The sequence below is a fragment of the Papaver somniferum genome, unplaced genomic scaffold (assembly GCF_003573695.1).
Source record: "Papaver somniferum cultivar HN1 unplaced genomic scaffold, ASM357369v1 unplaced-scaffold_15, whole genome shotgun sequence".
NCBI lineage: Eukaryota > Viridiplantae > Streptophyta > Magnoliopsida > Ranunculales > Papaveraceae > Papaver > Papaver somniferum.
Genome location: NW_020624376.1, coordinates 2,748,097 through 2,820,185, shown reverse-complemented (window position 1 = coordinate 2,820,185; position 72,089 = coordinate 2,748,097). Strand labels below are relative to the sequence as shown.

The 72,089-nt window shown below is 38.2% G+C and overlaps 3 protein-coding genes and 2 pseudogenes across 7 annotated transcripts; 1 reads left to right on the top strand and 4 right to left on the bottom strand.

Annotated features, from left to right (window-relative positions):
* Nucleotides 1-14,466: 14,466 nt before the first annotated feature.
* On the bottom strand, nt 14,467-15,384 carry LOC113335606 (annotated as a pseudogene).
* A 4,904-nt stretch (nt 15,385-20,288) lies between these two features.
* Nucleotides 20,289-21,779, bottom strand: LOC113335605 (protein ENHANCED PSEUDOMONAS SUSCEPTIBILTY 1-like). The gene is made up of 2 exons (XM_026581628.1): nt 21,000-21,779; nt 20,289-20,915 (listed from the first exon to the last, which is right to left on the bottom strand). Exons 1-2 carry the CDS (start codon nt 21,777-21,779, stop codon nt 20,289-20,291), a joined length of 1,407 nt encoding a protein of 468 aa, XP_026437413.1.
* Nucleotides 21,780-27,484: 5,705 nt separating this feature from the next.
* Nucleotides 27,485-29,675, bottom strand: LOC113335561 (annotated as a pseudogene).
* A 12,025-nt stretch (nt 29,676-41,700) lies between these two features.
* LOC113335814 (transmembrane and coiled-coil domain-containing protein 4-like) lies at nt 41,701-45,900 on the top strand. Of its 5 annotated transcripts, none has more exons than XM_026581851.1 (9): nt 41,701-41,833; nt 42,906-43,035; nt 43,238-43,357; nt 44,132-44,229; nt 44,343-44,431; nt 44,521-44,591; nt 44,675-44,810; nt 45,015-45,074; nt 45,626-45,900. In XM_026581851.1, the coding sequence occupies exons 3-9, from the start codon at nt 43,342-43,344 to the stop codon at nt 45,636-45,638; spliced, it is 483 nt and encodes a 160-aa protein (XP_026437636.1). In that variant the 5' UTR covers nt 41,701-41,833; nt 42,906-43,035; nt 43,238-43,341; the 3' UTR covers nt 45,639-45,900. The 5 variants fall into 5 exon arrangements, with proteins under 5 accessions (XP_026437636.1, XP_026437639.1, XP_026437637.1 ...); XM_026581854.1 differs by adding an exon at nt 43,659-43,714 and having other exon boundaries at nt 42,906-43,357; XM_026581852.1 differs by adding an exon at nt 43,659-43,762 and having other exon boundaries at nt 42,906-43,357.
* A 4,885-nt stretch (nt 45,901-50,785) lies between these two features.
* Nucleotides 50,786-53,196, bottom strand: LOC113335510 (probable amidase At4g34880). Its single transcript, XM_026581545.1, has 5 exons — nt 52,639-53,196; nt 52,314-52,528; nt 51,989-52,231; nt 51,656-51,854; nt 50,786-51,425 (listed from the first exon to the last, which is right to left on the bottom strand). The coding sequence occupies exons 1-5, from the start codon at nt 53,158-53,160 to the stop codon at nt 50,991-50,993; spliced, it is 1,614 nt and encodes a 537-aa protein (XP_026437330.1). The 5' UTR covers nt 53,161-53,196; the 3' UTR covers nt 50,786-50,990.
* Between the last annotated feature and the right edge of the window lie 18,893 nt (nt 53,197-72,089).

Here is a 72,089-nt window from a genome sequence, read left to right as displayed (position 1 = left end):
AACAGGTCGACGTAATGGGTGTATGTAAATATTTTAACCCCATATCCTAGAACGTTGCCTCGGCCCCCACCATCTGGGAATCCTCTGGCCCAGGGTTCGCCAGCGGGGTGACAGGTCTCAAGACGATCACGAAGGTACCTCCCTTCGGTATCGCACCCAAACACTTAAAACATTCTTCTTTTGTTTTTAATGTCCTTCCTCACAATGATTAAAATAAAAAACAAACTGATACTGCAGGTATACCAAAAGAATGATCCATTTCACAAGGGTTGGTTTCGAAGAGCGGCAAGGAAAAATCACATCAAAAACATTCTCTTTAGAAAATACTAGCAAAATCTAACTGAAGGCTAATGCCGTGGTTTCTACTTGGAAGATGTTGCCCCATCAGCAGGGTTGTTCCGAAGAGTTGAAGGGACGCTCCCACCATAAGAGGGTCCCGAGGAGCCAGGCAAGGAGGAAGGTACAGGACGACGCGGATAGCTCTTGACGAGGCCATGATCGGTCTTAAGGCCAAGCTCAATCTTCTCCAGCATCTTGTTTGTCTCCTCCGCCAATTGACACCGAGCCTTATGCATAATAACTGTCGTTCGCTGGTGGTCTTGAGATAACAGCGAGGACAGACGATTCACTTCTTTAGAAGCAACACCAACGGCCTCCTCGCGGGATGCCACCAGACTCTTAAAATAATTAGTCTGTCCTTCCTGCTGCACTAAGGAAGATTGAGCCTTTTCAAATTTTTCATTTGCAGCGCGGAGTTGTCCCTCGAGCTCTGAAAAAGACAACACAAGGGAGTTAGCACAGAAAAGACATAATCACACTCGATGAAATGAGGTTATACCTTCGACACAAGACGAAGCCTCTTCATACTCATTAACAACCGCGTCTCGCGCTTCGTCTTGCATTTAATTATACCTGCTTCATCGAATCCATGTGACGAAGATGGTTGACTTCGTTGTTTATCTTTGTTACCCCTTTGTTAAGTCTGTACATGCATACTTCGAGATTTCTCTCAGACTCAGCCTGGCGGGCTATTTCAGCGCGAGACGCAGCAAGGGCTTTGCTGAGTGCCCCAACCTCGGCTCTGGCATCGTCCCTTTCTCTGGTAAGACACAACATACTCTCCTTAATTCCCGAAAACGGAAGGGAGCGAGCCTTTCGTAATTCCTCTTCCAGAAGATGTATTCTAGCCTCTAACAACGAAGTACGCTCACGGGATTCCCGCAGATTCTCACGTGTCCACAACAACGTACCATTGAACAAAATATGGTCATGTTTATACAGATTCTGCATAGCAACCATCTGAACATGCCTTGCGCGCCATCCCTCAGCCCGAGCGTCCCACTTTTTGGCTTCGCTCTTAATTTTTTCGACCAACTCTTTGATACGAGATTTTTGTCGTGCCCTTTCATTCCGAAGCCATATCAGCTCGGGGACTCCACCCACTGAAGATAGGGTGGGGAGACTCAGACAAAACAACAAAGTAGTAGAAAGGAATTACGAGGGATAAAAGATGGAGAAGAACTAAACCTGTGAAAGCTGAAACTTTGCCGCGAGTTTGCTCTAACTCAGCACGAACGGTGGCAAGCTCGGAACGAAGACCAGCCTCCGCTTCACCCAGCCTATCTTTCTCTTTAAGGATATTCTTCAGTTCTTCTATCTCCACCTCAGCCGCAGATAACGCCTTTTCCCTGTGACGAAGCTTAGCCTCCAGCTTCAAAGATTTCGCTTTAAAGAATTGATACAACACATGGTTACAATGCGCACTTCTCATCATCTACACATCAAACGGCAAACATTATTACACCGAAGGATTCGAGTGTCACGAAGAGATATGTACGAGGACTTACCTCCAAGACACGCTGCTGGGGAAAACCATATTGGTAGCCATCGTCTATGGCCATCATTTCAGCAACAGAAGATGGAGGGTCCGCTACGAGGGTAGCCTCTGGAACACTCAAGCTTTTTCCCCACATCTCGGCAACACGCACCTCGGAAGATAGTTCCATCATCCGACGAGTATAAGCATCAGAATCTTTCTCTCCAGCAACCACCGGGGCAGGATGGGGAACAAACAGAAGACTCTTTTTCTTGAGACAATCCATTATGTCATCCTCACCCTCAAACATCAGCGAGTGAGGGAAATCCTCGGAAGGTGAGTCAACCACAGACTTCCCCTTTGCTGTCATTTCCCCATCAGCACAAGTCTCGGCATCACCACGCGCAATGTGATCATCCATGCCCTCATTCTGAACAACGACATTTTCCTTACCAAAATCCCCGAGCACATCCCAATCATCATTGGGGGAAAGCAAAGAAAAGTCTTCGGGAAAACCGAGGGCATCATCAAAGAGTTCCCTTGCGGAATATATCCTGTCAAAGGAGAACTCTTGAGAAATGGTGGGGAGAGTTTCCGCAGCCTCACCCCCTCCGATAAATTTCGGACCACCAGGGTTATCACCAGCAGGAGCAGACATTTCCGCGGTAACACTTCCCTCGGCCACCGCGGTATTATTTCCCCCATCAACACCATCACAACCCTCACCAACCTCTTCCTCGACATCAGGAGGGGAAGTATCAGTGCATTCTTCCCTATCAGAAATTTCCTCATCCTCGGAAAACTCTTCGTTCACTGGACTGGTAACTTCTTCATGAACCTCAGCCTCACCCGTCACAATGGTAGAAGACAGCTTGGGCCCAATCTTTTTCAGTTTCGCATCGCTCACCTCACTTAAGAGATGAATTTAGCCCCGAGGAGCAGCGAGGTTACGAAGACTAACACAACACGGTTTACGGTTCCTACTATTGACATAATCCCCAAAGGAGCTGTTGAAGTTTTCAGGAGTATACCACTCCCTCTCAGCGGGATTTGGAACGTAACATGTCATCGTCGTCTCCCCCTTACTCCGCAGATAACATTCCCTCAGTGCACAGAGATAGTTCCCCGATAATTGCGACACGGAACGACTATGAGTATTGGTGGAAGAGCCTTCGCGACCAGCCAGCACATCATAATAAAAGGAATCACCAGACTTATACAACGGCAACATAAGACCCGCCTCGAAGGCTCCAACCGTAGTCAACAGATAAAACTCATCAAACTGATACTTCGAGATGAGATCGTAAGTAATATCATCCTCAGGGGCATAGAAACGAACCTCGAAGGCTTGGAGCTCATGCTTTTCCTTGAAAACTTCAAGGTCAATGTGCTTAAACGTGACTTTCTTGTTGCTAACGAAATGCTGCGCATCACCGGGACAGCCTCCTCTTCTTCCGCGGGATCGGACGAACCAACAAAAGCTTCGGACGTTTTTTTTTGAAAGGAGGATTTTTAGATGATTCAGCTCTCGGCAAAGCACCTTTGGAGTTCTTACCTTTGAAAGAAAGTACTAGAGGCGGCGGCAGAGGGTTCTGCACGGGCACTATAGAACGAAGAGGGGGAATATCGAAGGTGTCACCGCGAGGAGGTGTCTGCGTACACCTGGAGCCATCACGAGGACGAGAAGGAGCACGGTTGGCAGCGTATCGAGACCCGGAAGGGACCTTCGATGGATCCCCCTTCCTAGTAGGTGAAGCCTTCGTACCAGAAGAAGACGAAACTCTATTATCGCAGGGATCCATCTGCGACAATTTAGAGAGATCTCCCCCATGTGGAGATGTATCAGACTCTCTACGCGGAGGGGATCTCAGCAGACTGGAAGTCGAAGTTTGATAAGGAAAACGCGGACGGTCAGACATGGCTGCGAGGAGGTACAAAAAACAAGTTAGAAGCAAACACGAGGGCATCACCAAAGATCAAAAAACCACAAAATTAACAGTTCATCTCAGCATAGCCCAGAAACCCTAAAAAAAATAAAAAAAAACAAAATCAATCAATACAATTGAAACACTGGCCTCCTCGACTTGAGAAGAAGAACAGGGGCAAACTAGCATACATGCATCGAAAGATGTTCTTCATCACAAACAAGGTACAACAGCAGCAGGAAATTTACAATCAACACAATCAACACAAAATTTAAAACAACATAAACGAAGAAAAGAAACCTTACCACCACAAAATCCCAAAAGAAGACAAATGAGAGAACAACCGAGAAACAAAGAAGAAAAGAGCGTGATTAATGCTAGGGCAGAGAGAATTTAATGGTTGAAGAACAAAGGATGAAGTCTGACAGGGAGAATGAAATTAATTTTCAAGGAGAATGAAATTAATTTTTCTCCTCTCCTTTATATACTCGAAAGAAAGAGAAGGAAGTTAATGGAGGAATGGGAAACGTTCCCATTAAATGAGCAGTTAATGCACGAGTGAGAAACGTACCCAAGTATCTAGGAGAAGTTATTAGGAGAGAGGAGGAATATGTAACGTCTGTTTTCTTCAATGCTCCCACTAAACACTAAAGCCCGAAGAAAAGGGGCAAATTGTGTGTACATATTTCATCATCAAACATGTGTATGTGAGAAGACACGTGGAGAGCATGCGGACCAAGTCATCAAAACATGATGACACACGCCCACAGCCAAGAAGCCCATCCCGTCGACGTCCGATCTTCGCCCTAACAAATCCAAGGGAAGAAGTTAAAGGATGTACCAAAAGCACGGTGTACTGCGTAGCACCAAATAACTCCCGAAGAGTTGCTTTATCTCATCCCCAAAAGAAGCCAAGATCAACGGTGAAGAGAAGGTTGACTGACATGGACGTGACAGGGGCAGAAGACACTTGTCTGACACGAGCATGCGTCTCAACTACCCGCATTAAACACTCTGAGCAGTGTATGTGTCGATCAACCCGTGGAACGAACGAGGATGACTCTGCGTGATCAAGCAATGAACGAAGAACTCTGCGTAATGGACACAAAGCACAAGAAGATAAGGTTCCAACGGCTCTCAGAAACGGGTCCCACACTCTAACCCTATAAATACCCCCTCTCCACCAAGAGAGAGGGGATCAAAAAAGAGAGAGAAGTTTAGAGAGAAGTCGAGAGAGAAGAATTGTTAGTGTAAGTTTACCTTTTAAAATTCGCAGACCTATGTAAAATCCAAAGTCATTCGACTACCTCTGTAATCATCAAATGCATAGTGAAAATGACAACACCGTGGATGTAGGCCTTAGTGCTGAACCACGTAAACTCCAAAGTCATTCGACTACATTTCAGCACTTTACATCCATTTCATACTCCACGAGTATTACTTTTACACTTCGTTTTCTTTATCTTCCTCTATGTGAACGCCTCTGATGATGATATTAGACGAGGCAATGATAAACCCAAAGGTTTTGAGCCAAGGAATCAATACAATCATCTCATCAGTGCGAGCATGTGTATAGAATGCGAACATTGTTTGTGAACATATAGATGCCTTCGTGATTTACATGTTCACAATCAACACAAATAATTTGGCCAGTGATTTATGAACCAGCAGGGAGGCATAAAAATGCCACAAGAGATGAAACCTCATTGGGATTCCCCATGCGCCTCATCGGAGTTCTAGCTTTCATATAGTCTCCAGCCCCGCCTACTTGCAGTTCCTGTTCTGCTGCTTTTGCGAGCTCAGTTCTAGTAAACCACGGTGCAACACTATTGACGCGTATCTTATCTTTGACTTGTAGGATCAGAATCTCGCAATGACAATGTTTCAGCAAAATTATCAATGACACAGCACAACAGCGTCGCAGAACAATTTCAGAAATGATACGATAAACGACGGCAGTTTGGATCACGAGAAACATGTGATAGTCCTGTGAAAATTAGAGAGCTTGCGAAATTAACGTTTGTAAGGTTGCGAGAATGTCGCAGACCATACCCGAAAATAAAGGACAGATTAGTTGTCACCCACTATGTATTTCCTTATAAATAGTCATTCAAGTTGTAAAGAGAAGGAGAGAGCTTTTTTGAGTAAGAAACAAGTAAATAGGAGAGAGAAAGTCTAGAGCAGAGATCATTCTTGATTTCTTTATCTTTTCTTGTAAGAATATTCAAAGGTTGTCAATAAAATTAAGAGTGTAAACCTAAAAATGGGTTGATTAATTATGAAATCATATGAGGGGTGTAGTGTAGGATTTCCTGCAACTACATAATGGCGCTAGAAACAGGGACGTATTGAAGATTATTCTAGAAAAAGCTGAAAATTGATATTGAGATTTGTGAAAATTTAGAGTGATTGATTAAGAATTTTCCATAATTTCTTGCAATATTGTTAACATTGAAGAAATGGCTAGAAGAAGAAATACATCCGACCAACCGACTACTGTTAGAAGAAGCAAGAATTGCTGGAAGAGAAAGAAGTGAAATGGGAGAATCTACTAGAATGAGAAGTAATAGAGAAAATCAAATTCAACCACCAATTCAACAAACACTAGTTCAAGGGAGGAATACAGATTATGATAGGGTGAGCATACACACTTGGCAATCAAATTCGGCAGAAGAAGTAGAAGAAGAGCAACAAAACAGAAATTATAGACAGGAAGAGAGAAATCAAGAAGCAGATGAAGGAATAATTCATGGAGATGAGGAAATTGGAGCGTTAGAAACGTTGAGACGAAGAATACATGAAGAAAGAAGAGCTGAGGCAGAAGAACGTGCAAATTTAACAAGGCAAAATCACGAATTAAGGATGGAGAATATAAGACTACAGAATAGAAGATCGAGAAGTATTACAAAATCATATTCAAGATCGACTAGAAGAGAAATGAGGCGAAACTCACCCACAATCAATGCTGGAAACAATATTCAAGAAGAAATATCAAATCCTAATGAAGAATATCGCGAAAATAGAGAAAGAGCTGATGATCGTTACGTTCCACAAAATGAAACTTTTGATGATGGGCAAAATGGTGGAAATCAAGAGAACGGACAACATCAGGGACGAAATGACCAAGATGGCGAAGGAAATCGAGAGGAAGGAAGAAGAATTTTACATGAGAGAAACTCAAAGAAATCAACAGACAATTGAAGAAGAAATTGAAAGACATTATGCTGAACAAGCACGTTTAATCTGCGAACGTGAAAGATTGAGAGCGGAAATGGAAGAACAAGAGCTTCAGGAGACAATTCGCCAGAACAATCATGACAATCGAGAAAGAAGGCGTACACAAAACCGGAATAACGGTAATCTCAATGAGGAGTATGATAGAGTAAAGAGGATGGCTGAAAGACAGCGAATTGAATTGATAAGAAATGAACAAAATCATGGAGGGGAAAATGAAAGGCATCATCATATGCGAATTCAAGATAGAGATGAGGAAGAGAATCGCAGAAGAAGACGAGATGAGGATAATGAAGAAGAAATGCAAAATTTCGCGAGAGAAGATAGACATGAACGCAGAAGAAGAGAGGCGAAATTAAAGAGACCAATGGATCAAGATTCAGGTGTAAATAAAAAATCTTGAAAGAATTAGAAGAAATGAGAGGAATGCTAAATAATAGAGGAGATGTAGGCAGAAGACAATTGGATGAAGCAATAGAAGAAGCTGCGAAAACTCCATTTACAAGGGAAGTACAATTAGGAGGAATACCACCGAAATGCAATTTCCCGCATTAACCAGCATTTTTGATGGAACAACTTGTGCAATTCAACACATTAAAGCCTATGTGAGGTGCATGTTACAATGGGAAAATCATGATGCCGTATTGTGCAAATATTTCGCATCCAGCTTAACAGGAGAGGCGTTAAAATGGTTTGAAGGTCTACCAAAGAACACAATAACCTCCTTCAATCATTTGCAGACTACATTCTTGGGGGCATATATAAGTAATAATTCCTCGCGACCTGGTATAGAAGATGTGTTTGGATTAAAACAAAGGATTGGCGAAAGTTTGAAACACCTGACTAAAAGATGGAGAACTATGTGTAGCGAAATGGCTGGCCGTGTAGATGAGAGATATCTTATATTATCATTTATCAATGCTATGTTTGCAACAAACCTATTGTATGTCCAAATTTTCAGAGTCAAGAATACGATCACAATGACTGAATTGCGAGAACTTCAAGAAGAATACATTGCTCTAGAGGAAAGGCAAAATGAAATGGAATCATATCCAGTTGCGAACACCAGCTCACAAACAGCAATGCAAGCTTATTACCCAAGCTAATAAACACAGTGGCGAATACTTCGCAAGTACAACAAGAGAAGGTGACAAGTAACAATCAACAAAACTGGTGGCTATGGGAAGCCGAGATCAAGAAGAGTATGAAAGAGAAAGAAATTTCTACAATCGTGGTGGAAATAACAAGATTCAAAGACTCGATCAACCACAAGAAACTTATGGAGGTCAAAGACAAAACTATAATAGAGGACAAGGAGGTCACAAGGTAGTATGGGAAGAAATCAAGATGCCACCTCTAAATGCAAGTGTGGAGAAGATATGGGAAGCTATAATCTTGATGGAGAATATACCAACACCATGGAACATGGGAACGGAACCACCTCCAAACCACAGAAGTCATGAGTTTTGTTCTTATCATCATTTTCATGGACATACACAAATGATTGCAGAAATGTAAAAAGAATTATTTTGAGAATGATAGATCAAGGAAAACTAAACGACTTTCTGGTAGGGCATCCACAATCTCAACCACTGCCACCACCACCAGAGCATCACAAAGTGAATACGATGAAAAAGAAGAAACATTCTTCATAGAAGTTGGTGCAAAAGCAAAAAATCTATTCTGTCACTCTATCGTACATTCATATAAGACAATTGAAGATTTTCATGATAATGTTTTGAGTAGAGTGTTCGCAAGAGATAATGATGGAAGAGAAATTATGAATATTGCGAAAATCTCGCCACTAGAGGAATGGCAGAAACAGATCATTTCTTTTACCGCAGAAGAAATTCCCGAAGGAGAAGAGGTGCATGACAATCCATTGGTAGTAAAATTAGAAATTAATCCAAAACCGAAAGAAGATGAGGATGATGAAGCTGAAGATTCATGGGCAATCAATAGAATTCTAATCGATACTGGAAGCTCTGTGAACATCTTATTTTATCATACTTATAAAACCATGGGTGGAAGAGATGATGATCTTATACCATCAACATATAAGATATATGGTTTTAATGGTACTGCTAACAAGCCTAAAGGGGAGGTTACTATGCGAATTCCATTGAAGGGAATATCTTCTGAAATCTTATTCTGTGTCGTTGATGTAGAATCACCCTACAATGCGTTAATTGGTCGACCTTGGCTACATGGGATTCTAGGTGTGCTTCAACTTTCCACCAGTGCATCAAATTCCCTCACCCCAGTGGTGTAGGAATCATAAAGGGAGATTGGGTTGAAGGAAAGAGGTGTTACGAAACTGAGATAGAATCTTGCGAAGGAAGAGCAAACAAGAAGGAAAACTGGCGACACAAAATCAAAGATACACAAAGAAGTGAGAGGTTGATGGTGGATGCAATCGAAAGGAAAGGAGAAGAGATGTTGCGAAACTAATGCTAGCTCAGAATAAAAATGATGAACATACCACTACTAAGGAAGCAGTAAGAAAATAATAAAGAAGCAGAGGATGACAAAGGTAATAAAAACAAGAAATGTATGAATGATTAAGTTGTTGCGATACTCTCGCAATAAGCAAAATTCTCAAAAATACATTTGATTGAATGGAAAAATTGAGATTGCGAAATTCAGATACAATATGATGATTTGCGAGACTCTCGCAGAGATAATGAATTTTACAGAATAATCAGAGAAAAATGACAAAAGAGAAAGAGGCGAACCTTTATGGCGTACACCCTAGTTCGCGAATACAATTTCGCAAGAGGCAAATGTAAGACCTAAAGTACGTCATATAAGGGGGTACCTGTTGCATGGCTCAGGGAAAGGCTACACCGCCACCGGAACCTGAGTCATGGAGATTTGGGGTCAATGAAGCCCATCCGGGAGAGGCACCTTGGATTCTCAGCTTAAGCATATGACTTAGGTTGGGCGACTAAGGTAATAAGGACTCTCCCAAGGAGTGCAGATCTGATCAAGGCGCCGAGGTACACGGTTGAGTCAAGAGTGCCAGAGACGTTTGAAGCGTACTTTGCCATTCTTGACAAGTCTTGGCTTATACTGCACTCGGCCTGAAGAAAACCCCACTTAGGGTGCAGTCTCGTAACCATAAGCCCTATAGGTAAAAGGGATAAGAGGCTGCGAAAACAACTGGTTGTTGTTAAGACTGGATGGGAGGAGCTAACCTTGTATGGTAGAAGTACGCCTCCTTGAAGGGGCAACCAGGGGGAGATAAGGGCGGCACCCTCCATTAGGGAGCTGATAAGTGTCTTAAGACGCAAATGTCATGAGGCTTTTTATTCGCAAGGATATTAAGGCTTGTCATATTTGTGCAACAATCCTGAAGAGGCAATAATACAAAAGAAAAGGATAAGACGAGATCAATGGGTTTTCGCATGAAAGTGCGAAGACGTCCTGCGATTTCGTCGCAAGACGGCAATGTCATGGGGCTTCATTTTCGCAAGAATATTTAGTCATATTGTCGCAACATTCCTGAAGAGGCCATAATACAAAAGAAAAAGTTAAGGCAAGATCAATGGGTTTTTGCATGAAAGTGCAAGGACGTCCTGCGATTTTGTCGCAATGACAAGAGGTGGCATAATAAGACCTTTAATTAGGAAGGCAAAATAAGACCACACAGGAATGAGATTTTGAAAAGAAACAAAATTCACTTCGCATAAGATTGCGAAGTATACATAATTAACGCGAAATTGAGATAAAATAAGAATTTTTTATGAAATCTCTCATTTGGATTCAAATAACAGAGGCAAGTATGGGAATGAATGAAATTAGAAAATGTTATTTGTCTCCATATGATAGATTTACTCAAAGATTCAAGAATTAATGATTATATTGATTAACTGTATTGCAAAAGAATTGTTTTAATGAATGCAGGTCAAAATGAAAGAAACACAAATATACAGAAAGAAGAAATAAATGTACAAGTATTACAAAGAATCAAAGAAAGAAAAAAGACTACTTCTTAGTTAATCCTTCATTATCTTCATCAGACTTGTTCCTTCTTCGTCTGCGTCAGAATCTTCATCACCATCAGAACTTCCATCACTATCAGATTCTTCATCGTCAGCTTCGCTATCAGAGAATAATCAAACTGGGAGTATTCTGTGGGATTTCTTCCAAGAGACAAGGATAATCAGAATGTGGGATATATGATCGTCACAAACCATTTGGATAGTTTGATTGCGAAAATGCATAGCATCATTCTTAAAATTCGCAACAGTGATCTTGATTTGATTCTTTAATCTAGAATACTTGTCGTTGCGAGAAGAAAGATTCTTTGCGAGTTCCTCCTTTTCAGCTTCGAGTTCTTCAATCTTTTCACGATATCTATTTTCAGAATCTGCGAGCAAAAGACAATCAATTATTAACTTGATGAAATTCATAAGAAGCAAAAGATTAGTAAAGAAGAGCAGTTAGTAACCTTCTCTGTCAGAAATCATATCTCTAATCAAGGCTGTATGCTCAACTTGGAGACTAACATTTACACCTAAATCTTTTCTAGCATCATCTAAGATTTTCGCAGCCCAAACAAATTCATCCTCACTACTTATAAGAAGACGAGAACGAATTTGATTTTCCCTTTCGCAGAGTTCGATGTTCTTGCGGTTAGCTTCATCTCGTTCAAGTTGAACTTCAAGAAGAGCCTCTTGGAATTTCGCCAAAGCCTTGGCACCTTGATCAGAGATGCGATCCTTATCATCTATGAGACCGCTAATTTTGGTTCTTAACTCATTGGTTTTCTCTTTAGAATCAAGAAGGAGACGCTTAAATCGGTTGGCTAAGCCTAAACTAGATCTATGGTCAATTTCTAAGAGGCGAAATTTAGATCTAAGCTCATTTAGAGAAAGAGATGAAATTCTATCATTTGAGAAGCTATTTAAGGAATTGTTAAGACGCTCAAGAAGGGTATCATTATCCAAGGCATTAGGAAATGAACGAAGAAGGGTAGCTTCATCAGAAAGACCATAAATGTCTGCAAAAAGGATCATTTAAATAAGATAAAACAACAGGATGAATGAATAAAGGGAAAAGAGAAAAGTAACATACCGTAAAGCTGATTATTAGCTTGCTGAAGACTAGAGATTTTGTTCTTATACGAAGAAGAATCAATTTCTAATTGTCTATTTTTCTCGCGAAGACCTTTAACTTCAGCTTCCAATTCTTCATTCTTTTTTGCGAAATTGAAGATTCTTCTTTTCAAGATTTTCGCGTCTTCTCTCTAGATCTGAGGCAACAACAAAAGAAGCTTTTCCAGCCTGCGAGAAAATATAAAAAATATTAATATAGAAAGAAATTTTGAGTTATAAAAATGAAGAAGTAAAAGGATAAAAGTATACCAGACTATTGAGAGAATGCAAGAAGTCGGGAGTCACTGATCTAGAAACTCCACGAAGAGAGCTATCACCATCCAGTAAAGGGACATCGCAAAGGGTAGCGAGAGCTTTGCAGGTATTTGCGAATTGGCTATCTCCCATTCCTTGTAGAGAATCAGAAAAGAGGCCAGAGAGCTTAGCCATAGAAGATTCAGGTGGAGAATCTTCACTTGCAGCAAGATCATCATTGTCCTCATCACCCTTGTCACTTTCGGAATTTTCGTGAGGAGGAATATTTGAAGGAGAAGAAGAACGAACTTTCCTTTTCTTTGGAGGAGGACCAGTTGATTTTTCCCTGCGAAGAGCACCTTTACCTTTATCACCAGTCTTCGCAACATCGGCAGATTCTTCTACTTCAGCAATAATCTTCACACACAGATAGAAATAAGAAATGGAAGCATGGAACAACAGTATACTGTTTAAAATCATAAGAGAAAATTGAAAAATTTAAAATCATAAGAAAATTTCTTACCTCATCTGTGTATGAGCGAAGAGCTAACAGAGTACTAGCTTTCCCAGTCCTGTTATAACTATCTTTCAGTTTTTGGATCTGCGGAATGTCGCAAGAGTTAGCGAACAGAATAATAAAAATCAATAAAGAAATATAAAGTGAGTTAAATGGGAAGAAACATACCTCTTTCTCCTTCTCGGGCCAAGAGAAAACCCAGGTGATAAGCAGCGAGATTCGCAGGAAGAACATTTGACCAGCAATGTAGGGTCCTTTTAGCATAAAGGAAAAACCACCATTTATCATCTTTGGATTGGCGAGGAGTTGTGTTTTTACCAGAATGCCAGTCAATATCTTGCATGAGAATTTTGGCTTCATCAATGTTATCTTTCCTTTTTAAGCGAATACCCCAGCGAGTATTCTCTTTCTTCATGGAGATAAGTTCATAGTTATCAAAGAAATTCGCTACTGTGTATTTCTCAGCAATTATCTCTAGATTTGCGAATTTAGGATCCCTAAGTTATTTGGAGTACAGAGATCCTCTACCAGCACCACGGTTAGCGAACTCTAGCATCAGACGGGTGCAGTCCCCACTCAGTTGGAAGATAGCTCGCGAAAATCCCGAGTGAGCGAGAATTTCATAAAATAAAGGAAGATCTGGGTTATAAAGAGGAATAGGGAGACCTGCGAGAATCTGACCTAGTGAAATTATGATTGATTGATCATCACAATACTGATCAGAGAAAAGTTTGACAGAAAGAATTGATTTGGCATTTTCACCACGAATGGTGGAGAGTGTGAAACCTTTATCAACAAGATCTTTTTGGACATCTTGTAAATTCTTCTCATATCTATGACCACTTGGAGACATATTTGAATATAGAGTATGGGAATGAATAAAAAGTAAGAGGATTGAAGGAGAAAAAAATTACAGCAGCAGAACTTGCAGAAGAATAACAGAGTTGCAGAGATGAGAGAATAAAAATAGAAGAGAAAGTAAAAAGAAAAATGGGAAGAAGAGTAAGAAGAGTATATAAAGGAGATTTATTTTTACTCGAAGAAATAAATACCATTAAGACGAAAAGACGTGAGCAGTTGAAAAGCAGCAGTTACAGAAGACGTGTCAAGAAACAAATGGAAGAAAGAATACGTGTGATAAATGCAGAATATGAAAAGATGAACAGCTGCGGCATTTCTCACATCATTCTCTACTTTGCAGAGAAGATATGAGAAGAGGCAATATGTAGGATCAGAATCTCGCAATGACAATGTTTCAGCGAAATTATCAATGACACAGCACAACAACGTCGCAGAACAATTTCAGAAATGATGTGATAGTCCTGCGAAAATTAGAGAGCTTGCGAAATTAACGTTTGTAAGGTTGCGAGAATGTCGCAGACCATACCCGAAAATAAAGGACAGATTAGCTGTCACCCACTATGTATTTCCTTATAAATAGTCATTCAAGTTGTAAAGAAAAAGAGAGAGTTTTTTTGAGTAAGAAACAAGTAAATAGGAGAGACAAAGTCTAGAGCATAGATCATTCTTGATTTCTTTATCTTTTCTTGTAAGAATATTCAAAGGTTGATCAATAAAATTAAAAGTGTAAACCTAAAAATGGGTTGATTAATAATGAAATCATATGAGGGGTGTAGTGTAGGATTTCCTGCAACAACATGGCCCATTCACATGCAAAGTTCTTTGTAATTTGATTAATGGCTCCTGATTCAAATAGAATACAAATATACAATATATATTTTAGCAGCAATGAGGCTTGTATACAACTGATTAATGATCTAGTTTCCGTCTAAGGTGTCAATTAATCAAAAATAATCGATACCTTTAGCGGCTGAATAATTGGAGAGCTGAGGTACAGCAACAACGCTAGCAACAGATGAAATGAAGACAATGCTTCCTGTACCAGAGGCTTTTAAGAGAGGGTGGGCTAGTACTGATAGACGGTATCCGGAATCGAAGTTAGTGGCCATAACTTTTGCGTGATCCTCATTTGTGTAATCCATGGTTTCTTTCATCACAGCTGTTCCAACGTTGTTAACCTGTGATAGTACTCCGATCAGTAAACAATGTCAGTTTCGCTGTAATTTATAATTTCTAAGGAGATAAGGAAGGAGAGCATGGAAACAATGTCAGTTACCAAGATGATCAATTCATTGAATAAGCAGTGACCACAGCCTGAAGTGGATTCATGGAAAAGCAAACACAAACCCAAGAAAATAAGCTATAATTAAACACTTACAAGGATGTTGAGTTTGCCGTCAAAAACAGATGAGACGGTTTTGATTAGCATCTCTCTATCAGCTTGTATTGAAGCATCACTGACCGAACCAGTTACTTTATATCCTTTTCCTTTCCAATTTCGCAAGCACTACTCAATACCCTTTTCATTTCGAGCAGTAATATGAACCACCGCCCCAAATGCAGCTAACTCCTCCACTATAGCATGTCCAATCCCTTTGGTTGCACCAGTGACAAGGCCGTCTTTCCCTTAAGAGACCATCTAAGATTTAGATCAGTTTTAGCTATCAAGTCGGCCATGGTATTACAAATATTTTTTTCTCTGGAATTCTAATGGATTTTGCTTTAACAACCGTGAATTCCGTTGATTCTCATTGACTTGGTACCTAGTATCAGTGTATCACTGCAATTCCCGGTTTTACAAGTATATAAGAGGATAAGGGATGTCGGTAGCAGCTGTCCTCAGAGTACTCTCAATAAGTAGTGGTGCAACGGCGTCATACAATGTCGTCAATTTTCTTATCTAAAAACCATCAAATTTACCCCATTCGACCGAGTGTTATCCGCTTTGGATCTTGACCTTCTTAAAAATCTAAGAAGGTGTTTGATAATGGCAACTGCAAGATGAAACTTAGCTTATATAAAGACAATTCTCTTTATTGATGTTTAGAAGATCTCTCAAAACTAAACACAAGCTCTAATCTTGCTCATATGATCAACCACAACTTTGGTGATCATATATATATAGGACTATGAATTCCTTTTCCTAGTCCTATTACCTTATTACATGTATTTCCTTTTCTTAGAACTAGATGACTTCTAATTCCCTTAGGATTACATCAATTTCCTAATCTTGTCCTAACCAGCTTGTTAGTGACTTCTATGTTGAAGTTTAACCAACATTCTCCCCGTTAAGCTTCAACCTTACCCGTGACATATCTTGTACTCCAATCAGTTGTCTCATTTCTTCAAACTTGATCCGAGCTAATGCCTTTGTCAATATAACTGCTTTCTGCTCAGTTCCAGGTATGTGTTCTACGTTAATGACCTCCTTCTCGATGCATTCTCGTATGAAATGATACCTTTTGTGAATGTGTTTCGTCTTCCCATGAAACACTGGATTTTTAGTGAGTGCAATTGCAGACTTATTATCAATCTTGATGAGAACTTTTTCAGGTTCTCTTCCTTTGATTTCACCCAACAGTTCTTGAAGCCATATTGATTGTTTAGCTGCTTCTGTTGCAGCCATAAACTCAGCTTCACAGGATGAGAGGGCTACAGTGTCTTACTTCTGTGAACACCATGTAATAGGTGCTTCTCCTAGATAAAATATATGACCAGTTGTACCTTTTCCATCATCTTGGTCAATATTATGACTACTGTCACTATACCCAACAATTCCTTTTGATCCTCCTCGACCATACTTCAATTCACAACTGATTGTTCCTCTTAGATATCTCAGTATCTGCTTTATTACATCACCATGAGACTTGCGTGGACTCTGCATATAACGGCTTGCTACTACCACAGAGAAAGCCAAATCTGGTCTTGTGTGTAACAAGTACCTAAGACACCCAACATTTCTTCTATAACACGTTGAATCAATCTATGCTTCTTCTTGTGCCTTTGAAACTTAAAGTCCAAACTCCATTCGTATCTTAGTTGGATTACAAGTTTCAAGTCCTGCTTCTTTCAGAATTCTCCTTGCATAAGCTTCTTGTTTAATCTGAATCCCATCTACTCCTTGATGGACTTCTATGACAAGGTAATAAGTGAGTTTTCCGAGGTATGACATCTCAAACTTTGATGACATTTCTCTCTTGAACTCATTGATCACCTTAAGGGAGTTGCCAGTCAAAAATAGATCATCTACATAGACTGCAATCACAAGAAGCGTTCCCTTTTCTTCTCTTCTGTATACTGATGTTTCTTTAGAGCACTTAACAAATCTGATTTCTCTTAATATTTGATCTAACTTTGTATTCCAGGCTCGAGGAGCTTGTCTTAGACCATATAGAGATTTTGATAACTTATAAACCTTATGCTCTTGTCATTTTACTTCAAAAACTTCTGGTTGTTCAACATACACATCTTCTCGCAATTCACCATGTAAGAATGCTGTCTTAACGTCTAAGTGGTGAATTTCCCATGAGTTTGATGCTGCTTCTGCTATTAAGATACGAATTGTCTCTAGTCTAGAAACTGGTGCGAAAACTTCATCAAAGTCTATGCCTGATTCTTGAACGTATCCCTTAGATACAATTCTTTCCTTATATTTGTTGACAGTACCATCAGCATTCCGTTTTATTTTGAAGATCCACTTACGACCAATCACTTTTACCCCACCTGGCTTATCAACTAGAAACCAAGTATTGTTTATGTTGATTGAAATAATTTCTTCTCTACTTGCTTGTGTCCATTTAGTCGAGACCTTTGCTTCCTGAAAATTCCTTGGTTCATCATTAACAGAAAGTAGCATAATCTCACATTCTTCTGCAGCTTGAAGAACATAATCCTCCAGATACTGTGGCTTTTGTATCTGTCTTTTTGATTTTCGCAGTGGAATGGGTTGAGTTATATCATCGATCTCTTCTTCTTCTTCTTATTCTTCTACTTCTTCGTTATTCTCAGTGTTTTCATTATTCTCTTATTCTTCTTGATTAACATCATTGTTTCCATTGGTATTGATGATTATGGGTCCTTCTCCTTCATCAATTACTTGACCCCATCTCATGTGAAACATTCCTGGACCCCTACTTGGTCCATCATTAGTTTCTTTCCAGTTCCAGTTTGCTTTTTCATCGAATACCACATCTCGACTCACTATTACTCTTTTCGTTGTTGGATTGAATAATCTGTAAGCTTTGGATCCAGGCTCAATTCCTAGATGCACAAGAGTCTGAGATCGATCATCCAGTTTCTTAAGATTTGCAGAATCAACTTTTGCGTATGCTTTGCAACCAAACACTCTTAAATGATCTATGTTTGATTTTCTCTTTCGCAAACTTTCATATGGAGTCATGTCTTTCAGAGCCTTCGTAGGTATCCTGTTTATCAGGTATGTGGAGTGTCGTAAAGATTCTCCCCATAGATAATTAGGTACCTGCATAGCCTTTAAATAAATTCTTGTCATCTCCATTAAAGTCTTGTTTCTCCTCTCCACCACTCCGTTTTGTTGTGGTATCCCTCGAACCATCTTGTTCTGAGACATAGTTTTAAAGGTTCTGAAACTTATGTGTCCTAACCTTGCGTGCCAGTTCCATGTCTGATCTTCCAGTCTCATATTCAGACACAATGGCCTTCCAATCATGAGACTTATATTGTAGAGTATATTCTATGATCCTGAGACTCTAACTAAAATTCTTCCACTTGGGTCATGAACTGTTAGATAATCTTGTCGCATTCTAACATCACATCCAACTTTTGTAGCTTGTCCCAGACTCAGGATGTTGCTCTGTAAGTTTGGAATGTAATAGATATTTGTGACAAGTTTCTGTTCTCCTGTTTTAATTTGAAATGGGATTGATCCTTTCCCTTTGATCTCTATAGAAGATCCATCCCCAAACTTCACTTGTCCTTTGATTTTCTCATTGAGTTCAGAAAAGTAGTGTCTCTTACCAGTCATGTGATTGCTGGCTCCATTATCTAAATACCAGATTCCTTCTTCTCCATCCTTTGATTCGTAGTTCTTTGGTATTAGTTTCCCTTCGTTTAAGAATACAACTTCGTGCATGAAAAGAGTTGTATCTGCTTCCCTTGTTTCATTCTTGTTTGCTTCTTCCATCTTTTGTATTATTTCAGGGCATACAGAGGAGAAGTGTCCTGGTTTATCACATCTGTAACAAATAATGTTTGATCTATCCTTCTTTTCTTTCCCTTGGTTTTGATCATTCTGACTTGTTGTTTTATCTTGTGAGTTAAACCTTCCTCCCCTTCCTCGACCTCTGTTTACTCTACCACCTCTTCCACGACCTCTTCCTCTTGTCGCAGAGTTTTGTTGGTAAAAGTTTGTGTACAAGAGTTTTCCTTAAGTTTCTCCATTGTTTTCTTCATCAAGGATTCTCTCTTCATATGCTTTCAATCTTCCAATTATATCTTCATAGCTAGTATTCTTTAAATCTAAGACTTGTTCGAGAGAGTCTATGATATGAATATACTTGGATCTTGGTAAACTATTGAGAAACTTCTTTACCAGTTTATCTTCATTAATGGATTGTCCAAGTGACGCAGCTTTTGAGGCTATCTCTGATAGCTTTCCTGCAAATCTATCAATAGTATCAGTGTCTTTCATCTTCACTCTTTCAAATTCAGACATTAAGGTTTGCAGACGGGCTTCTTTAACTCGATCAGCTCCGAGATTACGTGCCTTTATTGCATCCCAAATTTTCTTTGAAGTTTCCTGTTCACCAACTTGTAGAACAAGACATTCTGGTATTGCTTGAAAGAGTAATCCAATGGCAACATTGTTTTTGTCTGGGTCCAATGTACCAGGATCAATTGTTTCCCAAACTTTGTAGATTTTCATCAGTACCTTCATTCTCATGGCCCATACTGTGTAGTTTGTGGCGTTGAGGATTGGAACTTGTATTGATCGTGGCGTGAACTGTTTTGCACCCACAATGGTGGTTTCGTTTTCCATGGCTCAGAAACAAGCTCTGATACCAATTAATGGCAACTGCAAGATGAAACTTAGCTTATATAAAGACAACTCTCTTTATTGATGTTTAGAAAATCTCTCAAAACTAAACACAAGCTCTAATCTTGCTCATATGATCAACCACAACTTTGGTGATCATATATATATAGAACTATGAATTCTTTTTCCTAGTCCTATTACCTTATTACATGTCTTTCCTTTTCTTAGAACTAGATGACTTCTAATTCCCTTAGGATTACATCAATTTCCTAATTTTGTCCTAACCAGCTTGTTAGTGACTTCTATGTTGAAGTTTAACCAACATTTGAATACCATTTCAAAAATTATTTTTTGAATTAATTCAGTTTTGATTTTGTTACAATTGACCATCGTAACCCACATTGCCTAGTAGGACCACATGCATAGTAGCGGTTCACCCAAATGGCTCATTGCCTGTCTGAATCCTTACATTTTGATGGCAAAGAAGAAAAAATAATGTTATTGAAGAGGAAGAACGACACTGGCAAATTAAGGTAGTAGAGACAACAATTACGATAAGAAAAAAAGGTTAACAAGAGAAAGCATCCATGAATTCAGCATCATTTTCCATGGCCTTAAAAACCTCAATTGGAAGGCAGATTTCAATGTCAATACTTCCTTCAACTGGCCCTTGATTCACAAATGTTGCTCCGTTTGATTTCCCACGGACACCAGTTTTCACAGCAATAGGTCGGCCCCAACCAAAATCGTTTCCATACATGTTGAATCTATGAGAACCCGCAGCCACTAAGATTTTCTTCATAATTCCTGCCTCATCACCAGAATTAACTATCACAGGTTTTTCTGTTCTCGTTTCGAAAGTACTTCTAATCTTTTCATCACTGTTAGAGTTAACCACCTCGTTCAACAACGAAGCTAAGAACCCATATCCCTTTTTAAGCACCTCACCGTCAGTTGCAGTTACATGCGCGAAGGATACTGAGTTGCCAAAATATGACTCTGCCAAAGGTGGAATCAATTTGGTTCTATTATTCATCATAAATCCAAACAAAGTTTCTCCATTTTCGCTGTAATTGTTATTTAAAGTCCTTCTAGCACGTAATACAGCTATCCAAATGTGAGCTAATACAGCTTGTAACGAAGAGATTACTGCTTTTCGTTTTTTATCAGATTTTATTTCCGAATTAGCCTTCGCCTTCAATTTCCCAACGTTTGCTTTAGACAAATGGAATCATCTTTCTACGTGACCCTTAAACAGCAGAACTTTTGTATTACTGACATTACTTGCTGTCAAAAATTCATCAGCCAAACAAGACGGAAGATGGATAGGGCAGTCTGTGTCTTTGATAAACCAACGCTTGAAAACCGGAAGAGGACATGGAGTATGATTGTTGGAAGATCTAGAGATCTCAGACCATAAATTAATAAAATGCCAAAATGATGTACCATCACATACCGAATGATTAGCACTGCACCCTATGAACACACCGTCAAGTAGTTCAGTTATTTGAATAGAGAGCAAAGAAAGAGACAGACCTTCGAAGTTCATTACCCCGTTGAGAGAAAACAGTGGATCTATTATGCTTGCAGGAGTATAGGTCTGTGAGACAATGTCGTCTATTGATATGTCTGCAGTTGCATGAATGAACTCTGCACCCTCAGAGTTGCAGTTGATATAAATGGAGATCGTGTTATCATCTTCATGTTTCTCGATGCCAAGACGACCAGCTAAAGGAAAGAAATGATCAAGTGCATACGACAAAGAAGTTCTCAAATGACTTATAATGTTCTTGTTCGCCTCTTTGTCTGCTTGCTTAGGTGAAGATTGTGACTTATCGAAGAGAAAACCCCTTTGCATATATGGAAATCTCAAATTAACTATATCCCATGGATTTAGATCAATCCGCTTATGATCATTCGTAGATTGATGGATGTAACTTGCTGGTCGTACTTCTGTTGTGCAGACATGACGGACCTGAACAACAATCATTTTGCCGACCAGTCTCTTTTTGCTCTCTACAATCAGTAATGCTTCACTCAACAGCTTTGACAAATGCATGTATATATATCTAAAACAAAACCTTAATTAATTGAAAGATTTTCCTGATGCCCGTTAGTGTTATTGTTTTGATTCTCCTGATAGTTTTGTTGCGCATTTATATCTATTTAATTAAAAGATCTTTTAATTCAATTAATTTTTTGTTTTGATTTTCCTCAAGTTTTCGATGGACATTTGGTTTTAATTAATTAAAACATTCTTATGATACTAATGTGGGTGCAAAATACCGCATCCTATAATAGGAGCGCCTAAATATCATTTCTACAACAATGACTCAGAGGTGAAAATAACAAGTTCATCACTTCACTACTCACGTGCGAGGCAATATCAACATCAAGAGTGTGAGGCAATATCAACACAACAAGAGTGTGAGATAATATCAATAGAGGCGCGCTTCAATATCAATAAAGTTGCGCTCCAACATCCGAAATAAAGGGTTTTATTAGCTGTACTCCACTACTCATGTTAGCTGTCATCCACTATGTAAACACATATATAAAGAGAAAGGCAGGAGAAAAAAAAAGAGAGCGGAGACACATTTGTAGAGAGAGGTCAATCTTATCTTTGCATATTCATCTTCATCCTCCATCACCTAAAACTAGATCTAGAGTTCTACCAAAAATCCATTAATGGAGATTCTAAATGTAATACTCATGTAATTCAACCACTCATGATGAAGAACCATGGATGTAGATCACATTGATCGAACCATGTAAAAAATCCTTGTGTCCATTTTACATTTCAAGTACTTTTACCTTCATTCTCATGTTCAATATGTTTAGATCTATAGAAATTCTTAAGGGGTGTTAGTTGTGTGATTTCCTGCAACTACATTTTGGCGCTAGAAGGAGGGGGGACGAATAAAGGATTTATCCTACCTCTTACCTTGTTGGTTCAAGAAGAAATTTCAAGTGGGAATTATCAACTGTGTACATATTTCTGGATCTATAAAGTTCAAGGAAAAAACCAAAATTTTGGAGGAAGATTCTCATGTTTAGGAGAAAGAGGCAAATTTTGTGAAGGGAATGATGGAAGGGCAAAGATAACGATAAGAGGCGCTGCGTCTTTTATCACTAACGAGGACTATCACAGATGGTTCAATGTGGAGTGAACAAGCAATAGGTCATGTGTTCGAATCCGTCAACATACATATTTTTTCTTCTTATTGACAAGAGCGAATAAAAGGGTGGCATTATGTTCTATTTCACAAAAAGAACCCAGCGCAATTGGTTAAGGGAGAAGATAAAGATGAAGGTCTACTGTCTTTGACTATTTCACACAGAAGAGAACTGCTACAGTTGGTCTAGTGCGGTAAAATGCAAAAGTTTGGTCAAGTGTTCAAGCCTCACCCCTTGACTATTTCACACAGAAGAGAGCTGCTACAGTTGGTCTAATGCGGTAAAATGCAAAAGGTAGGTCAAGTGTTAAAGCCTCACCCCTTGCACATCCTTTTGCAGTGCGGCATTTATACATTTTCTTTTTGCCGCACGGCATTTATACATTTGAGGAGGAAGGAGGCATTATCATCTATACAGTGATTAGTAAAGCAGCTCATATACTTCATACAATATATATATCTCGCGCGAGATTGACAACAACTGCAAATCACATGAAAGCTAAGTATCACTTTCCTTAAACATTTTACTTACAACAAATAAAGAATTTTGATTTTATTTACACAATTACAAAAAATCGAGAAAAATCTCGCATATTTCAATTATTAATATTTCTCTTGAATATTTGGCTTTGCTTCAAATGATATGGTATTTCACATGGAGAGTAGTAAGGAGCGAAACAAGACCTCTTCAACAGGATAGTGAGACCTACACAATAGGATGCATAAGATCTCATTAGGATCATTTCCATGGGAGGTATCTATCAAATGAGACGAAACAAGTCGTACAAAGAAAATCAAACAAACAAAACGATTTGAACTTGTACATAAATGGAAATTTTTGATAAAAGAAATTTTGAATACTAATTTAATTTCTTATTTTCATTACAGCATAACATGGGGCAGAGAACATGGAGTAGTAGCTTCATTTGATTCATTCGTAACACTTCTTATTCGCATTCAAGGACGGATACTTCTTACACTTCTTCAAGGAATGATACTTTATACTTCTCAATACTTCGAAACTTCGCAAAAGAATAGAGGCAAGTACGTACTTTTAAGATTAGTATTCTTTCGCGTAGTTCCTTCATCAACAAAGATCAAAGACTACACCAACATCACGCGGCTCACTCCAAGAACTACACCAACACGGATTTTTCCTTAAAGATCGCTCTTCAAGCAATATTCAAGGAAAGAGGGGAAAAATGTGGGTGTAAAATACCACACACTACAATAGGAGCACGTAAATATCATTTTTACAACTATGACTCAGAGGTGAAAATAACAAGTTCATCACTTCACAACTTACCTGCGAGGCAATATCAACATCAAGAGTGTGAGGCGATATCAACATCAAGAGTGTGAGGCAATATCAATAGAGCCGCGCTCCAATATCAATAAAGCCGCGCTCCAACATCCGAAATAAAGGGTTTCATTAGGTGTACTCCACTACCCATGTTAGATGTCATCCACTATGTAAACACATATATAAAGAGAAAGGCATGAGAGAGAAAAAAGAGAGCGGAGACACATTTGTAGAGAGAGGTCAGAGGTCAATCTTATCTTTGTATATTCATCTTCATCCTCCATCACCTAAAACTAGATCTAGAGTTCGACCAAAAACCCATTAATGGAGATTCTAAATGTAATACTCATGTAATTCAACCACTCATAGTGAAGAACCATGGATGTAGATCACATTGATCGAACCATGTAAAAAAATCCTTGTGTCCATTTTACATTTCAAGCACTTTTACCTTCATTCTCATGTTCAATATGTTGATGTCTATAGAAATTGTTAAAAGGTGCGTTAGTTGTGGGATATCCTGCAACTACAACTAATTACTCCATCGGTTTCATTATTTCTGTCAACTGTTCCATTTTCGTTAGTTTTAAAATTGGGTCAAGTTTCTGTTTATAGTTGTAACTTTTCAATAAACTTTCTAACATACTCATAAATTTTATATATAATGGTTTAAAATATCAAAAAATACATATATAATTAGAAAACAAATTTTTATAATATCTTTGTTCTCGATCATCCATTCCTTTTAAAAAAAATATATTTTGCTCAAAAAACTAGATTCCTTCATATATTTATATGATCTTTTCATCTTTATTTTTAAAATATTTTTTTTTCATTTATTAAGTTTTCAAAATTTTGATATCTTTTAGCCTTTTATTTTTATTTCATACTTGCAATCCTCGTGGTGATTAATTTCACTCACGAGATTAGGATATATCCAGATTAATTGGGGTATACCAAATAAAACAAGATAAGGTCATTATGAAGTAAAATCCAAAGCCCGTTAGTCAACTATTTTAAAAAATAAATAAAACGCCCTTACTTAATTAATACTAATCTAACTTAATTAAGATTAATCCTATTTAATTATCCGTAATCATATTTTACTTTTTTTTTATTACTTTTTTTGGACTTATTTTTTCTTTTCAAAAAGAATAAAATTTATATTTTTCCCGAAATCAGTCATGGTTAATAATGTGCAACCATGATGATTCTGGAAAATTCCTAAAAGTCGTCATGGTTTAAATAACAAACCATGACGACTATTTTTTTTTTGGTCAATCAACAATTTCGATTTATTCATATCAAAACATCCAAATACAAGATAATCAAAACTCGATTACAAATATAGATATCCATTACAAGTAAATCGAAGAGAAAGAGCCATAAACCGCAACAATATCCAATTTCTGTATATGTAGTAGGGAAGAATGATGGTATTACCCGGAATCGATTTCGACCATTTAATATGATTTTTTTATTTTTTAATAAAAAATGCTCATAAAAGAAAGGAGTAATTTTCCCATAATCTTTTAAATCCAAACGTACCGGATGTCCTAAATCCCTTTGATTGAATATGGATCCAAAGCAATACCGTGTTGAATTAACGATGTTCTTGAATCGAGAATAGCAAGCCACGAACCAGCGATCAAGGTTTGAATAAGTTCTCTCAAAGCGAAGAGAAAATCGCCCTAAATGGCGAAGAAAATTCGCTATTCAAGCCACGAACCAGTGATCAAGGTTTGAATAAATGTCTCTCAATGCGAAGAGAAAATCGCCCCAAATAACGAAGAAAATTCGCTTGAAATAGCGAATGATATAAAAAATAAAAGAAAAATAAGTTTTATTGAAAAGCTACCTACTAAAACTTAAAAAGAGAAAAATTCTTGCTCAGATCTGGTCCAAAAAACACGAAACCTGAGCAAGATGGTACGGAAAGCTTTTTTTTTCCTAGAGAGAAGAAAGGAAAGAAGGGAGAGAGTCGGTGAAGATCAGTAGATTCATTAATAGTATCTGAAGGAAAATAACCATGACGACTTTTCAAGCATCATGAAAAGTCGTCATTGTTAAAATAACAGACCATGACGATTTCTGAAACATCAAATATTTTTGGGAAAAATTTGTTAAAATCGTCATGGTTAAAACTGAACAGCTTGGAGACCGTAAAATTAGTAGAAAAGCCTCTTCCTAAATCAAAATTATGCAAGAGTCGCCATGGTATCAATTATGGACCATGCCGACTGATTAAGTGTCGTTAAATTATAAAAGTTAAACCTCGACGACTTTTGCAAAACTCATTATGGTTAATAAATATAATGTAACAATTTTTCATATATTAAAACTCGTCATGGTATTGTTACTAAAACCATGACAATTTTTGCAAAAGTTTTTTGAAAAACTAATAAATAAATGATATGAGAGCATGACAAAGGGACAATAAAATAACTCTATACTTTTCAGACACTCCTTATTTACTTGTCTCGGTTAGGATTTTTTTTTTTTGTATACCCCTGTTAATCTGGATATATCCCAATCTGACCAGTTTAATTTTAGATAGTTTTTAATATTAACTCTTTTATCAAAACAAAATAAGTAAAGGATGGTCTAATAAAATACTACAACCCCTACTATTTTGACAAAGTCAAAATGGACTAAAATAATGAAACCGACCCAGTAATAGTTATTATTTTGATTCTCTTGAACCTAGTTAGCAATTCGACGTATTATTCGTAAATTTTTACGAACCATTTGTTTCTGAAAGTGTATTATTCGCAAATTTTTAAGAACCATTTGTTTCCGAATAATGCGACCGAATCACTGCAACCCCGAACCCACTATGTGTATAATATGGGCTAGCCGAATAATTGGCGACTTATTCGTGGATCCGAATAATTCGACAGGTCGATACGCCAGTTAGTAGCCGTTGACTCAGCTGAGTCATCAGATTTTAATGCTGATTCATCGGATTTTAATGCTTTTGTTTACAAACCATTTGTTCCCGAATAATACGACCGAATCACTACAAGCCCGAATATATTACGTATATAATATGTGCTGGCTGAATAATTGGCGACTTATTCGCGGATCCGAATAATTCGGAAGGTGGATACGTTAGTTGGTTAGCTGTTGGACAGTTGGAGAATAGCAGATGGTTGTGGAAGAAAGAAATAAAACATAGCTTGTGACAAAAGAAAAAGAAGAAAGAGAAAAGTCAGGAAGTCGAGAAAGAATACATCTCCCGACCTCCGAGCTCACTAAACGTTTAATTTGAAAACTTGCTGCATGAACTGTAGAAAAACACTTATTCGGCCTAGCATTTTGATTCTAACAACCATATAAAACAGGTACAGTAAGATGATTACATCATGTCGATTAAGGAATCGCTGCTAGCAATACCCTCCGGATCGGTAACAGTGTTTAGAGTCTTTGTTAATCTTTTGTAGGAAGGAGGTTTCCTAGCAAGTGTCAACTGTTCAAAAGCATAAGAAATTTCAATGAGCTTTGGTTCTGAACCCCTTAATCCACCAAATGTGATCCCAATAGGCATTCCATTTGGTTGATATCCTGCGGGAACACTGATTCCTGGGTGTCCTCCAATAGAAAGCACTGTTGAAAACCGACTCCCTGGAGTAACGACTGCATCCAAATTGTTTTTAATCATCAGACTCACAAACCCGTATTCATCAAGTCTTTGCACCTTCTCCAACACCTTTATCTCTGCTGCCCCAATTTTTCCACTTGTCTTTTGAGAAGCTATGAAAAATTCTTGTCCATACATTCTTGTTTTCTCCTGATCAATTAATGAACATACACATTCAGTACTACTGATTTGTACAATATGTATTAGATAAAAATTCTTACGACTAATTAGTTTTGTTTAATTATGGGGCCAAAAAGGAAAAAAATGCTTGCAGGCAGCTCTAGGATGAGATGGAAATTTCAACCGTCATCTTATCTACGCATATGCCCTAATTAATATACGCACCAGAGAAGTGTATTTGTAATTGAAGGCGATCACATCAGCTAACGACCTCACTGGAGAAGAAACTAGTTCTTCTAGGTAATCATTGAGGGCCACCTTTAGCTCGAACTTTTCCACTAGGGTTTGACCACTGAGATTTGGATTGAGAACAGTGTTGATGTTGGCGATTGCTAAATGGTCCACTATAACTGCACCTGCTTGCCTATCAATCAGGCAGCGTACGCGTTCGTTATTGATATTATAAATATGAAATAGCTAGTAAAAGAAATGACTCAGCAGATGCAGTGATGAGTTTAGTATTATATACTTGAGTGTCGCGATGTGGGCTGCGAAGAGTTTTATAAGCGTTGAACCTGCAGGAAAATTGTAGAAGGGATTCCGGACTACACCAATTCTTTTTCCGACGAGGCCATCTTTTTTGAGGAATTGCTTGTAACCACCTTCCGGTATGAAGTCTTTTGCGATATTTGTTTGTTCACTATCAAATTCATCATAACCAACCATCTCATCCAGTATGTATACAGCATCAGTTACGGTTTTACCAATAGGTCTGCATCCCGCATCCCGCATTCATTATTAATATGCGTATATAAAATTTTGTTAGAGAATTGAATCATCTACAGCTGCATATATATGCACTTACCCTATTGTGTCAAATGTTGGCGCTATTGGGATCATACCGGACCGACCGCATAGTCCAACAGTAGGCTTGATTCCGCAAACTGAGTTATAACTGCTAGGGCAGAGGACTGAGCCATCTGTTTCAGTTCCCAAAGAAGCTATTATCAAATTTCCGGCCACAGCAATGGCAGAGCCACTACTTGAACCACATGTATCCCCACTTAGAACGTACGGGTTCTGCAGGCACATGTCACATGTGAGTTGATATTAGTTTGATAGCAATATAGCTACCTCATGATTGTATTTAGATGTTGGAGTTTATATACATACCCTGCCCTGTCCGGTTACTGCACACCATCCGTTGGGAGCTCTTGAACGCGGTAAATGTCCCCACTCGCTCAGACTGGCTTTCCCTAGGATCAATGCTCCCGACTTTCTCAATTTAGCAATTACCCCTGCATCACGTGGTACAACAGACCCTACGAGCGCATAAGAACCAGCTGAAGTGTTTAGTTTATCTTTTGTTGCAATATTATCCTTGACAAGGATTGGAATCCCATGGATCCCACTCAAGACCCCATTTTTATTGCTCCTTTCTTTGTCAGCTTGGTCAGCCAGATCCAATATGTCAGGGTTAATCTCGATTACGGCTTTAAGAAGTGGATTGAGGGTTTGAATTTGCTAGATGTAAAACTCAACTAGCTTCCTAGATGTTAATGTTTTGTTCTCGAAAGCTTGTTGGATGTCTTTGATAGTGGCTTCATGTATAGAGAAACCATGAGTGGTTTGGATGAGGCTATTGACATTGATTGCCAGCACTATCAGTATTACTAGATATGAATAAGAACTCATGTTTCCAATAAGAGAATGATGCTGAAGTGATGAGTATGCTATATCCCTTCACTGCGGGGGACTTTATATAGCAGCTAAAGTGATTGATCCACAGAAACCTTTCTTAATTAGTTTTTTTTCTCTAATTGAAGCAGTTGTAGCTAATTTTCTTGTTTTATTATAAAAATTGTTTGAATAAATCACGGGTAGTAGGAATGCCGGGCACTTAAAAATTTACCCGTCTAGCCAGCAAGGAATATTTATGAGATCCAGCAGATGGGCTTTATGATGAACTTATTGTTAATTGTTACAGTCCAACCATTTTGTAGTTGTACCAAGGGCAATGCAAAGCAAAAACCACTACTTTTGGCCTTGGGGAAACTGGGGTGCAGTTGGGAGTCATGGTGGGACTTTCAGGTGTTGTGGCCATTTCACAAATAAAGGAGTTTTCCAAAAGGACATTTTTTATTCATTCATGGAGTCCCAGAACAAGGTCTAGTAATCTTCCAGGAGGGAGGAAAATTGGAACCGGTACTGACTGAGCATTTCATGATTTTTCTCTATCAATTTTTTTTTTTACTTCCCCAATACTAGGTGATATCAAAGAAAACTCAAGGAATTAGCAATGCCATAGTTTGTTGAGTATCATGTGATGTGATGTTTTTAATTTTCTAAACCAATCTGATCATACGTGGCGTATCTAGACGTGTCATCAAGTGCCCTAGTGTCGGACACAGTTACGATACGGACCTATTCAATAGTCGCATCTTTGTATCAAGCACCCCAAACAATGTCGCAAGAATCACGTGTGAGTTGTTGATGATTTTTTATTTTTTTTTTAATTTTATATAAGCACTCGTGTTTGAAAATGCAGTAAGTCGGTCGAACAGATGCCATCACCAAAAGAATAATTTTAATTATCTGGCAATTAGATCCTCAGTTCTAAATATTATCCTTTTTGTCATGCTCTCACCTACGCTTTTAGATTACGTGATTGTATTCTACTTGCTGTAGATTTGAAAGTGAAATTCTTTCTCACCTAATATATTTCCCTTTCCTGATCAAGAAAAAAAAAAGTTCGTCCATGTGATTAAAGTTATGCTCAAATAGAAAACATGATCAGAGAGATGGAAAGAAAATAAAAGAAAGATAGTTTGTTATCCAATATATCAAACATGGGAAGACGAGAGTAGTACTGGTGAATAGTTTTCTATTTTTGAAGCCGCGAGTACAACCCATGAACTATCTTTAATGTAAGGGCATCGAGTATTTTCACAAAAAAAAAAAAAAAAAACTATCTTTAATGCATAAATTAGAATATATTATTATTTGTACCATAAGTAAAAATGCCACATAATGGGCCAAATTGGTACTTGAATCATCTTCTGGCCCTCATCCAAGCTCGCTAACCAGTCAACCGAAGCAGCCCACCAACCTGCCCAACATTACATAAATTCAATAACTGGTCAATGGTCAAAGTCAACGCCCGATCAACGGTCATGGTCAATGGTAAAAGTCAACATCAGGCCAATAGTCAAGGTCAACTATCAGTCAAATGTGAAGCCATGCAGTTTCCATCCATATGGCCGAAAGTGATGCCATGCAGTTTCCAGCCAAATTGCTGCCAACCAATTTTCAGTTAACTATTATGCCACACTGCCAGCCAGTCTCTACCCATGCTGTCAGTTGTGCTACCATCCATCATCCATCTATACTGCCAGCCATTATGCTTGTCATCCAGTCAATCCATCATGCAAAGCAGTTTCATGCAGGATTGATTCCAGAAGCCATGAATGAGCAATTCCATGCAGAATTGATTCCAGCATGCATGCAAGCAGTTTCATGCAGAATTGATTCCAGCAGTCATGAATGAGCAGTTTCATGCAGAATTTAACATGGAGACATGAATGAGCAGTTTCATGCAGAATTAAATAGGGAGGCATGAATGAGCAGTTATGGCCATCTAAGTTTATATTGAAATTATGTATTCAAGTGTATAAATAGGGAGGTAGCCAATACACCAAAAGGGCTGGCTCATACAGGAAAAAAAAAGATACAATGTAATTCTATTATCAACAAAATCACTCCCCAAGGGGATTCACCCGTGGACATAGGCAAACCATGCCGAACCACGTTAAACCCATGTGTCTATCATTTCTGATTCTTTCTTGCTATTAGCCTTGTTTTCATCAACTACACCAAAATCATCGTGTTTAGTGCCTGGAAATATTTTTGGGTGCAAACATTGGCGCCGACTAAGGGGAATACGAGAAAGGGAATCGTGTTTTCCCATTGAGAAAAGTTGTACAGAATGCTTCAAAATCATCTCCTTCAAAAAGCAGTTTGAACGTCTTGAAAAATCACTGCTGCTGTCCAGTTGATCGCAACTGCTGCAGCCCAGTATGATCGTTGTTGCATTCCAGCTGGTCGCAGCTGCTGCTGACCATATAATTGCAGATACTACAGTCCAGTTGATCGCAACTGCTGCAGTCCAGATTCGCAGTTCGAGGTTTTCTGAAACTATAACCCTTGGAAAGCACCTAAACTATACCACTACAAGGGTTGTTGAAACTATCGTCAGGACGTTCGGTCCACGGTAAAAGATGGCATAAAAACATCATCAAAATTGTTGGTGGATATTCGATCCGCAATATGGTTGGGTCCAGTTTTGTTTTCAATCACTGCAGTCCAGCTTATCGCAGCTGTTGCAGTCCAGTTAATCACAGTTACTGCAGTCCAGTTAATCGCAACTGCTGCAGTCCAGCTTCGCAGTCAAAAGCCACAAAATATTCGAGTTCGTAGTTTGTCGAAATCGCCACCACCGTGCCCGAGTTCCAAGTCCGTAGCTACCTACACCAACTGCATAAACAACATATATGGGAGTGGAAAGACCCTAAGGAAGATCCCCAGAAAAACATCTCTAAAGATCCGGAAAGGGCCACGAAAGTAAAGCAAAACATTGGCTTAAAATTCCATGAGAAACAACAACAGTCCCCGGAACCGTTGCTAAAATTCCAAGGAAAAAGAATAAAACAGGAAACTGTTGCAGAAAGTTCAAGGAGAAAAGATAATAGTTCCCTAAACTGTTACACCAGCCGTTGCAAGACAAAAAAGATAACAGTTCAGAAAACTATTGCAAAGTGTTCGAAGAAAAGACCACAGACAAACTGTTGCAAAATGTTCGACGAAAAGATCACAGCATAAAACTGTTACAAGAAGTTCGGAAGGAAAGGCAACAGTCCCAGAAAAGCGTGGCGAAAAGTTTCAAAAAAAAAACGGCGGGCAAGGCCGACGGCCAGATCCGTCACCCACTTTAGGTCTTCGTTCACCCGCCTTAAGTTTCCATCACCCACGTCAAGGTTACCGTCACCCGCGTTACAGTTGCGTCATCACTGCATCAGTAACCTTGCGTCATCATTGCATCACCATCCATTGCGCCATCATGACGTCATCAAAAGAATATTCCGTTCTGGTTAGAGATGCTGTCAGTATCTTCTTAACGCCGTCAGCATCTTCTTAACACCATTAGCATCTTCCGTCATGACGTCATCACGGCATCAGCAGCAGCAGTTAACGACAACTTCATCTTCTCCGGCGACGACAGCAGCAGCAGGCGCCGGCAACTTCATCTTCTCAAGAGACGATAGCAGCAGCAGGTGCCGGAAACTTCAACTTCTTCGGCACAGTAGCATGGGCCGGCAGCCAAGCCCGGCAACTACCTCCACTGATCCTGTGCAGCAACATCTGTCCAGCCGCTTCCGTCCGGCAGCAAACCTGCTATGGTGCAGCACGAAGCAATTTAAAACGATAATCCTGTTTCGGTGTGGCACAGAGTAACTTAATATGGTAGCCCTGTTTCGGTGTAGCATGGCGCAGTTTAAATCTATAGCCTTGGATTTTTCATCCCATGTTCTTTGCCTAGCGGATTTATACGCCTCACTTGGGTTTGGTCTTAAATTTTGTTTCCTTGATATCTTCTTCATCCCACGCCCAAATTGGATGATTTTTGGCTCGTTGTGATCGTATTTCGATATCCTACAACATGAAGGTATAATTTCTATAATTTGATGAGAATATTTTTGGAGAAATTACATCATCAACATTTTCGGAGCAAGGTGCTCACCGAACAAAGTCATTAAAAGATGGATCACATCATCAACATGTTAATACCACGTCATCAGCCGGGTTCCGCGTCAGCTAACTTATTTCCATAAAAGTTTCCACATAAGCAACTTGCCTCCATGTCAGCAGTAGTTGCACCACTCCTGCCCCTACAACAATCTATTCACCCCGACTTATTCCACATGCAAATTTGTTTGTTCATTAACTTATTCATCGTACGTCCCAATTGAGCTATTTTTGGATCGAGGCGATCGCATGCCAATTTCCAACAACATGAGGGCGCAATTTCAACGTTTAAAGAAAAATTATTTTTGATATTGCAGTGGCGACATCGAAGAGGGGCGCATTTAAATCACCATATGAAGCCATAACAAAATCCTCAGAAATTGATGTTGTGTCGATTTAATTCCACAAAATGAAAAGTTTGGGCTTGTTGTGTAGATTTTCAAATCTCAAGACACTTATGTTCGATGATGATCATAACTGCTACAGTCCAGTTCTGCAGCAAATACTGCAGTCCAGTTGATCGAACTGCTGCATTCCTTTTTCGCATAACTGCTATAGTCCAGTTGATCGAGCTGTTGTAGTCCAGTACCACAACAAATACTGCAGTCCAGTTGATCGAACTGATGCAGTCCTTTTTCTCATAATTACTACAGTCCGGTTGATCGAACTGCTATAGTCCGGTTTTCTTCAAAACTGTTTCAGTACAATTTTTCCCATCAACTACTTCAGTCCAATTTTACTTATAGTTGTTACAGTTCATCTAATCACAGCTGCTGAAATACAGTTCCATGGAAACTGTCTTCAATCTAGTTTTTGATTCAACTGGTGCATTCTAGTCTCGCAGACAAATCTAATCGCTGAGTCAAGCCGAAACGCTAAAGCAACTAGTTATCGTCGCTGGAAAACAGGAACATAGCCAGTGGACATTCTAACCGCCACATATACACAGAGTCGCAATACCACATCTCATAAGGTACATATACAATTTACATATTTTTGCATGATTTCATGTAATCATGCATACTTTTGTTCATTGGGATGCCTGCAATATGACGAGCGTTTTCATGTGCCAAGGCATGTGAAGATGCACACATCTCGATTATGTGCGAATCTGGAATAGTGGGATTGGCCCCCTGCGCGAATTCCAGATAGCAGAAAATCTTCAAAATCTCATGCGCGAGCAAAATGCATCAAGGCAGTGCAACCTTGTGCGAGCATTGGGCAGCATGAAAATCACTATCTTCTGGGGGTGAGTTGCATATCACTTCAACATGACTAATCATCACTTGGGGGCGAGATATGTCACACCTCATGGTCTAAAGTAACTCTTTTTTGACGAGCTGCGTAACACTTCATACACTTGGGGGCGAGTTACATAGTACCTAATTTCAATGCGGAATTCAGCTTCTGAAAATCGAAACTTCAGGTAACCCAAACTTCTTAATCCTCCAACGAGTTATAGGATTAAGAGGGGGAGAGCATACACCCTAATATTTTGACGCAATTATTGCAATCAGTAATGTTAAACTGCTAAAACTAAGTTGATCGAACTGTTGTTATCCAATTCCTAAGAAACTGCTGCACTCAGTTGGACGCAACTGATGCACTCCAGTTTTGCTCATCCATCCTGTGCTCAGTTGGACGCAACTGATGCAGTCTGGTTTTATTTATAACTGTTACACTCAGGTTTATCGAACTATTTAAATCAAATCCCTCAGCAGCTGCTGCAGTCCGGCTGACCGCAGCTGTTGCAGTGTAGTCTTGCTCGCCGCTGCTGCATTCCAGGTGATCGAAGCTACTGCAGTCCATCTATGTTCGCGATTCCTGCAGTCCAGCTGATCGCAGCTGTTGCAGTCATGTTCGCTGCTTCTGCAGTCCAGCGGATCGCAGCTGCTGCATTGAAACTTTGCTCGTCGCTGATGCATTCCAGCTGATCGAAACTGCTGCAGTCCAGCTATGATCGCGATTCCTGCAGTCCAGCTGATCACAGCTGCTGCAGTCATGTTCGCAGCTCCTGCAGTCCAGCTGATCTCAGCTGCCGCAGTGAAACTTTGCTCGTCGCTGCTGCATTCCAGCTGATCGAAGTTGCTGCAGTCCAGCTATGTTCGCGATTCCTGCAGTCCAGCTGATCGCAGTTGATGCATTGAAACCTTACTCGTTGCTGCTGCATTGAAACCTTACTCGTTGCTGATGCATTCCAGCTAATCGAAGCTGATGCAGTCAGCTATATTCGCGATTCCTGCAGTCCAGCTGATCGCAGCTGCTGCATTCATGTTCTCAGCTCCTGCAGTCCAGCTGATCGCAACTGCTGCAATGAAACTTTGTTCGTCGCTGCTACATTCCAGCTGATCGCAGCTGCTGCAGTGCAGCTTTGCTCGTTGATGTTGCAGTCCAGCTGATTACAGCTGCTGCAGACCAACTTTACTCAAAGTTGTTACTACCCAGTTTTTCTCATTATTACAGAGGACAGTTTTTTGTGGCTGTCGCAGTCCAGTTTACCTCAATTACACTAATCCAGTTCTGCAGCAATTATTCTGATCAAGTCGACATCGCTGCTGCTATCCTGATTCATATAACTATTAAAGACATATAAGGACCGATGCCACATCCAGTAGCACAACCAAGACCATTGGAGGTCCCACAACACGCAAAGTATGTTACCATCTCAAATACTAAAGGGTCACACCCTCTCGCTCGCAACTACCGCGCTCAGTACGTAATTGACAGCAGCTTAATACCAATAGCTACTACTACCTAGTTTAGTCAGAAATTACTGACAGGCTTCAAATTCAAATTGCGCTTACAACAACAACTCACGCAGATTCCAGCCGAGTGTCGTCAATTATGGCTCATCTTTTCCTAAAAACAGTTACTAGTCAAAGTTCTACGCAATTACCACAGTTCAGTTTTACATCAACAGTTGCAGCTCACTTTCAACGTCACTCCGTTCCATTATCACTCTTCCGTTGCTGTCTAGTTCAGCCATCAGACCAGTTTTTACATACAACAACGGTTCATGCCCAACTGTTGCCCGTCGATCTCCCAGTCACAATGGCCTCACCTGGGGGCGTCTTGATTGAGATCTCCATAAACAACAAGGGAAGTTTGTCGATCACCCCAGCATCAGTAATCCATACTTGGGGGCGAGTTTTGTCAATAACTAAGGAAAACGAAATTTTCTTAACCCCCAACAAGTTGGAGGTTAAGAGGGGGCGATGTTTGTACCATAAGTAAAAATGCCACATAATAGGCCAAATTTGTACTTGAATCATCTTCTGGCCCTCATCCAAGCCCGCTAACCAGTCAACCGAAGCAGCCCACCAGCCTTCCCAGCATTACATAAATTCAATAATTGGTCAATGGTCAAAGTCAAAGTCTGGTCAATGGTCAAAGTCAACGCCCGATCAACAGTCATGGTCAATGGTAAAAGTCAACGCCAGCTTAATAGTCAAGGTCAACTATCAGTCAAATGTGAAGTCATGCAGTTTCCATCCATATGGCCGAAAGTGATGCCATGCAGTTTCCAGCCAAATTGTCAACGGTGCTGCCAACCAATTTTCAGTTAAGTACTATGCCACACTACCAGCTAGTCTCTACCCATGCTGTCAGCTGTGCTACCAGCCAGCATCCATCCATACTGCCAGCCATTATGCTTGTCAGCCAGTCGATCCATCATGCAAAGCAGTTTCATGCAGGATTGATTCCAGAAGCCATGAATAAGCAATTCCATGCAGAATTGATTCCAGCATGCATGCAAGCAGTTTCATGCAGAATTGATTCCAGCAGCCATGAATGAGCAGTTTCATGCAGAATTTAACATGGAGACATGAATGAGCAGTTTCATGCAGAATTAAATAAGGGAGGCATGAATGAGCAGTTATGGCCATCTAAGTTTGTATTGAAATTATGTATTCAAGTGTATAAATAGGGAGGTAGCCAATACACCAAAAGGGCCGGCTCATACAGGAAAAAAAAATATACAATGTAATTCTGTTATCAATAAAATCACTCCCCAAGGGGATTCACCCGTGGACGTAGGCAAACCATGCCGAACCACGTTAAACCCGTGTGTCTATCATTTCTGATTCTTTCTTGCTATTAGCCCTGTTTTCATCAACTATACCAAAATCATCGTGTTTAGTGCCTGGAAATATTTCTGTGTGCAAACAACTATTCTTATAGCTAAAGTCTCGAGTCGTAACCAATATAGCTATAAGTAGGGGTCAATATAGCGAATTTCCCTAGACATGTCTAGGTCGGGATCAAGACACCAAGATAATTTTAGGGATAATTGGGGATATGCCCAAAATCGACTGTCATCTTGGGAATATGCCCCAGGATTCCAGTTTTCGGTAATATGCCCCAGCCATCCAAAACCGTTAAGTAAATAATCGCACAAGCTTGGGATTACATATGCGAATTAAAAAACGGATATGCTATATACTAACACCTTTACAAGGTTTAGGAACATATTCAAACGGAAAAAACCTCGAAAAAATTAAAGAGAAGGTTCATAACATTTACCATAAATTGACTATTTAACGGAAACCGTTACTTTGGGACATATTACCGAAAACTGGAATCTTGGGGCATATCCCCAAGACGACAGTCGATATTGGGGAATATCCCCTATTTTCCCATAATTTTATTTGAAAAGATGTTTTTGTAAAATCGTGGAATTTTTATTTTTAAATTTTGTATCCATATACCAAGCATTTTGCACACATTTTTTTGTTTGTTTTTATTTATAAACAAGGAACCTTTTCATTAACGAAAATTCGAGGTTACAATGAGTTTTGATCGAAATTAGGAGACTACAAAGTAACAAGAACATACCGTAAAAATGCAATTCCGAGAAATCAGGCAAGTGAAAGACACGGATTACCGGAGTAAGACCAAATACAAGTATGAATAAGATCCAATTAAATCGGAGGAAGAATAGTATTTCTCGGAAGTAAATCCTAACCATTTAGTTTGTTTTTCTTCTTTAGAAAGATATGCTCCCAAAATAGGAGTGATTTGTTCAAATCTCTTGTAACTAGTGACGAAGCTTCCGTCGTCAAAGAAATCACCGATGAAGATGAAGCTTTCTTCATTGGAGAGCATCACTATCAATCTTAGAACCCAACCCAATAACCAAGAACAACCATTAAAGCGAAGATAAACCTCAAAAGAGAAGATAACCACAATAATGGTGTAGATAAGTAGGATACATGATATAAATTAAGTTAAAACTACTAACTAATCTAAATAACAAGAAATAATAAAAAAAATCTTCCCAGATCTGGTCCGTTTTGTTCTTGACTGTTTTGTTGAAAAAAAAGGAGTGGGAGAGAGAGGAGAGAGATATGATCTGCAATGCATTTGGGTTTAGTTAAATTTGCATTGGTTTTGACCCGTAATAGTCGAAAAAGAATAAGAAAAATCAAAGTATCATATGCACAGTGGTTTCTTCTCCATGCAATTGAAGTTGGGGGTCAAATGGAGAAGTTATGGTTCGGAAAAAAAAGTTTGTACATGAAACTCATTTCGAATTATTATTGTTTTGCAACATATGTATCACGGTTTCTATAATTTCAAGGTTCATATAATCCGGGGGTTCTTACCAAAATTTGATTGTCAACGTTTATACACTTTGAGATTTTACTGTTAAATTAAAGCTTTTGAATAGTTTAGAAGTAGCATTTATTAGTGATTTTGAAGATTTGATTACATGAATTTTGGTTAAATTCACGTAATTTGGTTATAAGGGTTTTAGAAAGATTAATTGTTATATTGTTGTGGGATGTAATTTGGATTTTTAATGGGTTATGGTGAATATAATTAAAGTAATCTGGGTTATTTGGATTTGGAGAGTTATTGGTTTAATTGGAGTTCAAATTTACATGGGTATTGTTTGCCGGTGATAGAAAATATACGGAAAAACCAGAAATCTTTTTTCTTTTAAGTTATTGTTTTTATCTTGTTTTAAATACTGATTCCGGCAAACTTATACCTAGTGGATAGGTTTTTGTCAGGTTTTTAGTCAAATTTGTCACGACAGGTTCAAACATTCATACTTCAATTTTGTTAGAGAATTGCTCGGTCGAACCCACCGAGCGCTGATATTTCAAGTTTGCTTGTCATTTTTTATCTCCAAAACTCGAAGTTTCATGATTAGATTACTAGAGTCAACTTCATTATGTTAGACTAGTAAAAATTGAAATGTTCAGACTCGTTCGTGTTACTCTAAAGACGTAGCGTCATTAACGAACACATCATCCTTCCATTCGAGGGTAGTAACACAGACTTGACTTCTATCTACATTTCTTTCTAGTTGTTTAGATTGAAAATATAATATACAAAGTGAAAAGAAGAGGGTACCAAGTACACCACCAACTTTTTTGTTCATCAACGTGTATCTAAAAAACCTAATACTGTCACAAGTAGGTCAAATCAAAAAACCTTTAATAAGATTGTATATAGAGTTTTCTCTTTTCTTTTCCACAATCAATAAGTTAGACTAAAAGTCTGTGAACCTGACTGTGTACAAGAGTTCTATTGGACAATCCCACAAATCAATATTCAAGTTCAATTTAGTTTATCCAAATCATGAGGAACTGAATTCTAACAAGTATGAAAACTGTATGAAAATTGCAGTCTATCTTTCAGGATACGAATTCAACAAGAAAGAGGCTTGTTTTGATCTCAATTAATAAGAACTGAAACTTTCTAAATTGATTACGTACTACTTGTGTTATTCCTATATTATAAAGAGAAAATAATATAATGTGGAAGAGGAAAAACACAAGACACCAGAGGTTTTGTTAATGAGGAAAATTGCACCTGCATAAAAACCCCGGGACCTCGTTCATCTTTGAACACCACACTGTATTAAGCCGCTACAGACCCTAGCCTGCTATCAGACTTCATACTGGAATGTAGTTGAGGCCGAATCTACCGTCAAACCAATTCAGTTGTAGTTGAATTCATTACGCCTCTTGAACCTCGCAAGATTTTGCACACTTGATTCCCTTAGTTGACGTCTGTTGCAACCTAAGTGTTGCTTCATCCTCAATGAAGATTTGACAGTTCGTGTATGTATTAGATTACACAAGGTGTGTCTTGCATAGGTTGATATCGAAAAGATTGTGGTTTACTTGGTAAGCTCGTAATTTCAAGTTGTCCCTAAAAGTGAATCTAAAGGATTGAAGTTGCAACCATGTTGTTACTGAAATTGAACACTAAGGATGAAGTCAATATCAAGTAGAACATGACGTAGGAGGTCATGTGCGGTTACACATGTGTTCATGGGTGTATCTCACTTTTTTTTCAAACATGCTATATCATGTGTGTACAAGTTGGACCAATTAATCATATTTGGGTGGAAAATATAACGTTCGTAATAGGTTCCCATAAATTTTAAAATTTGGGACAGATCCCTGAAGTAGTGTTGGAAATTGGAGAATGTTCCCCATTTTTTCATTTCATTACTAAATCAAATGTTAAGCTTGACCCAGCGGAATTCAGGATGCTTGTAAAGATAATCTCGATTGTCTCGGCGAATCTCTCGATCATGTCTCGTCTCGTCTCGTCGAGATTAAGAGACTCGCGCTCGCCATTGACCTAAACCGTTATCTCGGTGACAACATTTTAAGGGATTCGTAACTACGATTTTCAACGGCACCAGGTCGGTTGCAAAATTTCGGTTGCGAATCCTAGTTGCTAATTTGTCGCAACTGGGATACGCCGTTGCGAATTTTGCAACCTCACAGGCAAGGTTGCGAATTGCAACTGCCCTCAGTTCAAGCATGCGAACCACTTGCTTGGTCGGAACACTAGAGCTGATAAACACGCCCCAGTCAAACTTCGGTCAAGACCTCTTTTTTTTTTTCTACCCTTAATCCAGGTCTAGGGTATATCCTTCCAAGACTCGACTACCCTCTTCATTTTTCTCCGCCAAAACCAGAGACTCAGTCTCTCCTCCTTCTCCTCTCGTCTCCATATCCATTTCTATCACGATCTGCTCTTCTAGCTGTTTTTTTCCTCTCAATCTCTAAGATCTGTCATCGTGTAGAACTGTATATCATCAGGTATAATTTTTGAAATAGTTTTTAGGGTTTATAGATTTCGATTTCTAGGGTTTCAGTTTTGATTTCTATGGTTCAGAGATTTGATTTATAGGATTTAGAGATTTTGATTTAAGTTTATCGAATCCTAGGGTTCCATTTAAGTTTTTCGTTTTTAGGGTTTAATGTTTGATTTCAGTTTAGTTTCATTTGTGAATCTATTTTAGTACGATTTTAGTTTTTCAATTTCTTCTTTTACTTTCAGTTTTACAACGTTGAAATATAAGCAAAGGACGATTGATATTGGGTATTTGGTGTCTGTATTATTGTTCTTTCAGCTCTAAAACCAACAGCCCTAGCAGATTGAGATTTAATTGTCATTTGGATCCAAGTATTGATGTTGGGTATTTGGTTTCTGTATTAATGTTCTTGGTTGCAGGCTACAAGCTGATTTTTTTAGTATAGGTGTATTAGTAGCAAATGAATTTTTGCTATAATTGATGTTAAATTCACGCAGCCAATTGGGCATTGAGAAATTACAGTTCCTTTCGTCATTTCCTCATTGCTCAACAGAGTGATAATGCTCAATATAGTTTTTGAATCATTAATGTTGGTACTGGGTGTGTCGAGATAGCAGGGCATGGTGTAGTACTGTAGCGTGTAGTACTCTCTTCTTCCTCTTTTGATTGTTGTATGAGTTATTAATACTTCGATCTAGTCTAAAGGCGTAGATGGAATTCCCGAGGAGTTATATTGATGAGAAGGGAAAGTTAGGACCTAGGTACAGCACCTACAATATGATGAATGTGAAGCTCTTAGGATGTTATTTGGATGTGAATCTGATGTTGTTTTGTGCTTACAGTGACTAGGGTTTGCTGATGGTTAGTAGATTGGTTTTGCATATTCTTGCGCTTGAAATTTGAGCATGCTTTACTTGACATGGTGTTTGATTTCATTCCTGACTCGCCAGAGTTTTATGTCACTTTTGGTCTCAATTCTTCTTCGTGTAGGTTTTAATTCTTTTTTTGAATGCATGTCACAAGTTTTCCGTTTCAGTGGTTGTTCGATATTTACTTGTCTGTTGCAACTTTTGTAGTTTACCGGTTTGTGAGGTCAGTACAAAAGAAAAACTGGTTGCAGAGGACGATGAAGTTGCCGTTTCTCCCCCCTCCAGTGCAACTACAACTAAAACTGCTCCAATTTCTGAACAAACCATCACTGAGCTTGTGAAGCCCATTGCACACCTTGCCGTTTTCTTTGTTTCAGTTCTCTTTGTTTCTTTTGTTTTCAGATGCCAGGAACAATTCAAGTTTCATATACTGCTAGTGCAACTGATTTTCATTTTACTTTGCATTCTTAACAGATTTCTAAGAAGGATGCAACTCATTAAGTTCTTTTTTAATGAGTTTTGTTCTGTTCTGTGTACAGAATTAAGCAAAAGAAGCCAAACATACAACTATCGGCAAAGCTTCTCACAGGCTCTCTAGAGGAATTCGCGACAAGGTACTTGTTGGGGTGAGGAGGGGTTCAGTATGCAGGCAGATAATGGTAAGAACTTTCTGATAGGGCATTTCCAACGACTTCTCTTTTCTGCTTTTGGCTGTGTATGTTTTACTCATGACCTGTGATTCATAGTTTATCACTTTCCCTATCGATAGAACAGATAAGTAAATATATTATTCTAATTATTGAATGTGGCTTTGATGTTGTTGTTGTAGTGATTCATAGTTTATCACTTTCTCTATCGATAGCACATATAAGTAAATATATTATTTTAATTATTGAATGTGGCTTTGATGCTGTTGTTGTACGTTCCTTCGTCATTTTTTGAGCTTCTTTTTACTTGCAGGACAAAGATCAAGAAACTAAGCAATTTCTCCCGTGGAAGTGTTCCATTTAGTTAAGGTCACCATCCCTTATACGAGGATGTATTGTTGAGATTATATGTAAAAGGTGTGTGGGTAGGTAGGTATAGTTGGTTACTCGTTAAGGGGTGATGTAGACCCCTTTATCAGCGTCTAAGAATTAGGTTTTTCGACTACGTTGTGGAGAGAGTACTCGAGAACCTCGTAAAATTGGATCTTATTAATGAGCATGTGTTGTTTTTTAAGATTTCTTTTTGTCCTGTTTTTGCTTCTTAGGAAATTTTTCATATAATGTTTTAACATCACCCGCGTCTAGGAATATGTTAGGTTATTTAAAAAGAGGTTTACCGGTGAAAGAAACCTTTCCTTGCTCAATTTTATATCATGTTACTATTTGTAAACTCCCCAGGAAAGTATTTTTGGATCTTTTAACTCACACTTGATTGGTGAAACCCAGCTACTGGACCTGGCCTTTCAGGGGTCAAAATGGCTAATAGGACTGGAAGCGTTGATGAATTTGAAATTAAACCCGTTGGAGACAATCATAATCAAGGAGTAAGTTGTCTAGTTTTTCCAACTTTTTGGAGTCTATACCTGACATCATTGATCAAGATCTTTCTGTTCTTTCGGTAATTTTATTGAGATCTTTTCTCGAAAACTTTTTCCAGCGGTTGGCAGTTGGCATCTTGGTCGCTGGATTTGTTTTCGAGGAGGAAGATTTTATGAAACCATGGGAAGAAAAGGGTAACTTAGAGAGGTGCAACTCTCACGCTTATTAATATAAAATAAATGATACAACAATTTTATTTTGTATGTTATTTTGACACTTGTGTATTAATTATTCAGGTATGCATTACAGTGGGAGTCCAAAAATATGGTTGCACTCAGCACTGCGATTCAGGACTGCTTAACTTCAAGTAAGTGGATTTGGTTGGTCATCGTGTTGAACTTGTTCTGTGAAGGTGCAACCGGCATTTACATTGCTTTTGTTATGTTGTAGGAATTGCGTTCGAGTTGATGAAACAAGGTGCTACGATGACTGTGTTAAGCACGCTTTTGGCAGCATTAGCTTGGCCAGCTACATTACTTACCGCTACTGATCTTATAGACAGCAAGTGGTCGATTGCAGTGGACAGGTTTATTTCTCACCTGTGTTTTTGGCATCTACTTTGTGTACAAGCCCAGCCAGGATAGATCATATTTAAGTGATCTCGCTCGCTGCAAGATTGTCCTTCTGTTCTTTAACATTTCTTGTAGTACTAGTGCAAACAATTTTGACCTTGAATTGTAGAATATACAGTTTAACAACCTAACCACTGTCTGTTCCTTAATCCTTGCAGCTTTGCACTTAACCAAGTATTACATCCAAGATCTAAAGCTGCTATCTCTGTATGGATCTGGTATTTACTCATACCCTCACTCGTTGGTAGCAAGAGTAACTGAACCATATAAGTAGTGATAGGGATGTTTGTGGGTTAGTAGATTTTATATCACAGTTCTTCTTATGCTTAATTGAATAGAGATGGTTCGATTTGTGCACTGCAAAACACAACTTTCACCTTGTATGTCCTGCATCCTAGGTTGTTAGAAGAATTGTGATTTGTTGCATTAACTCTTATGAAACTGAATAATTTAATCTGTGATTAGTTCTACCGTAGCAAGACAACTAATTCTAGGGATTAATACCTTAGTTGTGTGATTGTTTCTTTGGTCACATCTTACTGATTTCAGCTCAAGTATTGTATATATGCGTTTAGTCTTATATTTTCTTGTTGTTGTTATAACTTAGTTGTTTATCTCCATTTCATGCTTTAGCTTAGTTGCATATTCAGTTTGTAGTTCACTTGCATCTGTAACTTTGTTGTTGTATTGTAGTTAATCCATTTGTTTATATATCTTGCATCCTTGTATTAGCTTCTGATTAGAAGAATTTGTGATGCTTTGTTCGCAGGTTAATTGAATGATGCTCATGAGATCAGAAGGTTGGAGAACAAAGCAGCAAAGCAGCAGCCATTAGGTCCCTTAGCAGTTGCAAGATTTGTAAGTTATAATGTAGTATCTCCTTATAGATATTTAAGTTAGAAGAACTTAGGATTTTCAGAACTTAGGAATTTCAGAACTTTCTACAAACTGAACTTAGGAATTAAGTATGTTTCTGTGTATTATGTCCATTAAATGAATGACATAGTTTGTATCAAATACTCATACTTGTTGTTAACTTCAATTGAAGAATTCTTTTTTCATAATGGTGAATGTGGAAATGAAAGTGAATGAATGTGTCATGGTTTGTATATCTGGGGAACTGGGTAAATGTGGGGGAAATGGATTTTGACCAGGTCAATGAAGACTTGACCTTACTTTTGCTGTTGCAAAGAATTAGCAACGTCTGTATTGTGTTGCTAAGTTTGAACCAGAACCGGTAAATTAGAACCAAAACCAATAATATTTTAGTTCCGGGTAGGGGTATTCCTGTAATTAGAAACAGGTTAGCAACGACAAGGCTTCGTTGCGAATAAACAGAGTCGCAACGGAAAAGTACGCTGCGAGTCCCCGTTGCTGACCAAGAGTCGCAACGGAGACTACGAAAATGCAACACCGTGTTTTGAAACATCACTTTGCCGTGCGAGCCCGGTCAGCAACGCCTTTAATTCGTTGCGAATTCCTAGAAATATTGTGTTGTCTCGTCTTGTCGAGGTTAAGAGACTCGCGCTCGCCATTGACCTAAACCGTTATCTCGGTGAGATCTCAGCTATGTTGACCAAGAGTGACTACAACGAACGCAACAAAGTAAAGGCAAATGGATCAATCTACTAAAGAAAAATATTTCTGAATGTTTAAACTCCAAGCACATACATAGTACTACTATCCGAAATGTAATCTGATACACGTTGCCGTGGGGGAAAAATAAAAAATCCTAATTACTCCCTGGTACCAGTTTAATTGCATGAAGGTTTTAGGTTTATTACAAGTCCCATATTAGTTGGAGGTTTTCTTTTTTTTTTTTTCCAAGAATTTCCTACTATGTCCCTTTTTTTGGAATCATATACAAATTTAAAATATAATAGAAGCTTTATTTCTCAAATCAAATTCTTAAATAGTCTACCGGATTCCAAATTCACACTAGAATTTATGAAATCAAAAATTAAAGACTTAAATATTTTACAGGGCTGTTTTGTGTTTCCTCCCTTCCCAAAATCGCTAATTCGCGTTTCCTCCATAAAAAGATTGAAATTAGTGTTTCCTCCCGTCGTAACTTTTTCCATCCATTTCTCGGTTAGTCGAGTCAGCATAAATGTACACGTGACAAAACCAAATACGTGTTACTCAAAATACCCAAAATATCCTCTCTTTTCCATGAATAATTCTATCATATTTTTTCTCGCTCTTTCATCTTCTTCCCTTCCTTCAAAGTACTTAAAAATTCTTAACAAGAAATTCTCTCAAATCCTGATCAAATCCATCGTGTAAATAGTTCATAACACAATATTTTTTTACACGTTACGCCGTATTACTGATTCCAATCTCATCACCAGTTCCACTTTCGATTTCCCAATTTGAATAAAGATGAATTTGAATTGCTGTTGTTGATGTTGGTAGTAGATCTCGACAAGTGTTACAAGTTTTTGGAGCTTTGAGAGTCCATGAGTGATTAGAAATGTTGGGTTGCGTTGCAGTGGAAGATGAACAAAGTTAGTACACGAAATGTTGGGTTGTAGTTGTTGAAAGAGAGGATGTTGCATCCGTTGAAAGAATGGATGGTGATGATTAATGGACTATCAGTAAAGCACCAAATTATCATCAAAATAACACTATCCAAATCTCTACCTATTGGAATTTCGTCGAACACATTGCAGGTGTCAAACGGGTACTCTAAGGGTTTGTTGGTGTTGTTTCGTCCCCTTTATGGCTCGTTCCCTGCAGATCTTCTATGAAAACTCTAATTCAACAAAATCCACGTTTCCTAACCCATTCCAAATTCCCTTCGTAGCCATGGCTACAGAAGCAGCAAGATCTGCTACAATCATGTCCAAAAACTTTCCTTCTACTGATATTTACGGTAAGAAGTTTCATTCAGAACTCACCAAAATCTTGCACCACAGGATCAATTGAAACTAAAACAGATCCTAACCCATGTATATTCAACATTTGATTTTTCTCTTTCAACTTTCACCAATCGGTTAATACTTGAGCCACAGATCCTATCTTCAACTTTGCCGTATTCTTCAGCTTCTCAATCATGTCCTGATACTTTGAAAACAATTGCGCGAAATCGTATCAGCAAATCATTTCCTTATCCATGGTTTCTAGATGCAGCTAACAACCCATGTCTTATATTCTCGCCAATTAATCATATCAGTTGCCAACTTCAAATCCATCGAAGACCCAAATTTCCTTTAGAAAAAAACTTGCAAACTCATTCATTCGCAGTCTGTTTCCTAGTATGGTTCATGATAATTTTCAAAGATTGGTCCAATTAGGTTCAGTTGTGAATAGATCGTCTTGGATTCATTGGGAGGTGATAATCAATCGATTACAATAGGTTTACATAATTTTTTCCAAGTTTCAAAGGGAAGAAGATGAGATTAGGCATTTAACCTATGTGAGCACGAGAGGGCAATTTAAAACACGTGTACAATCTACACCACGTATGCACAGCTGCTGACTCAGTTAACAAAGCAACGGATGGAAAAGCTAATCACGGGAGGAAATGTTAATTTCAATCTTTCTGAGGAGGAAACGCTAATTAGTGATCTTGGGAAGGGAGGAAACACAAAATGATCCTATTTTATAAAATATTAGTGGAGGTAGATTTTAAAAATTTATAGTCTCTTTCTTTTTCCTTAATCTGCGTGAAAACATCGGAACCTTCGTCTAAACAGGAACATGGAGATTATTATTTATTGATATCGCCTATGTAACGAAAGCAGGTCATGAGGCGGAGATTTTGAATTACAAAGATATTAACTAGACGACCCTCAAATTAATGTGGGGATGGGAAAAAAAAGCCAAATTAACTTGGGCAAATTTGGTGGTTAGGCATAATTTATTAATCCTTTGTTTTTTTTAAGATTTGGAAGAGAGAAGGTTAATGTTAAACAAATATTTAGAGAAACTCTTCCTCCTCTCTCACTTTTCTCTTTTCGAAAGAAGGAAAAAAAAAACAACCTTTCATCAACCTCTTGCTCAGATTTGGTCTTTTTGGACCAGATCTGAGCAAGATTTCATTTCTTTTTTAAGTTTTAGTCATAAGTTAATCAAATAAAACATGTTTTCTATTGTTTTGATGTCTTTCGGCATATTTCTTCGCCATTTGGGGTGATTTTTCTTCGTCATTTTGGACGATTGTCTCTTCGCTTTGCTGGCGATTTTTTCAAATCTTCATGGCTGGATAATGGCCTGCTATTTTCCGTTTAAAAAAATCAATCATTCAACACGGTATCGCTTTGAATCTATTTTCAACATAAGAGATTTAGGACATCCAGGTTCGCTTAGGTATACAAGATTTCGGGCAAAGTACTCATTTCTTTCAGGAGCATCTCTTATCAAAGAAGATGAAAATCAGATTACATGGTCGGGATTGATTCCGGATAATACCATCATTTTTTTCTACTACATAAACAAAAATCGGGGATCTTTACGATTTATCGCTCTTTCTCTTCGCGATATACTTGTAATTGGTATCTTTAACTATATTAAGGGTTTAATCATCTTGTATTTTGACGTTTTTATTATTCTTGTAAGCGATCATGTAATCAGTATTTTGATTTGGATGACTTGAAATATGTTGATTGACCAAAAAAAAAAATATATTTACAACCTAAGGAGGATACCCATACTGACATGACATCACAAGTGCATCCCCATTTTTTCCAGCGAAACAAAATTGAGATTGCATCAATACCTTTAAACGTTTCCCTATCCTGAAGCCAAAGAATAATATTTGGTCTAATGAGCAATATTATTTCTGATACTGTTTAATGCCTAGCCCTGTAAGCTCTACCGTTTATTTCCCTCCGGATGTGCCAAACCATTGCATAATAAACCTTATCCCGCATCTTACATTCACCTCTTAGTTTACATCGCGACCAAATTTTTAACAAACCAAGAAGAGTAGCCGGCATAGCCCACCCAAAAGATTCCATAAAATCCATCTAGACACCATAAGAAAACTTGCAACATAAAACAAATGATGAGCAGCTTCCACCTGTTGCTGACAAAGATGACATTATTCAGAAGCCACATTTTGTGAACTATTTTTTCGTGAAATGAAAAGTCCCCTAAGATAGCAAAAACTGTCCCTAAAAGAAGAAATGCTGATGAAATTTGCATATTCAATGAGCTACATTTTTTTTCTAGACTGCCCCTAATAGATTTGTTTTTCATCGACCCTCGTCAAGTTTCACCTTCACACAACTCTTGGGTCATTACGGTTCTAAGATGGGTCATTACGGTTCTAAGATTATATATAACTTTGTAATTATTTATTCATTTATATGAAATTATATCGTTTTTTTTTCTGATAAAAAGAAAAGAAAAACAAAAAAAATATATAAAAGGGATTCAGCCCAACATGTAGGAAACTAATCCGAGTACTAGGTGTATAATAAAATTTCGATAAATTAATAACGTTGGTACCAAAAAATATTATTATTTTAGAAAATTTATTAACTTATCGTGGATTAATTTATCGAAATTCTACTGTACTATGTTTTGATTTCTCATGATGTAAGTTAACAATTTTGGGTTAGACAAGTCTAAGTACCAGCACATGGTAATCGCGCATTTGTTTAATCAAAGATTCGACATCCATAATTTTATGGGAACGGAAGTAGAATAGTTGCCTCTGTCCCTTATTTTCCTTCCCAGTCTATCTGTTCCTGAAAGAGGTGGGGTTAAGTTCAATAAACCAATTCCACTGTAAACTAGCTCTAGAGCATATTGGACTTAGTTCTAATACTATGGGGATAGCTGAATCCTCAACCAACAAAACCACTGGTAAGAGTAAATCTTATCGCACGCATAAGCTTGGGCTTTATTTTTAAGATAAACTAAACTCATTATGAGAATTTTTAAGATAAACTAAACTCATTATGAGAATGTATTGGTAACAAAAAGAAAATAGAACAAGGAGGGGGACATAAAACCATAACCTCCAAGAAAAACATAAAAATAAGAAGAGAAAGATCATAAATAAAGAAAGACATCTCTAATCTCAACATACGCGCTTAATTCGAAGACATAGTGCAGAAGCTTCAAATAAATCACCTTATTTGGCCTAGCATATTTTTTCTTAAAACCATACAAAACAAACTCAGCTAAATGATCATTTCGATTAAGGAATCGCTGCTAGTAATACCGTCTTGGTTGGCAATTGTGTTTAGAGTCTTTGTTAACATTTCATAGGAAGGAGGTTTCCTAGCAAGTGTCAACTGTTCAAAAGCATAAGAAATCTCAATGAGCTTTGGTTCTGAACCCCTTAGTCCACCAAATGTGATTCCAATAGGCATTCCATTCGGTTGAAATCCTGCTGGAACGTTGATTCCTGGGTGTCCTCCAATAGCAAGCACTGTTGAGAACCGACTCCCTGGAGTCACGACTGCATCCAAATTGTTTTTATTCATCAGACTCACAAACCCGTCATCATCAAGTTTTTTCAGCTTCTCATACACCTTTTTCTCTGCTGCCCCAATGTTTCCACTTGTCTTTTGAGCACCTATAAAAAAGTCTTGACCATATGTAGTTGTTTTCTCCTGATCATTTAATGAAGATGCTCCATTAGTACTGATTTTGTACAACATATGGTAAATAGAAATTCTAACTACTGTCTACTTTGTTTATGGAGCAAGAAATGCTAGCAGGAAACTCTCTGAATGGGATGAAAGTGTCAACCATCATCTTATCTTTTGATAGTAAGACTATAAGAGACAGATGCATACGTCCACTATACGAGCTAGCATATGCACTTCATATATATACTTACCAAAGAAGGATTTTTTGTATTGAAGGCGATCACTTCAGCTAACGACCTGACTGGAGAAGAAACTAGTTCTCCTAGGTAAGCATTGAGGGCCACCTTTAGCTCGAACTTCTCTACTTGGGTTTCACCACTTAGAGCGGGATTGAGAATAGTGTTTATGTTGGTGATTGCCAATTTGTCCACTATAACTGCACCTGCTTGCCTATGTTATTGTCGAAAGAAGGAGATCATTAATTATTTGAACAATGTGGGAGTACGTTATTTATATGATAAATACGAACTAGCCAGTAAAACAAATTAATCAGCAGAAGGAATGATGAGCTTAGTATTATATACTTGAGTGTCTCGATGTGGGCTTCGAAGAGTTTTTGAAGTGCTGAACCTACAGGATAAGTGTAGAAGGGATTTCGGACTACACCGATTCTTTTTCCAACGAGGCCATCTTTTTTAAGAAATTGCTTGTAACCACCTTCCGGTATGAAGTCTTTCACGGTGGTTGTTGCTTCAATGTTGAAGTCAGCATGACCAACAATTTCATCCAGTACGTATACCGCATCCGTTACAGTTTTACCAATAGGTCTGCATCCAAATTCAATATTAATATACATATATAAATTTTGTAAGGAACAATTGACTGCCGCATATTTATGTACGCACTTACCCAACTGTGTCAAATGTTGGCGCAATTGGGATAACACCGTACTGACTGCATAGTCCTACCGTAGGCTTGATTGCGCAAATTGAGTGAAAACTGCATGGGCAGAGGCATGAGCCATCTGTTTCCGTTCCCAAAGCAACTATTATCAAATATGCGGCCACAGCAATAGCAGAGCCACTACTTGAACCACATGTACCCCCACTTAGATAGTATGGGTTCTGCACGCACAAGTGAATTAACGTTAGTTCGATAACTATATTATCTAAACATTTAATAGCTATGCATAGCTGTCTCATGATGTATTTAGACGTTGGAGTTGTATGCATACCCTTCCCTGTCCGCTTACTGCACACCATCCAGCGGGAACTTTAGTACCACGGACAGCTCCCCACTCGCTCATACTGGCCTTCCCCATGATCAACGCTCCCGACTTTCTCAACTTAGCAATTACATCTGCATCACGTGGTACAACAGACCCTACGAGAGCGTAAGACCCGCCAGAAGTGTTTAGTTTATCTTTTGTTGCAATATTATCCTTGATAAGGATTGGAATCCCATGCATCCCACTGAAAGGCCCATTCTTGTAACTTCTTTCTTTGTCAGCTTGGTCAGCCAGATCCAATATGTCAGGGTTAACCTCGATCACGGCTTTAAGAAGTGGATTGAGGGCTTGGATTTGCTGGATGTAAAACTCAACTAGTTTCCTAGTGGTTAAAGTTTTGTTTTCGAAAGCTTGTTGGATGTCTTTGATAGTGGCTTCATGAATAGAGAAACCATGAGTGGTTTGGATGAGGAGGCTGACATTGATTGTCAGCGCTAATAGTATCACTAGATATGAAAAAGAACTCATTTTCCTATAATAGCTACAGCTTAAAAGAGAATGATGCTGAAGTGATGAGGATACTATTTCCCTTCACTACGGATAGGTCTTTATATAGCATCAAAAGTGATTTCATCCAGAGAAACTCATTACCATCTTAATCAGTTTTTCTAATTAAAAATAGTCATAAATTTAATCGTGGGGAGGTATGCCAAGCATTTATTAGTTTACCCGTCTAACCAGCAAGAAATTATGGGATGTATCGTGGAGACGGTGAATTCGAAATTAATGAAGAATCCAGCAGATGGGTCTTACAATGCAATTATCTTTACAATCCAACACTTCAAGGGCAACGCATAACAAAAATCAATGCTTTTGGAAGACTGAGGTGCAATGCAGCAATGGGACTTCTCCCTATAATAAAAATCGAGAATCCACGAGCCTCTCTGATTGAGGCTGTACCCGTTTCACAAATACAGGATATCCAGGCGGATATCAAGATGTGGGATTATTTCTACCGGTAGTGGCATTTAAAATTTCCCGGGGGACATTTTTATTCGTTGCATGGACTCCTAAAGCCAGGGAATTAAGAAAAATGATACCAGTAGTGAGCAAGCATTTCATGATCTTTTGTCTAACGTTTTTACTACTCCGCTCCTAGGCGAATATACATAAAACACACACCTCGATGCACATGACGGGCATATCTATTACTATTATGAAGGAAGACCCCTTAGGCACTGTAGCATTGAAGCTGCAAATTTCGTTTGGACAATTTTGCCCTTATTCCATACCCGTACAAGTGATGAGAAATAAATAATATGAGGCTATATCAGTAATTTAGTTTGTTTGAATATTAGCTTAGTATACTCGACGATAGTGATACACCCTCAGAACACTTGTTGTGGTTAACCGGAGTTTCTGGTTGATTTTGGTCCCACCATTTAATTTTTTTTGGAAATTTTTTAAAATTTTACATAATAAAATCCAAAAAAATATCTTTTGACCCACAATATAAGAAAAAATATTTTCTAAAACAACTAAATCTCCTATAAATTACCAAACAATTTTTTGAAAAAAATTTAAGAAATCAAAAATAGATGTTATCAATAAAGACACAAATAAATAATTAAAATAAAATCACGATTATGATATTCGATCAAACTAATATCGATAAATTATGCATCATAATCGTCATCACAAAAATAAATCAACTATAAAATTAAGAAAATAATGTCTAATGTCCAATTAAACTTCTTAAAAAATTATACTAATTCTAATTACAATTCCAAGATGCTAATAATTAAACCAATTCTAATTAAGATTTTACAATTACAATTGAGACGAAAAATAAATATATATTAAAATTAAATGATCAATACCTGCTGATGATCGAAGCGTTCTTCTTCCCCCATAATTTTTTTTTGACAAATCCTGTCAAATAATTAAAACATAAAATTATTACTAAAAGAAAAAGAAAATACGAAGCGAAACTCTAAAACATCAACCTTAAGAAGAAGGGAAAAAACGTAAAATCGTGGTGAGAATAATAAAAAAAATCGATTTTTTTCAATCCAATTTTTATTGATAATACGGAGTATTGTACATTCTAAAAAAAGAATAACAAACACAAAATAATTTCTATTCTTATACTAGATTCTCAATATTTTTTGTATAAAAATGTCTCCAAAATTAAATAAAATTAATAAAATATTGGTAAACAAAAAACTTTTCGTGAATACTATACTTTTAATTTAATGAACCAAATAACAGTATTTTAGATATCTTGCCCGAAATAAATCGATAGATTAAAAAAATTATATTTAGAGGGTTTTTTTTTGGTAAAATATAAAATTTACTTCCAAACGTTTTAATACGCAGACAGGGTTTAAGGAAGGAAAAATCTCTACAATTTTTCTTAGTAAATATGAGACATAAATTCTAAAAATAATATTTTCTTCATGTATAAAAAACGCTTGAGCAAAATCCAAGCTTCATTCTTTTGACGTGACTTTTCTAATTTTTTTTTTCTATTTCGTTTATGGATGTTGTTATTAGTCTGATATGTTGTTGTCATTTTTTGTCATTTTTTATGCAGGATATAATGGAAGTGTACCCAGTCGAAGGACGCTGCTTCTCACATTCGAAATCTGGACGGGTGAATTTTATTTTCTTGCTTCTAATTCTTTATTTCAAGTTGATTCAAGTTGAAAATTGTGAGGAGTTTATTCTGTGATAAAGAACAAAGAACTGTCAATTGTTTCAATGATCCGTAATCTTTTCTTTTGTTTTTACAGGGTTGATTTTTATTTTGTTTTTGCAGGGTTGATTGAATATGAGGGATTTGTTTCTCTTTTATCAATGGCTATTCAGTGATTTCGTTTACTTTTTTTGTTATTTGAGAAGTTTCAATTAAGAATTAGGGTTATTTACTTTTGGATCCTTGAATTCTTCTTATTAGTGGTGCATCCAAACGAGTTCTAAAACTCTTATTTTTGTTTACGGAAAATGGATCATTTGTCCAAATATTTTTAAACCATGGTTCAAATGGACGAGTAAAAATTATTATGGGTGAAATGGACACCAAAAAAATAGCAAGGATGAAACTGGATTCATCTTGACTTAAACTTAAAAAATAGCAAGGATGAAACTGGATGCATCCTGATGTAAATTAAAAATAAGAAAAAGTATTTGAAAATGGGTAGGACGAAACTGTTTACATCCTGGCTATTTTTACATTTTTGTCCATTTAAACAGTTCAAAATCTAAATGTCCTTTTCACCCATGAATTGTTGATTTTGGTCTTTTCAACCAATTTTGTGTATTGTTTATCGCTGCTTCACCTCCTAACTAAGGAAGTAAAGGTTCGTCCGATTTTATTGATGTTATACTTTTTCCGGCGGATGTGCACTTGGAGCATCTATATACTATGTTACTCTGTTGTATTGCTTTTAGTCGTACATACAAAAAAAAAGAGGGTATCTTTGTGCATTTTTTCGGGGTAGGTTCCTTAACTGTCAAATGGCCTAATGCAAGCTCCTTGGCGTGCTGATAAGTATAGGCTAGCCTTTTGTCAACTGATTTTATGTTTTGGTAGTTTTTCCTTCTCCCAGAGTTTCATGTAGTATACCTCTTTGAGGTAAAACGTCCTTTTTCACCACAAGTTTCCATATACAACTGCAAATTGGTTCTTCATCTTCTAGCATTTGTATACCTCCTTATGTTGTGTGAATTGGATTGTTTGGGTAGTTGGTCCAATATTTTGTTTAAAGTTTGAATACCGAGAACTAACAGAAAAGAGAATAAGGTTTCCTGATTCGGTATCTCTTTTTCATATTTAGTTGATTTTTTGTAGGTGTTTTTGTTGTTTATTTTTTGTAGACGGATTGGTTTAGTGTTAACTCTTTTATTCAAACTGTGCTCATTAAATTCAAAATATTTGTAGTGAGATTAAAATAGCATATCACCTGGTTTCATGAAATCTCAGTTAATCAATTTTATGCATCTTTTTCTACTGAGAATTACACAAAAGAAGTGTAGTTGTATCCTAGAGTATTTCTAATAAGATTGAAAATACGTACATGCCACATCATGATTACGATTGAAAGTTAAACTTCCAACTATTCTCTTGAATAACCTAGCCAGGGTACAAGGCATTGATCAGGGCACGGGGTAAAAATAACAACACAAATAGGACAAGATGAAATTGTTGCAGAACCGGAGATGTTGTTGGGAGAAATTAATATATGGCGGTATGTAATGAAATCAAGGACAATTTCCGGTAAAAAAATTTCGGTAAAAATAATTTTTGTAATCTACATGGACAGGTGCTGGTCATAGTGCCAATACGGATTGTACTTGAGTAGAGAATGAAAATCTAACGGACATTGGCATTTCAAATGCAACTTATGAACCATCAAAAAATAAAAGATTATGTCATCAAGAAGAATGATTTACCAAATTATATACCAAAATACGTGTGCGGAAACAGTCAACACATTCCTGACCATTTGAAGATCTATATACACAAATAACTAACCTATAGGCATGAGAATGGGGAATAGAGTTTTATGTTATTCGTTTCAATTTCGTCACCGTTCGAATATTTAGTTAGAGTTTTTCGTTTATTTTTTAGCACGTATTTTAGGTTATTTTTTCTTAGGAATAAATTTGTTTGATTTTTTATATAGGAACTACAAATTTATTGTTTTGCTAGATTTTTAAGAAGTCATGAATTCATTAGTTCCAACTTCCATCATTGTTACTGTTGACCAACAAATATCTCTAGATGATTTATATAGTCACACAAATGATGAGTGTTCAGTGATACGAACACAAACCAAAAACACCAGGATGTCTATAAGCTACAAATAGAAAAATATCCTTTATCGATGAAAACAGATTGATCATATTGTAATCACCCTTCGGTCCCTGCACATCATCCTTTAAAACCTTTACCTTGGAACTACTTAAGTGCATTGATATAAGGTTCTGCATCACTCTCTTCTATTTCAAAATATTGTAACTGATCATTTTTCAATGAGTCTACCAGTTTTTATAATGTACTCGAATGTAACAAGTTAGATAGACAACCATAACTATGTTTTGTGCTATCTTTTCCAATTGGTGCAATCTTGGCTGAGATAATACATCACAAGTGATTATATTATTACCATGTAAATAGAGATCTTTGTGGCCCGTAAATGCAAATTATGGTTGTTCAATTTTAGTCCAAATTCTACGCCTCACTAGATGTATTTAAGCCTGAGAATATCAAGCTATTTCTAAATAGTTTAGGTTTGGGCATTAATTATTTAAAACACGATGACATGTAATAGGAAAACTTTACACAAAGATAATCAGTCATACTGTGTTAGATGCAATAATGCAAAGTTTAAGTGTCGTGTACAGAACCATTTTATGTATAAAAAAATGCTAAACATAAAAAAATAATGTGAGGTGCGAATGATTAAGTTTAGTAGTGCATGAATTCATCTTCGAGTGATGGATCACACTTCTGATGCAATCTTTATTCATGGGATATAGCCTGGAGGAGCTCTATTGAAAGGTATTGAAAATCAGTTGTCCGAATAAAGACTACCTTCATCGGTTATTGTTACATATTTACCAAAGAAATTATGAATTTGCATAATAATGTCAAGGGGAACAATCTAGAAGACGGTTTGGTACTGTTTAATGCGATATGAAAACTGGATGACAAGATGTATTTTTGATGCAGGCTTTGATACTGTTTGACAGCACATATTTTTTGTTGATGTGTTGTTTTTCTGATTTGATATGGTAGGTTCATGGTGAGTGGCGGAGGCAGAAAAAACTATTAAAAGGGCTGAAAAAAGTTACACAAATTTTGGGATTAAACGTTAAAAAGAGGAAATATAAAGGATATGTGTAGTTTTTAATATTTTTAGGAGGTTAGAGCCAGGATTAGTCAATCCCGGGCTCCCTCGGTTGTTCATGATTTTAAATGTCAATAATTATTATACTCTTCGTCTTTACCAAGATATAGAGGAAATGCAATGCTTAACATCCAAGACAATGATCTTTCCTTATCAGGACAGAGAAGAATATTTTACGGCCCAGGATTAGGATGTGAAAGAATCCTAACAAGAAGTTCTTTTTCGTTGGGTTGTCTCCCTTATATATTTGTTTTAAATCCTAACAAGAAGTTCTTTTTCGTTGGGTTGTCTCCCCTGTATATTTGGTTTCAACTCTTTTTGGTTCATTTTTACTTTCTTATACTCCAACTTGATTTGTGAATCCTTATCCAAAATAAAAAATAAAATAACAGATACGAATCCAGAGTGAAATCATTTTAACGCATGATCATGCGTGATTTTCCTTCGTTGAAAACTTGCTAGGTCGAGTATCCCTCGGAAAGGACGAAAAAAAAAAAAAAAAAGGAAAGAAAGTAGATAAGTCGAGTATCCCTTAAAATATGAATATAGTCTACTGTTACACTGATTCCAATAGTGGGATAAACACTCCTCCACTTAACCACTCATCCATACTGAAAGGGGTGGAGCACTCTATTAGGATAGCTGTTGTTGCTCTTATGTTTTTACTACTCCACTCCTATGTGAATATTCATAAATTGGGCCCTTCGGATTTATTGCATATTACTTGGGAATACATGCATGTTGCCCGTCTTATTGTGGACACTGTGAAAACAACAGAATGATGGAATTTTCTCAATCTGCAACCACAGATGTACGTACTTCCTCAACTTTGTATTATAAGATTGGACAAGCTGACACATCTTACTGTACATGTTATTAATTATGTTTCGTGCCTAGAAGTCGCACTGCATGTAGTAGAGCACTTTTATTTGCATTCACATCTTAACAGTCTCGTGCAGGTTTGATCTGAGCAAAATATTAAATATGGTCCTATCCATTACAGTTAATAACTGAAGTTGCACATGGGGTTGGCCAGTTTTTTACTCTACTATGGATCAGATCATCTAGAATTGCTTTGTTTCTGAAATATGGCCACTTTCTAGCTAATATTCTTTAAACAAAGTCGTGATAATCATGTGCGACAGTTGAGGAAAATAATTTAGTAAACAGTCGTGTTCTAAAATGCAGTTTTTGTGCACCGACTGTCGTGCCGATGCCATCTTGAAAACAATAATTACAATTATCTATGTATCTTAAAACGTGCAAAAAATGCATAAGCAATTCATGTGCATGAATGAAAGGGAGAGGAAATGCCAACTTGGAGACCGTGAGTTTCATTTACTTCCCTGACACGCACATATCTGATGAACGTATAGAAAATGTGCAAGGAGGACACGTAACGGGGAAGAAGTGCGAGACAATCAAGTCAAATTAACCACGGTTTATAACTTCAAGGTTAACTACGATCCCATAATTTGCCTCGCGTCACTAGGGAAGTTTCGGAAAGAATTAGTGACGACATATAAGATAAAATAGGATGAAAATACTTATATGTCCTTCATAATCGATAGTTTAGTATTATCTTTTTATCTACTGATTGTGACTATGTCCTCCTCTTCTTCGAGAAATCCAAAATTTCATTGATTTTGAAAATTTTGAATTTTGGGCTACTACCACAATCGGTAGATAAATAACATCACGATAGAAAATAAACATCACGAAATTACCGATTGTGCAAATAGAGAAACTCAAAATTTCATCGGTTTTTGAAAAATTTGAATTTGGGACTACTAGCACAATCGGTAAATAATGAACATCACGAGACTACCGATTGTACAATCGGTAGATAATAAACATCACGAAACTACCAATTGCACAAATAGAGAAATTCAAAATCCCATTGGTTTTTGAAGAATTTGAATTTGGGGCTACTAGCACAATCGGTAGTTAATGAACATCACTAGACTACCGGTTATACAATCGGTAGACAATAAACATCCCTACCGATTGTGAAAATGAGAAACTCAAAATTCCATTGGTTTTTGAAAAATTTGAATTTGGGACTACTAGCACAATCGTTAGATAATGAACATCATGAGACTATCGATTGTACAATCGGTAGATAATAAACGTCCCGAGTCTACCGATTGAGAAAATAGAGAAACTCAAAATTCCATTGGTTTTTGAAAATTTTGAATTTGGGACTACTACCGTAATCGGTAAAAAATTAACATCACGAGACTTCGATTGTACAATCGGTAGATAATAAACATTCCGAGTCTACCTATTGTGAAAATAGAGAAACTCAAAATTACATTAGTTTTTGAAAATTTTGAATTTGGAACTACTACCATAATCGGTAGAAAATTAACATCACGGAATTACCATTTAACTATCGGTTATAATTTTCGTAACACAAACCAACATACATCAATATAAACTACCAATTGTAGTATTATATACCGATTATGAAGGGCACTTTTGCCATTTCCAAAAGCTTTTGATAAGAGGTGGCTTGATTTTAGATTTGGGTGATTCTATTTTGTCTTATATGTTGTCCCTAATTTTTTTCTGAGTCCCCTAATAACGCCAGGATAATTTGTAGACATATTCCCACCTTCGATCCTATAATTTGTTTGGCATATTCCACCGTCGATCCTACTATCTGCCATGTCACTACACCTACCACTATTTAAAAATCATCACGAATTCAGTTCGTTTTGGAGTTGAGGGCACTGGAATCTGGAAAGAAGTCTTACTTCCGGAACGCTTGGATTAGCAGAAGTCGCATATTTCCTTGGTATAATTGGGCACTAGGATCGGTGGTGGAGTCAAAATTTTCAGTTTGGGGGTGCAAAAATTGGGATTGAGGTTACAAAAAAAATATTTTTGGAGTGTAAGAAAGCAAAATTAGGCATATAAATGGCCAAATGTTTGTCAATGAGATATAATTTAAGTTTTGGAGCCCGTCGTGTGTAAGGGTGTTTCTTAATTTGGGCGCCCATGATTAGGAACTTAATTTCGATTTCCTCATGTCTATTTGGGCGGGAGAACCGACTACCACCACATAGTTTATTGTCCACCAGGAGACGAAACAGCAAGGAAATTTAACAGAAGTGCAAGGCGTTTATGATGTGGCTTCTGTTTTTCCATTACATTTCTTTGGTTGTTATTATGTGGTGCTCGGGTCTCCTTGTCTTTCTATTTTTCTGGCGCGCTCCTTAAATATTATTAATTTAGTTGTATTTCAACCAACAATTTTAAATACGGTTGGTATTGTGATAATAATTTAATAGCACATTTGCTAAATGAAAAACCAGACCATATTATTACTGGATTGATTAAATGCGGTTCATATTTCGCAATGATTGGTTCTAATGCTGCAAGGTCAAAATGATCAACCATCCTGCGGGCAAAATGTTTTCCTATTTAAGCAGCAAAATAAGTCAAATGGGGAAGCTATGTGTTTGTACCATGATAAAATTACCACATATTGGATCAGGATGTTGTCTGGGACACCATTCAGCTGTCATCCAAGCCTGCAAACCATACAGCTGACGAGCCCACCAGTCTGCCAGTATTAATCCAATGGCCATTCAACGGTCAAAGTCAACAACCGGTCAACCGTCAATGTCAACCATCGGTCAACTGTCAAAGCTCTGTTGCCAGCGGTGCTGCCAACTAGTTTCCATCCAAGTACTCAACCGGCTGTCAGCCAATCCTCCATCCATACTTCCAGCCCGTTATACTTGTCAACCAGTCAAGCCAGTCTGCAAGCAGGCCATACACTTCAAAGCTTGACAATTGCAATCAAACAACAAAAATGAGGCATGCAGAATTAATACAGGGAGGCATGCAGGGCAAGTTAATGCAATTTATGCCAGGAGGCATGCAAGGCAGATTAATACAATTTATGTCAAGAGGCATGCAAGGGAAGTTAATACTATTTATGTTTACACCGCAATGAGGGTAAGACCCTAATTCGCAATTGCATAAATAAGGGGAATTATAATCCTAAAAAGGGGAGAAGAATAGACCAGAAAACCCTAAAAGGATCATAAATGATCGTAAACCATGTATCAATAAAATATCTCTCCCTACGATGATTGGTGTGTGGATGTAGGCAAACCATGACGAACCACGTTAAATTCGTGTCTATCATCTTTAAGCTTTTTTTTGTGTATAACCCTAGTTTTGATCATCATCACCAAAATCATCGTGTTTAGTGCCTGGAAATATCTCTGGGTACAAACACTGGCGCCAACTAAGGGGATTACAAGAAAAAGAATCGTGTTTTCCCGTTGAGAAAAGTAGTACAAAAAGCTTCAAAATCGGAAAAAGCAGTTTGGACGCCGTCGAAAAATCACTGTTGCAGTCCATCTAATCGCAGATGTTGCAGTCCAGTTGATCGCAATCTCTGCAGTCCAGTTGATCGCAACTGCTGCAGTCCGGCTTCACGGTTTAGGATTCGATGAAACTATCATTTTCGGAAGCCACCAGAACTGCTTCCCAGATAAAACTTTTGTTTAGATGTTCGATCCTCAGCATGTTCAAGACCAAAGTCCGAAGAATTTGCTTCCCAGATAACGCAGCGTCCACATATTTGAGTTTGTAGTATGTCAAAATCTCTACTATCATGTTCGCAGGATTGTCTAGTTGCATACATCTCTAGGCGCTTGCAAACCCTAGGAAAAACCTCCGACGAAGTATCATAAAAGTTTCCTGAAAAGGTCCACAAAGACATATCAGATGACCGCTACAAAAAACTGTTGTAGAAAGTTCAAAGAGAAAAGACCAAAGTTCGTGAAAAACGTTGCGAAAGTTTTCAAACAAAAAAAAGTAAAAAAATTGTCTCGCGGCCATGCTAGGGGCCATTCCCGACAGCAATGTTGTTCACCCATTTCAGGGAATTCGTTCACCCACACTAATTTACTGTCACCCACTTTAGCAAATTAGGTCACCCACATTAAGTTTCGTTCACCCACGTCAAGGTCTTGAGCACCCACGTCAGCAATGAACACGTCACATCAGCAACCAAGTCTAACACGCCAACAAGCCACGTCAGCATTGATCAGTCCAAATGCTGACGTCGCAATGGTTTGTGTCGATAAACAAGGGCCACGCCAGTATAGGTGCGGACGTGTCATTAAGCCACGTTAGCGAAACGGTCTACTCAGCTGTGCCACGTCAGCGAAACTGTCCAGTCAACAACACCACGTCAGCAAGATGATCGAGTAACTGGTTTCACATCAGCATCCCAGTCCAGTCAGCAGCGCCACATCAGCAAGATGATCGAGTAAGTGGTGCCACGTTAGCAAAATGGTCGAGTAAGTGGTGTCACGTCAGCAACCGGGTCCAGTCAGCAGCGCCATGTCAGCAAGATGGTCGAGTTAGTGGTGCCACGTCAGCAACCTGGTCCAGTCAGCGGTTCCCACGTGAGTACTTGGTCCAGTCAGCGGATCACACGTCAACATTTTGGTCCATATCATCAAATGCGCAAAGTCAAAGATGACACGTTAGCAGTGAAGTTCAGGTGATGTGGCGGAATACTCCGTTAAAGGGCAAGCATATTCCATTAAGCCTATATCAGCATGACATCAGCAGCAGCAGCAGTTCCGGCAACCAAGTCCGGCATTCTTCCCGGCGGAAACTCTGTCGGCCTTGCCAGGCGGGAATCCCGACGGCATTGTCCGACAGCCTCCCGGCGGCAATGTCCGACAGCATTTTTCCGTCCGGCATATCCCTGTACTTCGCGCGCAACTTACTTTCATGGTCGTCGAATATTTCCGCCCAATTGATTTCTACTGAAGGATATTTACACCCACCTAGACGAGCCGAGCTAATGACTCGGTGGATTTGTCAACCCCAGTTCAGTTGGCTCGAGGATTTTTCGGCCCCACTTCGTGGTCTTAGCGAACTACACCCATTTTTGGGCTTGGTCATCGATCTCGTTTCTTTGATATCTCTTTCATATGACGTCCGAATTGGATGATTTTTGGCTCGTTGTGATCGTATTTCAATATCCTACATCATGAAGATAAATTTTCTACATTTTGAGGAGAATATTTCGGAGCAAAACATCATCAACATTTTTGGAGCAAGGTGCTTACCGAGCAAAGCCAATAAAAAAATGGATCACGTCATCAATTTGTTAACACCACATCACAATCGTCAACCGAGTGCCAAGTCAGCTAGTACCTAACCGCCTCAGTGACACCATTAGAAGTTTTCTACCATGTGGTGTGCCATGTCAGTAGAAGTCGTGCCACTCCTTCCCTGTCAGCAATCTATCCATCCGGCTTACTCCACATGCAGTTTTGTTCTTCGATAACTTCTTCGTCGTGCATCCAAATTGAGTGATTTTTGGCCCGTTGAGATCGTATGTCAATTTCCAACATCATGGAGGTAGAATTTCAACATTCTGAGGAAATTTATTTTTTGATATTGGAGCGGGGATATCGAAAAAAAGGATGCATTTAATCACCAAATGAAGCCATCCTGCTATTATGTCGATATGCATCCTCAAAATGCTCATGTTCAGTGGTCCTCATAACTGCTACGATCCAGTTGTTCGAACTGTTGCAGTCCAGTTGATCGAACTACAGCAGTCCTTTTCTGCATAACTGTTACAGTCCAGTTGATCGAACTGCTGTAGTCCAGTTCCTCAACAATGCTACAGTCCAGTTGATCGAACTTTTGCAGTCCTTTTCCGCATAACTGTTACGGTCCAGTTGTTCGAACTGTTGCAGTCCAGTTGATCGAACTACTGTAGTCCTTTTCTGTGTAATTGTTACAGTCCAGTTGATCGAACTGTTGTAGTCCAGTTCCTCAGCAATACTGCGGTCCAGTTGATCTAACTGCTGCAGTCCTTTTCCGCATAACTACTACGGTCCAGTTGTTCACTGCAGTCCAGTTGATCGAACTACTGCAGTCCTTTTCTGCATAACTGCTACAGTCCAGTTGATCGAACTGCTGCAGTCCTTTTTCGCATGACTGCTACATTCCAGTTGAGCGTAACTGTTGCGACTCAATTTTACTCATAACTGTTACATTCCTGCTGAGCATAGCTGTTGTAGTGTTACTCCAAGGCAACTATCTGCGATCCAGTTTTAATTCAACTGGTGCACTCAACTCCAACATACGATTCCAGTTTCTATGTCAATCCGTGACGCGAACTATAAGTCGTCATCGCCAAACCAAGACGCAAAGCCAACTGCACCAGACATAGCCGCTACTACAGAGCAAAGGATTTCGAGCCATCTTCTTTAGTAGGGGGTCTCCGTGAAGCTAACCCCCATTCACCAAAATAGTATCAACGTGAAGCCACCTCCCACTCACAACATGACGTTATATCTTACACAACATCATCATGACGTTCAAGTCATCTTCGACGTCAACAACCACCACCTCTCCTCCAGTGATATTCATCATCTTCGACCATCAAGTCCTTACCAACGGCCATCCAGAAGTCAGTAAATAAAGCCAAGAATTTACATCAAGTCGACGCCGACAACCACGCCATTCTTTCAACCAAGACGCATGCACTTTAGACAAACATCCACGTCAGAGCCGCCTGCATTGAGACGTAAGCTCTCGGATGTTTCCACCAAACTACACAATTTCTGCAGAATTTCGGCCCAAGCAGAAGCGCGAGCTAGGCCGGCATAGACTGGACGTTTTCGATCCGTTCAATTTTATCTCCATATAATTTCAGTCTATCAGACCAATTGGATATGGTTCAATGAACGATTCAGGATTTGGACCAAACCTATCCAACTAGTCTAGTTAGCACATTCAGTAGAAAATCATCCGTCACATCCATACCTTTTTCATTCATCAACATCACATTAGCGATCAAGTCGATTGACTCTCCGATTTTTGGTTCGTCGCATTCGTCTTTCAATTCCGACAATATGGAGGAAAAAATTGTTGCGTTTCAAAAAATTTAATTTGAGGCATCGTGCAGCTACATCAAAAACGCGTCAAGTGAAAACTCCATATCATCTCCAAGTCTACAACATGATATGTTTCTAAAGTTCGTGCGAATTGTTGTATTGATTATGGTCCGCAACTTAGCCTCATCCAAAGTTCGTGGAATTGTTGTGTTAAATTTTGTCCACAACATCCTTGAACTTACAACTCGTTGTGATTTTTGGGTCGAAATTCATCGGAAGCAAGATCGATCTCGAACAACTCGTTTGATTTTCCAGTTCGGATGAGCTGTTTCCTGAAACGTTTTTGGCAACATGCAGTTCGACAATCATCGCCACTGGGAACATCACCATAGCCAGTGGACGTCCTAAGCACCACATACACAGAGTCGCAATAGTACTTCTCATAAGGTACGAAATATTTTCGCATCATTTCATATAATCATGCATAATTTTTTTTCAATGGGACACCTACAGTGTGGCGAGCATTTTTGCATGCCAGGGCATGTGGAGATGCACATATCTCAACTCTACGCGCATCTCAGATAGTGGGACTGTCCCCCTACACGAATTCCAAATAGCATCAAATCTTCAACCTCATTCCAGGCGCGAGCAAGATGCAGCAAGGAAGTGCTCCCTTATGCGAGCATTAAGAAGTATGACAATCGATGTCTTCTGGGGGCGAGTTGCATATCACTTCAATGTGGATGACCATCATTTGGGGGCGAGATATGTAACACCTCATGGTCTAAAGTATATCTTTAGGAGCTAGTTTTGTAACACCCCACACACTTGGAGGCGAGTTACGTAGCACCTAAATGCGATGCAAAATTCAGCTGCTAAAAATCGGAACAAAGGAAACCTGAACTTCTTAATCCTACAACGAGGCACAGTATTAAGAGGGGGCGAGTATATACCCTAATATTTTGACGCAATTATTAAACAGTTACGTTAATAATTGCTACAGTCAAGTTGATCGAACTACTGTAGTCCAGTTCCTAAGCAACTGCCGCACTCAGTTGGACGTAACTGATGCAGTCCAGTTTTGCTCATCAATTCTGTACTCAGTTGGACGCAACTGATGCAGTCTGGATTTATTTGTAACTGTTACACTCAGGTTTATCGAACTATTTTAGTCCAATTTCTCAGCAGCTGCTGCATTCCAGCTGATCGAAGCTGTTGCAGTCCAGTTTTTTGCTCATTACTACTGCAGAGCAGTTTTATATGGCTATCGCAATCCAGTTTACTGCGGTCATTGCGTTCCAGTCCCGCTGCAATTGTTCATTTTAGTTTAAGTCACTGTTGTTATCCTGAATACAAATAAAGATCGATGTCAGATCAAGTAGCACATCCCAGACCGCTGGAGGTCCAGCGAAACCAAAAGTCCGTTACCATCTCAATTATTGAAGGATCTCACCAATGGTTGTTGCCTTTTCGTTCACAATTGCCGCATCTCACCCTGTAATTAACAATAGTTTAGTGCTAACAGCTACCGCTACCCAGTTTGGTCAGAAATTACTATCAGCCTGCATATTCAAGTTTCGCTTATAACAACAGTCAAGATGGATTCTAGCATAGTGGCTGCAAAGATAGCTCATCTTTTTCAACAATTGTTACCAGTCTAAGTTCTACACAACTGTTGTAGTTCAGTTTCACACCAACCATTGCAGGCCAGTTTTGATTCAACAACAACAACTCAGTTTTGCATCAACATTTGCAGCTCACCTTCAGGAATACAATTGTTTCACATCAATCACTTTAATCCAGCTTCACCAGTGATTGTTCGGGTCATCTTTCGCCCGCAACCACTCCACTCCAGTTTCATGTTGCTTCTCCAGTATCACAGTTTATCCTTTAAATCCAGTTTTTGTCTATAACAATGGTTCGCGCTCACCTGCTTCCCTTCAACCTTTCAATCACAATAACCTCACTTAGGGGCATCTTGATTATGATTTCTACAAACAACAAAGACAATTTCTTATTCTCTTCGCCAACAATAATTCACTCTTGGGGGCGAATTTTATCATTGTCAGTCAATACAAAATAGAAAAACTAACTTCTTAACCCCACAACAAGTTCGAGGTTAAGAGGGGGCGATGTTTGTACCATGATAAAATTACCAGATATTGGGCCAAAATATTGTCTAGGCCACCATTCAGCTGTCATCCAAGCCTGCAAACCAGACAACCGACGCATCCCACCAGCCTGCCCAGTATTACATAAATGCAATGGTCGGTCAACGGTCAAAGTCAACAACCGGTCAATGGTCAAAGTCAACCATCAGTCAACTGTCGAAGCTATGTTGCCAGCGGTGCTTCCAACCAGTTTCCAGCCAAGTAATCAGCCGGCTGTAAGCCAATCCTCCATCCATACTGTCAGCCCGTTATACTTGTCAACCAGTCAAGCCAGTCTGCCAGCAGGCCATACCATTGAAAGCTTGACAATCATAGTCAAACAGGAGAAAGGAGGCATGCAGAATAAATACAAGGAGGCATGCATGGCAAGTTAATGCAATTTATGCCAAGAGGCATGCAAGGCAGATTAATACAATTTATGTCAGGAGTCATGCAAGGGAAGTTAATACCATTTATGTTTACCTCGCAATGAGGGTAAGACCCTAATTCGCAATTGTATGAAAAAGGGGAATTATAATCCTAAAAAGGGGAGAAGAATAGACCAGAAAACCCTAAAAGGATCAAAAATGATCGTAACCCATGTATCAATAAAATATCTCTCCCTACGGGGATTCGTCCGTGGATGTAGGAAAACCATGTCGAACCACGTTAAATTCGTGTCTATCATCTTTAAGATTATTTTGTGTATAACCCCAGTTCCGATCATCATCACCAAAATCATCGTGTTTAGTGCCTGGAAATATCTCTGGGTACAAACACTATGCAAAAGTCCGAGCGAAGATAGACGTAACAAAACCATTAAAACAAGAACTGGATTTCATGATGCCATCAAAGAAAGAATCCAAAGTCCCTCTAAGGCACGAAATATTACCAAACGTTTGTTTCTTTTGTGGGAGATTTGGACATATCATGAAACAATGTCCAGAGTTATCAAAGGAGTATGAGAAGATGGGTTTCTTTTCTCCGGAAACATTCATGGAGAAAATGCAATATATGAAAATAACTAGAGAAAGAAGCCAGTTTCAAGCCTAAACCAAACCATCCCTATCACTAAGATAAACCAACGAAACACAGAAGCCATTCTTGGATAAAATCCTAATCTCCAGTCAACAAGTCAAGTAGGTCAACACCAATTCACTATTTTCCCTACAATCACTCAACTGCAATATCTCACAGTTGGAAAATATATCTCATAATCTTGTCACAATTCCAAAATCCGCTGTTAATCATGAAACTTACCCAAAACTTAATAGTCAACTTTCAACCGAGAAACTAACAATAAATCATTATTTACACATTTTAAATTCTATTTCTGAAAATAAAGGAGGGAAAATTTTAAACCTTACAAAAATCCTACCAAAAAACACCCCCTACAAACCAACCCAAAACAACTATCCATACCCTGCACCAGCCCATTACCCATACATAAAATCCTTTACGAGTATCAAATCCAACTTGCCCACAACCCATTGCATCCGACCTGACCACTATTCAGGCAGGCACCAACAACAATACCACCATTAACCAACCTACAATATCCCCATCCTACCCAAACAACCAATTTCTTCCAACTGAACCTATTCAAATGTCTACTTCCCAGAACATCAAAATTCCGGCTAGCCAGCAAGACTCTGTTAAGAATTTTTTTAAATAGAAAAGACGGATCAGAACCAACCAGAAATTTTTGATGGAATAAAGATGGGGAAAAAAGACAGAAAGGGTTCATTAAAGATTGGGACAATATTTGCAAGCCTATATCACAAGGTGGACTAGGCATTAAAAACCCTCACCAATTCAATATTGCGCTCCTTAAAAAACTTTCCAGTAGACTCATTACTTAACAAGATCATGGGTCCGACTGCTTAAAGCTAAATACTTTTCAAATACTCACCTGTTAGAAGCCTTTGTAACTATGAATCTATCGTGGATTTGGACGAGTATCTAAAAAGGTTTAGACATGATTAAGGGTAATTTTGTTTGGCAAGTAAAAAACAGAGCTTCTGCAAAAATATGGAAGGACCGGTGGATTCCTAATGATGAAACAATCTCAGAACTAACCAATTTACAAGAACCGACACCATAAAAAGTTCAAGAGATGAGAACAGAAGAAAATAAATGGGATCAGGAAAAACTGAACAAATATTTGCATTCAGAGGTCAGAGGAAAAATTCGGGCAATAACCCCAAAGAGACAAGAACAAGATAAAATTAGATGGAAGAACATCATTCAGGAAATTTATCTGGTAAGACTATCTATAACTTCCTAGTAAAGTAAGATCGAGATAATGATAGCATAACGGATTTTCCGTGGAAAACAGTTTGGAAAATACAGGTAAACCAAGAAAAAAATAAATTATCCCAAAAATCCCTCCCAACTTAATCTACACTTGGAGCTCATAATTCAGCTATCGACCCTCATTGTCAGATGTGTAATTCTCAAAATCAGGAAACTAAGCAAAATCTCTTCAGATTTTGTCCTTTTGCTAGAGCAGTTTGGTTCGGATTTTCTTTAGAAAATATTAACCCACGAAGTAATACGTACTCGATTCATTATCGGGTTAATGGTTGGCTATCAGACCCATATTTGGCATAGTTCGCGGGAAAAAAAATAGCCAACATCCTTTGGTTCATCTGGAAACATCAATGTTCGGTTGTAGTTGTATTCGAAAAATTAACTCATACCGCGTAAATCTAATTGAACAGATCAATGGATACCCGCAATCTAAACCCCCTAAAATTATCCAAAAGGGAATTTACCCACAGAAAAAGACTTTAGTTAGATATAACTGGTCAGACATAAACACAAATTGGATAATCTTTATCAATGCTTCTTTTAAGAAAGAAGATTCTTCTACGGGTTACGCTTTTATTCTTTACTCAGTGGAGCATGAAACTTTCATGCACATATCAGCAGCGTCGGAATGGGCATCTTCGGCTTTTCATGCGGAAACAAAATCCTTTTTAAATTAAAGGAAGTTAATTGGTTAAAGGAGAACATTGTATCTAGTGTTTCTATTGTCATTGACGACAAAGTTCTATCAGACAACATCAGCAAGTTAAGCGCAGAGACTCCTTGGACAACAGAAAACACTTGCAGGAAGCCAGGATAACTTTGAAAGATTTACCCTAAGCCCAGATGAAGTATGTAAATTGAAAACATAACTCAGCAGTGGACTACATTGCAATGGAAGCAAGGATAAAGAGCCTTCAACACATGTCTACACATTTGCAACAAAGAATTCAGAAATCTAGCATTTATTCCAATGTACACTACACGAAATCCTGGAATTTCCAACGGCTGGATTTCCAACAGTTTCCTTTTCCCTAACGTCGATATGACGTTATTGACTTTATAACGTCAAAATATCGTTAGATGAACCTAACTTTGAGTACAATTCCTTTCCTATCCCTCTATTATTGTTCTATGTTACTTTCATATCCCTATTTTATTGTTCCATCTTACATTTCTACCCTCCA

What these genes read in the sequence shown, in the direction of transcription:
- LOC113335814 (XM_026581851.1), top strand. An exon ending in GAGACAATCATAATCAAGGA is followed by an intron (nt 44,230 to 44,342) that starts GTAAGTTGTCTA and finishes AACTTTTTCCAG; the next exon opens with CGGTTGGCAGTTGGCATCTT. An exon ending in TCAGGACTGCTTAACTTCAA is followed by an intron (nt 44,592 to 44,674) that starts GTAAGTGGATTT and finishes GTTATGTTGTAG; the next exon opens with GAATTGCGTTCGAGTTGATG.
- LOC113335510 (XM_026581545.1), bottom strand. Translation starts at nt 53,160, where the DNA reads ATGAGTTCTTTTTCATATCTAGTGATACTATTAGCGCTGACAATCAAT. An exon ending in CCAACATTTGACACAGTTGG is followed by an intron (nt 52,232 to 52,313) that starts GTAAGTGCGTAC and finishes ATTTGGATGCAG; the next exon opens with ACCTATTGGTAAAACTGTAA. An exon ending in GCCCACATCGAGACACTCAA is followed by an intron (nt 51,855 to 51,988) that starts GTATATAATACT and finishes ACAATAACATAG; the next exon opens with GCAAGCAGGTGCAGTTATAG.
- LOC113335605 (XM_026581628.1), bottom strand. Translation starts at nt 21,779, where the DNA reads ATGCATTTGTCAAAGCTGTTGAGTGAAGCATTACTGATTGTAGAGAGC. An exon ending in AATTTTTGACAGCAAGTAAT is followed by an intron (nt 20,916 to 20,999) that starts GTCAGTAATACA and finishes GGGAAATTGAAG; the next exon opens with GCGAAGGCTAATTCGGAAAT.